The sequence below is a fragment of the Amblyraja radiata genome, chromosome 4, assembly GCF_010909765.2.
Source record: "Amblyraja radiata isolate CabotCenter1 chromosome 4, sAmbRad1.1.pri, whole genome shotgun sequence".
Taxonomy (NCBI): domain Eukaryota; kingdom Metazoa; phylum Chordata; class Chondrichthyes; order Rajiformes; family Rajidae; genus Amblyraja; species Amblyraja radiata.
In genome coordinates this window covers 31,507,712-31,579,800 of record NC_045959.1, presented here as the reverse complement: position 1 = coordinate 31,579,800, position 72,089 = coordinate 31,507,712, and the positions used below count along the sequence as shown (strand labels likewise).

General features: G+C 45.2%; 1 protein-coding gene across 1 annotated transcript; it reads right to left on the bottom strand.

Annotated features, from left to right (window-relative positions):
- Nucleotides 1–41,572: 41,572 nt before the first annotated feature.
- On the bottom strand, nt 41,573–52,488 carry LOC116971976 (tumor necrosis factor receptor superfamily member 6B-like). Its single transcript, XM_033019203.1, has 4 exons — nt 52,322–52,488; nt 47,609–47,978; nt 45,479–45,661; nt 41,573–43,387 (listed from the first exon to the last, which is right to left on the bottom strand). Exons 1-4 carry the CDS (start codon nt 52,334–52,336, stop codon nt 43,047–43,049), a joined length of 909 nt encoding a protein of 302 aa, XP_032875094.1. The 5' UTR covers nt 52,337–52,488; the 3' UTR covers nt 41,573–43,046.
- Nucleotides 52,489–72,089: the final 19,601 nt, after the last annotated feature.

Genomic DNA, 72,089 nt, shown 5'->3' with positions numbered 1-72,089 from the left:
GAGTAGCCCTTTCAGATATTCAAAGAGGGGCTGCAACTTCACACATTCCAAATACTCGTGGTATGCATGTATTTACCCCCTGGATGCAGAAGCAGCAGGAACTGCAGCAGCAGCAGCAGGCATGGTGGTGCAGCGGTACAGTTGCTGCCTTCATCATCATCGGCGGTCACTCAAAACGAGTATGACTGTCACCTCATGGAGGACGCCTGTGCGTGACTTTGTTTAATGTGGGGAGACTGGTGCACAGACAGCCACCACACGGTCCTTGACAGATCTGGGTCAGAATCCAGTGGCATGGAGTCCAAGACGAACGGAGACCCTTTTCTGCTGCAGCCTTCATCCGCCTTCCCAGCCATTGTGACGCTCCACTAAAGTCAGTCATCATCCTCCACCTGTTCCACCATTGAGGTCTTGGTTGGATTTCTCTTTGTCAGAGACCTCCCCCTCGACCTTACCGCCATGGGTGACCCTACCAGGAGCATAGCTCCAGACAGCATCACTCTCAGGATCTCAGGACCACACAAGCTTCTCCACCACGACAAGGTGACAATCCACATACGGAGCCAGAGACCAGGGTTCGATCCCGACAATACAGATAGTCGGAGTTTATACGTTGCAGCTAAATTATTAAAATATGTGTAATATGTCAGTACTTTACTTCTTGTTAATAATGAGGATGAAACAAATTAAGGTACATAATCATATGTATGATCATATATACCCGATGACATTGCGGGAAACCAGAGAGGAAATTGCGGGAGCACTGGTTGAAATTTACGAGTCATCTTTAAATACAGGAGAGGTGCCGGAAGACTGGAGGGTGACAAATGTTGTGCCTTTATTCAAGAAAGGCTGCAGGGAAAATGCTGGGAACTATAGGCCGGTGAGCTTAACATCTGTGTTGGAAAGTTACTAGAGAGTATTCTGCGGGATAGGATATACAGGCATTTGGATGGACAAGGGCTGATTAGGGATAGTCAGCATGGTTTTGTGTGTGGGAAGTCATGCCTCACAAATCTGATTGAGTTTTTTGAAGATGTGACCAAAAAGGTCGATGAGGGCAGAGTTGTAGATGTTGTATAGATGGACTTCAGTAAAGCATTCGACAAGGTTCCTCATGGAAGGCCCCTCTAGAAGGCATGGGATCCAAGGAGAGATAGCTGAATGGATAGCAAATTGACTCCATGGAAGGAAGCAGAGGGTGATGGTGGAAGGTTGCTTCTCAGACTGGAGTCCTATGACTAGTGATGTGCTTCAAGGTTCGGTGCTGGGCCCGTTACTGTTTGTCATCGACATCAATGATTTGGATGAGAACATAGAGGGCAAGATTAGCAAGTTTGCAGATGATACTAAAGTGGATGGATTTGCAGATAGAGAAGATGGTTGTATTGTGAAAATTGCAGCAGGATCTTGATCGAAGATTTTGGGAAGTCTAACATGGGCAGGACCTGCACAGTGAATGGTTGGCCTCTGGGGAGTGTTGTAGAGCAGATGCATCTAGGAGTGCAGGAGCATAGCTCCCTAACGGTGGAGTCGCAGGTAGATCTGGTGGTCAAAAAGGCTTTTGGCACATCTGCCAGAGTATTTAGTAGAGGAGTTGGGAGGTCATGTTGCAGTTGTACAAGATGTTGGTGAGGCCACATTTAGAGTATTGTGTTCAGTTCTGGTCTCCGTGTTATAGGAAAAATATTGTCAAGCTGGAAAGGGTACTGAGAAGATTCACAAGTATGTCGCCAGGATTAGAGGGTCTGAGCTAAAGGCAGAGGTTGAGTAGGCTGGGACACTATTCCTTGGAGCACAGGAGGATGAAGGGTGATCTTATAGAGGTGTATAAGATGATGCGAGGAATAGATTGGGTAGATGCAAAGAGTCTCTTGTCCAGAGCACGTGAATCGAGAACCAGCGGACATAGGTTTAAAGTGAAGGGGAAAAGATTTAATAGGAATCTGAGGGGCGACTTTTTCACACAAAGGGTGGTGGATGTATGGAACAAGCTGCCAGAGGAGGTAGTTGAGGCTGGGACCATCTTAACATTTAAGAAACAGTTAGATAGGACAGGTTTGGAGGAATATGGACCAAGTGCTGGCAGGTGAGACTAGTGTATCTGGGATTGTTTCCACACAGTATCACTCTATGACATGTCTATGACATAATGAACTAATATCCAGCAGGCAGCAGCCACTGAGATGAGAAATAGTCCATACCTAGGATTGAGGTCGTTAATTTTCTTTTTAGTTTAGAGATGTAGCATGGAAACAGGCCCTTTGGCCCACCAAGTCCATGCTGACCATTAATCGCTTATTCACACTGTTTCCACGTTATTCCACTTTCACATCCACTCCCTACACATTCGGGACAATTTACAGAGGTCAATTGACCTACAAACCTGTAGGCCTTTGGAATGTTGGAGGAAACCATAGTATTCGGGGACACATTGACACAAAGAATCTCCAAACTCCACACGGACATCATCTGAGTTCAGGATCAAACCCGAGACTCTGGCACTATGAGGCAGCAGCTCTACCAGCTGCACCTGTGTACCACCTTAATATTTGTTAATTAGACCATTATGCCTAACATCTGTGGTTGGAAAGTTACTGGAGAGGAATCTATGTATTTGTAAATACAAGAATTAATTAGTGATGGTCAGCATTGTTCTGTGGGAGATCATGTCTCACAAATTTGATTGACTTTTCTGAAGAGAAGATTGATGAGTGCAGGGGCGTAGACATAATCTGTATGACCTTCAGCAAGGCCTTTGATAATGTTTCACATGGTAAGCTGCTCTGCAAGGTTAGATCATGTGGGATCCTGGGTGTGCTAGTTAACTATATTCCAGGAGACAGTGAATGGTGCTGGAAGATCACTTTTCAGATTGGAGGCATATGACTAGTGTTGTCCCTCAGGGATCTGTGTTGGGCTCATAGCTTTTGTCATCTGTATCAACCATTTGGATGTAAATGTTACAGGCGTGATTAGTACGTCTGCAGATGGCATGAAAATAGGTGGTATTGTTGACAGTGAAGAATTTCAACAGGATCTTGATTAACTGAGCAAGTAGGCTAAAGGAATGCCTAATGGAGATCAGTTCAGATAAGTGTGAGGTATTGCAGGGGGTCGGGTACTTTTTGGCGCAGCCGTTTCGGCGCCTCTGTTTATAATATCTGTACTCATCAGAACCCTAACCCTAACCCTAACCCTAACCCTAAAACTCCAAAACCCTAACCCTAACACCCCGAAACCCTAACCCTAACACCCCAAAACCTTAACCCTAACACCCCGAATAGGCGAAATGGCGGTGCTATTCCGATTGCAGGTTGGGAAGTCACACTGGGGCAGGAGCATCACAGTAGGACCCTATGGTGTGTGGTAGAGCAGAGTGATCATGGAGTACAAGTACATTCATTTATTCATTCATCATCGTTGAAAACATTAGCGACGCAGTGGTGCTGGTTTCCAATGGGAACGGTGATGGACGCACCATACATCTCTGTCCTCCAGTTCCTGCGGACATCCGCCGCTGGAAGTATGTGATTTTGGTGTGTGTCCTTACAATGCTATGTACGACAGTGATTGCAACTTCTACTGAAGTGTGGCTCTCCAGAAGCTCATCTGCCCTTTGACAGGTCTTGGTTTTGGTCCTGTTGGAGGTCCACAGCCCCCTCCTCACCTGGCAAACCAGGTGGGGGAGACGGTTTAGTCGCCGACTATCCGACCATGGAGCAGGTAGCACGGGGTTACATGGTACCCATGGCAGGGGAAACTCCCCCTGACCTGACCTGTAATTATGTGTTCACCGAAAGTGGGGCTTCATAGAAAGAGAGGGTGGTGATGATGACTTTTGGCATGTTGGTCTTCATCAGTCAGGGAACTCAGTACAGCAGTTGGACCATTATATTATAGTTGTACAAGATGATGGTTGATGTTTAGATTTATATTGTCACGCATATTGAGGTACACTGAAACGCTTTGTTTTGCAGGTTATTAAAACAGATCAGATATACTACACATAAATACAATCAAGTCAAACGCAAGTACAATGGATAGAGTAAAGGGGAAGATACAGAGTGCAGGATATAGCTCTCAGCATTCAGGAGTATCAGTTCCATAGACTAAGTCCAGTGTCCACAATAGGGCAGAGGTGAATCGGCCAGAACCCTAGTTTATGGAAGGAACATTCTAAAGTCTGATAACAGAGTGGAAGAAATGGCTCTTGAGTCAGGTGGTGCATGCTTTCAAGCTTCCACCAGGTGGGAGCAGAGGGAAGAATGTGTGATCAGGATGGCACAAGTCTTTGATTACATCAGCTGCTTTTCTGAGGCAGCGTGAAGTGTAGATGGAGTCAATGTTGGAAAGTCTGGTCTGCGTGATGCACTGGGTTACATCTACCACTCACAGCAACTTATTGGGTTATTGGGCAGAGCTGTTCCCAAACCAAACTGTAATGCAACCTGCCACATTGTGTTCATTTTGTCATTCTGCTGTTGGAAAAATGGATGCCACTAAGTTGGGAAGAGTACAGAGACGATTTACGAGGATGCTGCCAGGACTCAAGGGCCGGAGGTATAGGGAGAGATTGGACCGGATGGGACTTTATTCCTTGGGAGTCCAGGAGGCTGAGGGGTGATTATGATCTCAGGGTGGAGGAATCAACCACTAGATGGCACTAGTTTAGCGTGAGAGAGCAATGATTCTATAGGAAACTGAGCAGCAACTTTTTCACACTGGGGATGGTGGTATATGGAATGTAGTCATTGAGGCGAGCACAATAACAACATTTAAAATACATTTACATGGATAGGAAAGGATTAGAAGGATGTGGTTCATATATATGGGCAATTGAGACTAACTTAGATCAGACATCTTGGTTGGCATGGTGTTATGCCCCTGTCCCACTTAGGTGATATTTTAGGCGACTACAGGTGACTAGGTTGTCACCACATGGTCGCCGGGGTGTTGCCTGTACGGTCTCCTCAGTCGCCCAAAGAGTCGTACCTTTTTTCTGGTCGCGGCTGGATTTTGAAATGTTCAAAACTTTTCAGCGACAGTCGGCACCCGTGGGCTTAACACCAACGATCATAGCCTGACGTAGGTGCTGTGGCCAGGATGACGTAGGTTGTCACCAGGATGACGTAGGTTGTAGCTGGTGCTAACTTCAGTGAATTCCATTGGTGACTATCTACGTCAACTGGCAAAATGTATCGGCGACTGAATTGTCGTACCTTGTCGTAGCTTGTCGCGGGTGGACGTAGGTTGTCGTAGGTGTGGTCATAGGTGGACGTCCTAGTGGGTCGCCGGTTGTCGGTAGCTTGCAGTAGCTTGACAACGACTAGGAGATAGGTTGTTGTAGACATTGTCGTAGACACTGTCGTAGGAGGGTCCAGTCGCAGGTTTTTCGGCGACCTGCTACAACTATGACAGTCGCCGGCAGTCGCCGAAAAAATCGCCAAAGTGGGACAGGGGCATTCGGGTGAAGGGCCTGTTTCCATGGTATATGATTCTGAAAAACTATAACACAGTTATCTCACCCTTGCTTCCTGAATTCCTTGGATTGCAATTTGTTTCTTACTGGACGGTTTGAATGAACAAAGTGATTGGTGAAATCTTGGAGAATGTTTTCGTAAAAAATTTGGAAAAATGAGCAAGTCTCAGGAACCAGGATTTAGATTTATTCTCCTTTTTGGTCAAGTTTAAAATGACCATCTGATATTTGATCAAACTTCCATCATTCATGTGAGCACCTAAGGCGTGAACTTACTCCAGCATAACCTGGTGCCAAATGTGGCCATACGGTATGGGTCAAACACAGGCAAATGGGACTAGCTTAGAAGAGCTAACTAGGTTGGCATGGACAAGTGTATTGAAGGGTCTGTTCCCATGCTATATGACTATGTGCATGACTATGAGCAAACAGGGAAATAAGATGCTGCAGTTGATTCTAAAGACTTATATCAGCTTACATGGCAGGAGTTCTAATTTATCTTATTGATAGTGAAGAATGTCTATTGGGAAAATGTATAGTTGACAGGTTTACAAACCATTAATGATTTGAGATCCAACAATAAACGTAGGAAGGAACTGCAGATGCTGGTTTAAACTGCGGATAGACACAAAATGCTGGAGTAACTCAGCGGGGCAGGCAGCATCTCTGGAGAGAAGGAATGGATGAAGTTTTGGGTCGAGACCCTTCTTCAGACCAGTCTGGCGAAAGGGAAACGCAAGATATAGACGATGATGTGGAGAGATATAGAGCAAATGAATGAAAAATATCAAAAAGAGTAATGATGATTAAGGAAGCAGGCCATTGTTAGCTGTTTGCTAGGTGAGAATGGAAAACTGGTGTGACTGGGGTGGGGGAGGGATGGAGATAGAGGGAGTGCAGGGGTTAGTTGAAGTTAGAGAAATCAATGTTCATACCACTGGGTTGTAAGCTGACCAAGCGAAAGATGCGATGCTATTCCTCCAACTTGCGATTATCCTCATTGACAGTGGAGGAGACCGAGAACATAAAGGCCAGTGTGGGAATGGGAACGGGAATTAAAGTGTTTGGCAACCGGGAGATCAGGTAGGTCCAGGCGGACTGAACGAACGGTGCGATATGAAGTCAAGAAATATTGGATGACCACTCTTTGACATAAAGAAAAACTGAAAACGTCACTTATCTTGGTAACCTTCCACAGATGGACCAATTCCTTTGTGACCTAAGCAGCCAGCTGGTAGCACACCTTTATATCCTTTCACTATTTTCCATTGGAGTCAACCTGGGTCTGACTGGGATTCTCTGTTCCAAACGAGACCCTTGTTTGCGTGAGGATTTCCAAAATACTCCTTGTATCTACACCCTGTTTGCCATCTTTACGTGAACCTCTCATCGTACCAGTGGAAAGATATCTTTGTAACTAAGCCTATAAGGAATCATTATAGTTTTCTTTTCGAACATTCCTAAGAATCAAATCTGGAAATCTATGCCTCTTAAAACAAAAGATCTATCACAATTACTTCAGTCACACAGGCAATGTTGGTACTTTCCAAGGGAACTTCAAGTGATAGTAAAACAAAATAGTGATAGTCTTTCAAATTTGGCTGGGGAATTCTGAAAATAGACATAATAATACATTGTTGCTTGAGATTTTTTTCCAATTGCCTCATACATAACAAATTTAATTTAAGTTTTGTTTTTAACCATAAATTTGTCACTCAATAACTCGGTAATCTTCCACCCCTCGCTGCAACTTTCCAAATTCAGGCTGGCTTACTGTAAATGTTGGAGCCAAATTTCCTGTTGGCATTGAAAATGTTGGGAACTTAAACCCCATAGAAGCTTACACAACAGTCAACCATTGATGTGATTTTACTGTGATATTCTAATCATATAAAACTGCCAATCAATTATTCTGTAACCTTTAAATGATGATCAATTTTAATAATTTGCTGACATTAATAAATATTGTCTTTCACCTCCTGTAACATTACTGAAGGGAATGTACATGCTGTGCCCTCAGTACCGTGGGCTGGTCTATTGAATCTAAAGAACAGTCAGTTTATTTTGTGAGTCACTGAGCCAAGCATGTGAGGAAATTCCAAGCCTGTCCCACTTGGGCCGTCATTGATGCGACAGGCCGGTATTGACTGTCGCGCGCGTCTTCATGCGTCAGCACAGCCGTCTGGAGCGGTCACATCATTTGAATACCCAGTGGAAAGTTGTTTAGTGCATAATACAGTATTTTCTTTCAAATTATGATGTAATTCAGAAAATTGGTCGTTTTGGGTTATGTTTTCATCCCCCCCTCCCCTTCCCCCCCAACTCCCCCCCCCCCCCCCCCCCCCCCCCCCCACTGGAATAAACATGTTTGCTCCGTGCTCAGTACAAATGGTACTGGCTCCAATCGCTGTATTGCGGTTGGATGGTACCCCGCACTGAGGAAATGGTGAAACACCTATTAATTAAGTTACTTTTGCGCGTTCCCTTGGGGGTGTGAGATGGGGGTTCGAAATGACGAGAACTTGGCACGTTGTGAGTGAAGCTGGAACAAAAAATAAATAAACAGGTAAAATAATCAGAGCCGACTCAGAGTATAAGCAAAATACCGAACATTGTTCTTTGACTCCCTGACCTGGCATTAACATTGAACCTTGCGCCGCAAACTCAGTTATCGGTGCATCTGCCCGTTGAACAAAATGTTTTAAACTCTATAAAAGAGTGTCAAGTGTCTGAATATTCACAATTTTTAATGAATCATCATGAGCATCAAATGTCACAGATCTGCCTACCGCAATATGTCACCTACATGTATACAGGCAAATGACTCAATAGAGATGACTTATTCTCTGGGGACTTTCTGATTTCAAACTCCATCGCAAAATGCACCTTCATTCCACCATCCAAAGCATGTACAATCAAGATATTCGTGATAGTTGATTCGTATAATACAGTACTGCACGTACGAGGTCAGGATCCTACAAAATCCTGGAGCGCCGCGCGATACCGCGCGCAACTCCATTCCGCTCCGCGCTTCTCCTTGTGACCGTCCCGCGCGGCCGTCTCAACGCAACGACGAGGTTGCGTAAATGCCGCGCAAATGACGGCCAAGTGGGACAGGCCCTTTACTTCTTGATCTGCACTATTCTGCCTTTGGGTGGGTAAAGAATGGCATGTTGTTTTAATAAACCTGCAGTGAATGTGAATCAATTACAGTAAACCCTCATTATAATGGACCATAGGGAGGAGGGGGGTGTCTGTTACTGCTGAATGTCCACTATAACCGAGTTATCGTTCTATATAGTTGAAACAGAGCACTGTAGACTGATCGTTGATGCACAACAGGACTCAAAGTGTTTGAGTAACTCAGCAGGTCAGGCAGCATCTCTGGAGAACATGGATAGGTGGCACCCAGCACTTTGTGTTGTTGCACTTTAAAACTAGACGCTGATGCCGCTGGTCTGCACCAACGAACTCGTCCCCGTCAGCTACCCTATCGTCCAGCCAAAGCGACCGCCACCTCGTGACGTCAACTCCCTCCTCCATCCATGGCCAATAACAAGCACTGTTCAAGCAGGGAACGAGGCAGATCACAGTGGGAACAATAGGCCTGACTTCAATGGTTGGTAAGGTTTGAGATGCCATTATAAAGGATGAGGTTTCTGAGTATTTAGAAGTTCACGATAAAATCGGCTGCAGTCAGCATGGTTTTGTGAAGGGGAGGTCTTGCCTGATGAATCTGCTGGAATTCGTTGAGGAAGTAAATAGCAGGACAGACAAAGGAGAGTCAGTGGATGTAGTTTGCCTGGATTTTCAGAAAGCCTTTGATAAGGTGCCGCACATGAGGCTACTAAGGAAGATGAGAACCCTTGGTGTCAAAGGGCAGATACTAGCATGGATAGCAAATTTGCTCCCTGCACCCCCCCCCCCCCCCCTTCCCCGCCCCCTTCTCCAAGGTGGAGGAAGGAACTGCAGATGCTGGTTTACACTGAAGATAGACACAAATTGCTGGAGTAACTCAGTGAGCCAGACAGCACCTCTGGAGAGAAGGGATGGGTCAAGACCCTTTGAGGGGAGTATGTGGTGTCTCAGGGGGAGAAGTAGAAGGAGTAGTTGGGAAGGAGAGGCTGAGTGGACAGGGTGACAGGAGAAGGAGGAGGAGGCTGCAGTGGAGCGGGGATTGGACAATACGACAGCCGAAAGGAGGAAGCAGCAGCCGGTGAGAGCGGGAACATGTCCTGACCGGGCATGTCCTGAGGAAAGTGTTATGTCCAGGAGCGACAATGTGAGCCACAACAACAGCGGAGCTAACAGGATCGTGCAATGCGTGAAGGGATCGCTGGTGCACCTTGCCAGACAGGGGCCAGAGCTGGGGAGGCCATGGTGTGGGGCAGCTCTGCCCACTGTAACCAAAAGCCATTACAAAGTGGTCTGTTAAAATGAGGATTTACTGTATTTCCTCCTAGGGCTATGGTATGCTTGTCTTCATTGCTAGGGGCATTGAGTATAAGAGTCAGGATGTCATGATGCAGCTCTGTAGCTTTGTTTAGGCTGCATTTGGAGTATTGCCTGCAATTCTGGGCTTCCCTTTACAGGAAAGGTGTGGAAGCTTTGGAGAGGGTGCAGAAGGGGTTGACCAGAACGATACCTGGATTAGAGGGTTGCAGCAACAGGGAAAGATTGAGTAAACTTGGATTGTTTTCTCCTGAACGTCAGAGGTTGAGGGGAGACTTGATAGAATTATGTAAAATTGTGGGGACGTGAATCTGAGGAGACAGTCAGAACCTTTTCCCTGGATGGAAATTCCCAACACTAGTGCCCGGAGCTAGAAGATGAGTGGGGGAAAGTTTATTGGACATGTGCAGGGCAATTTTTTTTTTTACAGAGTGTGGTGGGGTCAGGGGTGGTGGTGGAGGCAGATATGATAGTGGTCATAAGAGGCTTTTGGATAGGCATATGGAAGTGCAGGGAATAGAGAGATATGGACCATGGGCAGGAAGATGAGATCAGTTTAACTGGGCATCATGTTCAGCACAAACATTGCGGGTCGAGGGTCCGTCCCTGTCCTGTATTATTCCATCTGTGTTCTTTGATTTGTGGCATTGGGGTTGAGGGCAGCATCAGCAGTGACCACGCTGACACCTGCAGTGGGGTGAACTCATGTAATAGACAGTACAGTGGTAAGAATGTACAGTGGTAAGAAAGTCCAACACCACATGGGGGCGCTGTCCCTCACATCAGGGCACATGTGCCGGTGGCTCTGCTGATCTCAGGCTTGCCCTGGCAGCTCAGTCCTGCTCTTCGAAGGAGCAGACGTGGTGATCTCAGGCTTCTACCAGCAGTTCACCCTTGCCTCCAGAGTAGGCACTGGCAGTCTCAGGTTTACCCGGGCAGTTCAGTTATGGATTACCCTGGCAGCTCAGTCTTTGCCTCTGTGTGTGGGTGCAGTCCCTTATTCAGAGGCACTGACATCTCAGGCTTGCCCCAGCCACTCAGTAGAGGCACTGGCTGCCTGGAGCTTCCTATTAGTCTTCCAGCATAGTCTTGAACACAATGGTACTGATGTTCTTGGGTTTGTCTCAGTCTACCTCAAACCTACAAAAGGAAAACACAGCTAACAGGGAAGCTCCCACTAACCCCTAGAATGCCTGGGTTTTATAGTGAGCAGGCCGACAAGGTTCAGGTGACCAATATCGGTTAATGTGACCTAGCTGTTATCAATGGTCTCTCCTGGCCAGTCCGCCAGTGATAGGGATCAGAGCCTCGTCCAAGGGAGGGGGCGCTGTCACAGATTCCACACCTCAACCCTGAACTAAATTCACGAAGTAGATTGTGAATACCTACAGGGCCTGCATTGATTCCTGCACCATTTCATTAGGCAGACATGCCAACCTGAGAAAGACCATTTCACTCGCATCATTTGCTTTTAAGTTAATAGTTGCGTCACTATCCATGTGTCTAGTATCCCATTTCAATGTATTCTAACTTTGTTGATCAAACTATGGAAAATCTTAACAAAATTCACCACATGACTAATCCACTCCAGATGTCACATCTTTAAACATTACTTGAATATATTTTTCCCTTCATGAATCCATGTTGGCTCCTAAAATTCTTTATAATTAGTTTTATTATTTCATCTTTAATTGCAGATTGCAGTATCTTCCTTATTACTGACATTAGGCTAATAGGTCGATAGTTACCTGTTTTCTCTGGCTCTAATTACTTACAAAGTGGACCACACACTCCAACCAACAAGGATAATTACCAAATCTTTAAAATTTGGCAAGATAATAGCCAGAACATCCACTACCTCTTAAGCCAACTCCTTTAAAACTGTAGAATGTGGATCATTGAGTTTAGTTTAGTTTAGAGAACAGGCCTTTCAGCCCACCAAGTCCACGCTGACCAGTGATCCCTGCACATCAACACTGTCCTACACACACTAGGGACAATTTATGGGGCTTTTTCACGGGGCGACTTGACGCAAGAGTTAACCAGAGTTTAACATCATGGGAACCTCGTGCGATAACAGTACGGCATTCATGGACCACCGTGCACCACCGTGGCGCTAACGGCAGGTAATCGTGTAACTTGGTGACTCGGGAGAAAATTCAAGCAAGTTTGAATTTCTCCAAGAGTGACTTGTACACTTGTGGTTGAGCATTGCAACATTATATGAACGTAGTGGCCAGTGCGATATCCGTGCGATATCCGTAATAACTCTTGCGGTTACCGTGGGAACTCCTGCGAACGGTGAACCCGGAAGCTGGACAGAGGGGACAGAAGGTGAGTAAAAATTGTCTTCTGTGGGATTGAATTTAAAAAATCAAGATTTGCATCCGCATATGGACATCAACATATTCATGAGTTATGTAAATGAGATTCAAGAAAATAACTATAATCTTTAAAAGGGACTTTAAAAGGGACTTTACTGAAAGGTCCCGCATTTTTATGGTCCGTGAGAAATTTTTCACATGTACTTCTTTGAGAGATACAGCTCGGAGTCCTCGCCGACTAGCGATCGATGCCTTTCCGAAGCAGGGTCCGGAACGCTACCAATCAATGTTCTCCAGAGACCCGTGTAAGGAGTGAACTGCACATGCTGGTTTAAACCGAAGACAGACACAAAAAGCTGGAATAACTCAGCGAGTCAAGCAGCATCTCTGGAGAAAAATAGCTGATGTTTCGGGACGAGACACATCTTCAGACTCAATTCCGATTAGGATGTCTGAAGAAGGGTTCCGATTCGAATCGCCACCTATTCTTTTTCTCCAGAGATGCTGCCTGACCCGCTGACTTACTCCAGCTTTTTATGTTTTTCTTCCCAGATCTGACTTACCTGCTGAGTTACACCAACATTTTGTGTCCTTTTGTGCGTATTAACCAGCATCTGCAGTTCCTTTAGACATTACCTAACTTCAGATTTTAGAGATATAGCACGGAAACAGGCCCTTCGGCCCACCGAGTCCGCACCGACCACCTATTCTTATCCGGCTTCAGAACGGTTCTTCCTTCCATTCGTTTGGGCACTGACCCGACCTACCAACCTACCTCAATGCGGACATTGGACTTTTTCCCCCTGGAACTGTCCTGAAACATATATTCTGAACTCTGGTATTTTCCTCTTCGCTCTACCTGGTGTTCTTGTGCATGTGTCGGAAGGAACAGCAGATGCCGGTTTAAAGAGAATGCTGGAGTAACTCGACGGTTCAAAATGCTGGAGTAACTCAACGGGACATGCAGCATCTCTAAAGAGAAGGAACGGGTGACGTTTCGGGTCGAGGCCCTTCTTCAGACTGTACGTGGCTTGGTTATATTCATGTATAGCATTATCTGATATGATTGTATAGCACGCAAACAAAAGTTTATTCCCTGCATAGAATCATACAGCATAGAAACAGGCCCTTCGACCCAACTTGCCCACACCGACCAATATGTCCCATCTACACTAGTCCCACTTGCCCGCGTTTGGCCCATAACCATCTAAACCTATCCTATCCATGCTTCAGTCTAATGCGTCTTAAACATTGCGACAGTACCTGCCTCAACTACCTTAACGGATAGCTCATTCCATACACCCACCACCCTTTGCATAAAATAGTTACCCCTTAGGCTCTCATTAAATCATTCCCCCCGAACCTAAACCTGTATCTGCTGGTTCTCGATATGAGACAATAATAACAAACCAAAGCGAGTTAGGACATCAACGGGGAGATCCTGGATAAACCCAAGGTAGACACAAAATGGAGGAACTCAGCTCAACAGGCAGCATCTCTGGGGAGAAGGAATGGGTGACATTTCGGGTCGAGACCCTTCTGATATGCTGCCTGTCCCGCTGAGCTACATGTTGTGTCTATCTTCGTTTTAATCCAGCATCTGCAGTTCCTTCCTGGCCGAACCCGATTGAAAGATGAGAGGCTGGGCGATAGAGCACTGGGTGTGACAAGGATCAGGCTTCAGTAAGCAAAGTAAAGAGAGGTGGCAACGTTATGGAAATGAAGCGGGTAATCCGAGTGATGGCGAGACGGTATCCTCTAATGTGTCGGAAAGAACTGTAGATGTTGGTTTGCGCCGATGATAGACACAGTAATACTGGAGACAGACATAAAATACTGGACGGGCAGCATCTGGATAAAAGGAATGGGTGACGTTTCGGGACGAGACTCTGAAGAAGGGTCTCGAACCGAAACGTCACACATTCCTTCTCTCCAGAGATGCTGCCCATCCCGCTGTGTTACTCCAGCATTTCGTGTCTATCTTCCGTATGCTCTGTGATGGTCATCTCGGAGTCAAGTGGCAACTCTGGTCTGTAGACACGAGGAACTGCAGATGGAGGAATCACGAGCAAAACACAGAGCGTTGGATGAGCCTGACCCTTTGAGTTCCTCCATCACTTTGTGTTGAAGTCAGGTCTGGACATTGCTTGGCTCAGTCTCAGGCGCTGGCTAACTAGGAAGGTCGAGTCAAAGTCCAGCACTAACACTCAAGAAATAACGTTTGCGGCCTGATGTTCCCAATATTTAATTGAAATCATTAATAAAGTAAATAAATAGATACCGGTCTAATCAGTATCTACGGGATTGGACAGGCTAGATGCAGGAAGAATGTTCCCGATGTTGGGTGAGTCCAGAACCAGGGTCCCAGTTTTACAGTCTACCGTGGGAACTCTTTAACTCAGTAAAGTAAAGTTAAGTAAAGTAGCCTTTATTGTCATATCAGCGCACAGGCAGCAGTTGATTGTTGCTCTATTCAATTTCCCAGGGGGTCGGGACGGGACTGGAGTTGGGAGGGAAAGGTGGGGGAGTAGAGGGAGAGGAGGGGGAGACAGATGGGGGTGTCTTCATTTACTGGCGGCGGGTGTCTGTCACTGAAACAGGCAGGTGAGATTTCACATCCACCTTGTGTGTGCCTCTCTCTCTCTCTCCCTCCCTCCCTCTTACACAGGCTGAGAGACTCTGCCTCTGTGAGTGTACGTCTCTTTCTCCCCCTCTCCCACACACAGTAAGACCGAGGTGCTGTGCTCAGTCCATCTGTGTCTCCCACATACACAGTAAAACATGTCTCCAAATGAGCCAATTCAACCAAGGGAGGATATTTATAGTATGTGAAAAAAAAGTGACATCATTTGTGCCACGTGATGATTTAACAACACTTCACAATGTTCATTCAAGATTTAACGGGAAAGCTCGGGAGACGGACAAGTCACTCGCACAAATAACAGAAATGCCGAGTACCGTGGGAACTCTTATCTACCCCCCGTTATATCGTGTGATATCGTGCTAGACCACGACCACTTCACTCTGGTTACATCTTGCGTCAAGTCGCCCCGTGAAAAAGCCGCTTTACACTTATCCCAAGTCAATTAACCTACAAACTTGTACGTCTTTGGAGTGTGGGAGGAAACCGAAGATCTCGGAGAAAACTCACGCAGTCACGGAAGAATCTGCAAACTCCATCCAGACAGCACCCGAGGTCAGCATCGAATCCGGGTCTCTGGCGCTGCAAGCGCTGTAAGACAGCAAATCTACCGCTGCGCCACAGTGCCGCCCCAAATGAGTTCACAGATTTGGTTCAGCATCAAATGGTACCATAGTTACACTTTACTCACCATTGCCACAACTGTCAATGGGGAATATGAGGTTTTAGTTTTTTATTAAATTTTAGAGTCCGCACCGACCAGCGATCCCAGTCCACCAACATTCTTGAGAATTCTTTGAGAATTCTTGAGAATTATTTGCTTTCAAGCTCACCAACTACTTTAGCGCTTGTTATTTTACCAATACCTATTTCTGTCAGCTCCTCTTTCTTGCTGAAGTAGGGGCTCTTTGATAATCTGTGCAGATATTTTGTACCTTCATCTGTGAACAACATCACAAAGTAGTCGCTTAACTCTTCTTGCATTTTGCTGTTCCCTGGTGTAAATTCCCCTCTCCCTACCAGTAAGGAACCCACAATTGTCCTCATTAGTCTTGTTTCTTACAGACCCAGGCAGCTAAATTTTAAGGTTCTTACTAGTTTCCTCTCACATTCCACCTTGCCTTTGCCTATCAATCTTCTTTTGCAGACTTCTTCAATTCTCCCAATGCTCATGCCTGCTACTATTTCTGGCAACTCTATAAAGCCTTGGATTTAATGGCTGGCGCCTGGCGCCGTCCTGTAGGGGGTATGGCTGCCTAGCCTGCAGCTGTCTGTTTTTTTTCATCTCTTTTTCTTATTTTTAGTTAGTTTAGTGTTTTGTTTTGAGGAGTTCTAGCTTTTTTATGTGTGGGGGAAGGGAGGGGGAGGGAGAAACTAATTTTCAGGGTCCCTACCTGGTCGGAGATGCAGCTTTTCTCCGGGCTGCAGCTTCGACCCGTCCCCGCGGCCTACCAGCGGGCCTGGAGCGGCGTCTCCTGAGGGGACCGCCTGGAGCTTTGGCATCGGCGGCGGCGGCGGCACCGGCTCAGCAGCGGCGGCGGCACCAGCTCAGCGGCGGCGGCACCGACTCAGCAGCGGCGGCGGCACCGGCTCAGCGGCGGCGGCACTGACTCAGCAGCGGCGGCGGCGGCACCAGCTCAGAGGCGGCACCGGCTCAGCGGCAGCGGCGGCGGCACCGGCTCAGCAGCGGCGGCGGCACCGGCGGCAGCGGTACCGGCTCGGCATCGGCGGCGGCGGAGCTGCGGGTCGGAGGACGGCGGTGCAGCGCTGGAGCGCCATTGCGGGGCTGGCGGTGACTTCGCTGAAACTCCGGTAACTGGAGCTGGGTCCGTTGCGGAGCTGCGGGTCTGTGGAGCGGCTGCGGGCGGCGGCGCTGAACTTTCCATCGGGAGCCTGGGATCTCTTGATGAGATCGCCAGTTGAGCTCCATTCGGCGCGGCCCTGTCGGCTCCGGAAGCCACGGTCTCGAGTAAGGAGGCCCGACTATGGGTGGACATGGGGATGGGACTGGACTTTGTGCCTTTCCCCACAATGGTTCCCATTGTGGGGGGATGTTTTGATGTTGAAACTATCTATTACTGTCATGTTGTATTCTTTTTTTTATGTGATGCATGGCAAAAAGAATTTCACTACACCTAAAGGTGTATGTGACCAAATAAATTTGAACTCTGAACTCTGAACTCTTAAAAACTTGGATATCCTTGGATTAAATCTGTAATCACTCCCGGCAGCCACCGATGAGTCACTTTTTCAGCATGTTTTTGTAATCACCAAGAATATTTGGTCTGTGAATTATGTGTTTCTTAATTAATCACAGCCACTTGACCCCTTGTTTTCTTTGTTTAGATTCGTAATCCTAGTTTGGATTGAATAACATCATTTTGAGATGTGTTGTAAAATTGAATTATAATATGGTTGCCCATCACAAAGGCCTCTTTATAATATGATTAATGATTAATCATTTCTCATTGCATAAAACAACATTTATAAAATGCAAGAACATCCAAAGGTCAAGAACATCCAAAGTATGGGCATTCCTTAAGGAATTCACATAATATAATTCAAATGTCTATCATACATGCATACACATCTATGAGTTGATGAACTGGTTTCCCACTCCCTCCACTTTTTGTAATGTTCGTTCATATCAGTCGTATTTACAGTACTTTTGCTGCAATTAATTGCAATGCTGGAGGTATTGTTACCATATCTCAAGATTTTTGTGCATTTTTTAAACTTTTTTTAACTTAGAGATGGGGACTCCACCAGAGCCCAGCCTGTGAATGCGGAGCAGAACGACAGACAGCCAACCATGTCATCTCTGGGTGCCCACTCTACCACCCACCAAATGGAGCTCAGGGCCTGACAGACTTGAATGCAGAGACAACAACCTGACTGCTCAACACGCGGCTTGAGATCTAACTATTCCTTTGGTTTATGTTTCATTCGCAAGAAGAAGACTTAGGGACAAAATCGACACATGGATGTCTGTGGAACTTGTTTGTTTTCTGGGATGGCCTATGGTCTTGTAGGCTGTAGGCTGATTCCTCAACATATTAATTCAGAAAACCATCTCCTCTGCATTTTCTTAATTCATCCTTCACCTTATTCCTGCTAGATTAAAGAGAGTCATAGACCTGTACAACACAGAAACAGGTCCTTGCGCCCAATTCATCCTTGCCAACGATGATGCAGACCCATGCTAATACAGGTGCACAACCTTTTATCCGAAAGCCTTGGGACCAGACACTTTTCGTAATTCTGAATTTTTCGGCTTTCGGATTGGAAGATTTTTAGCGTAGATTTTAACGGCTGGCTCAGTGGTAGAGTGCTCGGCTCATATCCGCAAGGTCGCGAGTTTGCGCCTCGATCCCGGCAGTTACTCGATCGCGTGTTTGAGTCTTCAATGTAGTTTTTTCTTGCAGAATAGGCGAGAATAGGGAGGGTTAGGCTGGGATCATTCTCTGCGAGATGATCTTAGTGCGGGAGACAAGTGTAGGAGAGGTGTACTGACTGTGTGGGCAGAACTTTGGAAGTGATTGCCTACCATTCTCAAAAGCCGCTGTGTCTCCCTGTCCCTCCAACTCCAGAGGAATCCGCTCCCCGATGGGCCGCTACGGCGACAAGTGGCAGTTCGCCCACAGCCCGAGCTGCGCCACCCCAAGAACAAGACGTACCTTGCACACCATCAGCTTCTGCCCCTACGGGGAGCGTGTTCCTCTGGAGTTGGAGCGGGGCTGGGCTGGAGTTGCTGATCTGGGATCTCCGTGCTTGCAGTGGGCCTGGGGGTCGGTGTCCCGATGAGGGGGCGCAGCTCGGGCTGTGGGCGAACTGCCACTTGTCGCCGTAGCGGCCCATCGGGGAGCGGCTTCTGGTGGTCCTGACGTCTCTCAGCTCCTGTCCAGGGGGGTGGCCGGAGACGTCAGGACCAACAGGAACCCGCTCCCCGATGGGCCGCTACAGCGACAAGTGGCAGTTCGCCCACAGCCCGAGCTGCGCCCCCTCATCTGCAACCCGGGTTCCTCTGGAGTTGGAGCGGGGCTGGGCTAGAGTTGCTGCTGGCTGTGAGCCTCTGGGATCTCCGTGCTTGCAGTCGGTGTCCCGTTGGTCCTGACGTCTCCGGTCATCCCCCTGGACAGGAGCTGAGACTGGGAACTGTACCGCCCTTGCCCCCTCCCTCTGCAACTGCAAACAACCCCACAGTTCCCAGTCTCAGCTCCTGTACAGGGGGGTGGCCGGAGACGTCACAGCCCGAGCTGCGCCCCCTAATCCGCAACCCCAAGAGCAAGACGTACCTTGCACACCATCAGCTTCTGTCCCTACGGGGAGCGTGTTCCTCTGGAGTTGGAACGGGGCTGGGCTGCTGCTGGCTGTGGGTCTCTGGGATCTCCGTGCTTGCAGTGGGCCTGGAGGTCGGTGTCCCGTTGGTCCTGACGTCTCAGGTGACTGGCACTGACCTGCTGGCATCGCCGACGTGGAGACAGTGCAAAGCCCCCGCACCGGTGCAATGGGCGGGGAGCTGGAGAGGGGAGGGAAGGGGTCACACACATGGCCGGGAAGCAGAGGGGTGTAGGTGGGGTGAAACTGAAGGGAGCGACAATCTGCTGCTGCCTGCCCGCTGAGTTAAAAAGTTCCCACGCAAGACTCACGATACACTGTGTATCGTGAGTCTACCGTGGGAATTTTTTAACTCAGCGGGCAGGCAACAGCAGATTGTCAATTATTAACCCTCCCGCGCAATATACCCTCACCTTCTCTTTTATGAATGGGGATTTAGTTCCATTTTCTTCGAGGGCCGACCGGAGGTTACGCTGTCACCTCTGCGGGCCGCCCTCGGTGAACGTCTTCAAGGACCTTTCTTCAAGGACCGAAAAAATGTCCGCTATTCGGAGCTTTTCGTTATTTGGATCTTCGGATAAAAGGTTGTGCACCTGTACCATTTGTTTGCATTTAGGCGTATATCTCTTCATGCCTTTCCTATCCAAGCACCTGTCCATGTATATGCTTTATTGTATATGCCTCTACTATCTCCTCCGGCAACTTGATTCATATAAACACCACCCTCTGTGTGGAATAAACTTACGCCTTAGATCTCTTTTACATTTCTCCCCTCTCACCTTAAACTTTTGTCTTCTAGTTTTCGACTCCCCTGGAGAAAAATAAACTCTTACTATCTACCCTATCTATGCCCCATATATAGAATTCTATAAGATCACTACTTAACCTCCTACTCTCCAGTGGGAACAAACCCAGCAAATCCAATATCTCCTTCTAACCAAGCCCTCCATTTTGGGCAGCATCCTGGTGAATCTCTTGGGCACTCTTGCTAATGTTACCACACTCCGCCCTCTCCCACCTCTTCAACCCTCACCCTGAACACCGGCGTTCCACAGGGCTGTGTGCTGAGCCCCCTCCTCTACTCCCTCTTCACCTACGACTGCACACCTGTACATGGTACTAACACCATCATCAAGTATGCAGATGATACAATGGTGATTGGCCTCATCAGCAACAACGATGAGTCGGCCTATAGGGAGGAGGTCCAGCTCCTAGCAGCATGGTGCGCTGACAACAACCTGGCCCTTAACTCCAAGAAGACCAAGGAGCTCATTGTAGACTTCAGGAAGTCTAGGGGCGGCACGCACACCCCCATCCATATTAACGGGACGGAGGTGGAACGTGTTTCCAGCTTCAGGTTTCTGGGGATCAACATCTCCGATGACCTCTCTTGGACCCACAATACCTCAACACTGGTCAAGAAGGCTCAACAGCTTCTCTTCTTCCTGAGGAGACTGAAGAAGGTCCATCTGTCTCCTCAGATTCTGGTGAATTTCTACCGCTGTGCCATCGAGAGCATCCTTACCAACTGTATCACAGTATGGTATGGCAACTGCTCTGTCTCCGACCGGAAAGCACTGCAGAGGGTGGTGAAAATTGCCCAACGCATCACCGGTTCCTCACTCCCCTCCATTGAGTCTGTCCAAAGCAAGCGATGTCTGCGAAGGGCGCGCAGCATCGTCAAGGACTGCTCTCACCCCAACCATGGACTGTTTACCCTCCTACCATCCGGGAGGCACTACAGGTCTCTCCGTTGCCGGACCAGCAGGTCCAGGAAAAGCTTCTTCCCTGCGGCTGTTACATTACTTAACTCTTTACCTTGGTGATTGCCAGTCACCCCCCCCCGGACACTCCTTCCCCCAGAAAAATTGCACTACTACGACTGTATGTACGTATATATATTTATTGCTCATATTCTATGTTTGCTCTTCTGGGGAGATGTTAACTGCATTTCGTTGTCTCTGTACTGCACACTGCACAATGACAATAAAGTTTGAATCTGAATCTGAATCTGAATCTGAATCACAACTCTATACGTTTCAAGATTGTTTTGAATGGGGACGGGTCTGCATGTTGGGGGAAGGTGCTTAATTGGGGGTAAGGCAGATTACAATGTCATTATGCTAGAGTTAAGGAGGGTAGGTTGTGAGCAGTTGTTATTGGGAAGTACACAGATGACGTGTGAGTCTTTTGAAGGCAGCTGATCAAAGTGCAGGGCCAGCAAGTTCCAGTAAGGAGGAGAGATAAGGACGGCAAGGTAAGGGAACCGTGGACAACCAAGGAAGTTGTAAACTTGGTCAGGATGAAAAAGGAAGCATATGTCAGGTTCAAATATAAAGCGAGTAGAACAGAACTCAAGCGGGCGATGATAAGGGCCAGAAGGGGCCAGGAAATGTCAATGGCAGTCACATAAGTGAAAATCCCTAGGCTTTTAATATGTCTGTTAAAAATAAGAGGGTGACCAGGGAGTAGGTAGGATCGTTCAAAGAAATGCATGCCTGGAGTTGGAGGATGTAGGTGAGGTACTAGACGAGTACCTTGCATCTGTATTCACTGAGGGGAAGGATTTGGAGGACAGCGAGATCAGTGTGAATGCAAAGGCAGTTTGAGATCAAGGAGGTGGTGCCGACTCGTGAAGAGCATTAAGGTGGATAAGTCGCCAAGGCCTGTTGGAATCTGTCCCAGGTTATTAAGGGAGGCAAGAGAGGAGATTGCAGAGGCCTTGACAATGATCTTTGTTTCTTCTCTTGGAACAGGAACAGAATATACATCAGCTGCAGAAATGGGTGGAGAATTGACAGATGAAATTTAACCCGAGCGCGGGTGAGTTGTTGCACTTGGGGCGGTTGAATGTAAGGAGAGAGTATATAGTTAATGGCAAGATCTTTAACAGCATTGATGTGCAGAGGGATCATAGCTCACCAAAAGTGGCAACAGAAGTGGTTAAGAAGGCATATGATATGCTTGTGTTCATTGCTAGGGGCTTTGAATATAGGAACTATGAAGTCACGAAGCAGCCCAAAAGGACTTTAGTGAGGCCGCATTTAGAGTATCATGTGCAGGACAGATATGGAAGCTTTGGAGAGGCTGCAGAGCAGGTTTACTGGAATTATACCTTCATTAGAGGGTTTCGGCTGTAGGGTGTGGTTGAATAGACTTGGATTGTATTCTCTATAACGTCAGATGTTGAGGGGAAATGTGATACATTTATTAATTTATGAGAGGCATAGATAGGATAGACTGTCATAACCTTTTTATAAGGGCGGAAGTGTCCAACGGTAAAGGGCATAGCTATAACGTGAGAGGGTGAAAGTTTAATGGAGATGTGTGGGGCAGGTTTTTTTACACAGAAGACTGTAGGAGCCTGGAACACACAGCCAGGTGTGGTGGTGGAGGCAAATATGATAGTGACATTAAAGCCCCTGTCCCACTTTCAGGACCTGATTCACAACCTCTGCCGAGTTTGCCCTCGACTCATACTCGCAGTATGTTCGCCACGAGGTTGTAGGAGGTCGTGGGTGGTCTTCGTAAACTCTTCCTCATGCTTGTGAGTGGTCTCCGCGTACTCGTGGCCTCAAGTAGGTCGCGGCGTTTTTTCAACCTGCTAAAAAATGTCCACAAGTTAAAAAAAGGTCCGCATAGGTCGTCCAAGTGGGACAGGGGCTTTTTGGCAGCGGCAAGCAGGCCCTCTCAGAGATGAACTGAGGCCCAGGCCAATTTCAATTTTAGATGCCCCCAAACCAAGATCAAGCAGATGCCCCTTGATTTTAGAGGCCCCCAAATCAAGATCCCATTGAAGCAGATAGGCATAAGGCCCATGCCAAATGGTACTTGTTGCCCCCCCTCTGATTGGACCTGGGGACATGTGCAGGGCATAGAGGGATCATGTCAGATGAGATCACTTTAACTAGGTATCATGGTCAGCACAAACATTGTGGGCCAAAGGGCCCATTCCTATGCTGTACTACACTCTCTCATCACACTGAATGCTGTCCCAACCCTTAATTCTGAGGGGCCCTCTGATCTGAACTGCGCTCAAACCTGCAGTCCACATGTTTTCTTGTATCTCATCACCAATGTCAGAGCAAGCTGAGGAATCATATAGGAGCATGTTATTCATGCCAGAACTGTGCTGTGGTGTACGAAGCTTCGGGACACATGAGCAATGACATTTTGTATCAAACTCACCAGACAATTCTCATTTCAAATGTCATCCAGATGCTGAAGTCTTTTTAGGTGAATGTGTCATCATTAATAAACGTAGTAGAAGCATTTAGAAGCCTGCGTAAGGATAATATGCATCATTCTGCTTGTCCTGGCATGTTGACTGTGATGTCTAAGTTATGTACTTTGTGTTCTGCACTACTCAGTTTTCAGTTATTGGACAAGATGTCCTGCAGCGATAGAGGGAGCATTTACCATTTAACCCATTCTGCAGCCCCTTCGTTTAGATGATTCAAAGGATTTACAAATCACAAGTGCTTCATCCGGTTTTACTTATTTGGCACTTCATCCTGTGATCATGCCTATTTTCCGGGTACATACTTACTGTGGCAGAGAAGGGAGGCCTTTCAGCCCATCGGGTCAATGCAGGCTGCCAGCAAAGTAATCACATCAGTCCCATCCCGGGCATCTTGACAGAAGCCTCCTCGTGGCGATCCCCGGAAACGACGACACGATGCACTCTGTGACGTGTCGTGCGACCAATTCTGTCAACATGTTGGACGACGACAGAAGCCAACAGCGAGCTATACATCGTCTGACACACGAGCGAGTCCCACCCCCACATCCCCACATTAATTTCCCTCAAGAGCCTGTCCCACTTACGCGACTTTTTTCTCGACTGCCGGCAGCCGTCATTGGTCGCCGAAAATTTTCAACATGTTGAAAATTCAACGGCGACCAGAAAAATGCTATGACACTTTGGGTGACTAGGAGACTACTCATGACCATACAGGCGACACCCTGGTGACATGTCGCGGGTGAAAAAGGTCGATACCCTTTTTCACTGAAGAAGGGTCTTGACCCGAAACGGCACCTACTCCTTCTCTCCAGAGTTGCTGCCTGCCTTGCTGAGTTACTCCAGCATTTTGTGTCTATCCCCTTTGAATCATTTGGCCCTTAACTAGAGGGCAAGAGGAAATTAACTTATCAGCTCATCTGCTGGGATGTGGAAAGAAATCCATGCACCAGAAGTAGACACCTACAGTAATGGGGAAAGCATGCAAACTCCAAACAATTAGTAGCTGAGGCTGGGATCAAACCTAGGTCCCTGGAGCCATGAGGCAGCAGCACTAACTGCTGTGCTACCTTAACAAAAGAGGGTTAGGGCTCAACCTCTACTCTGTCCGAAGAAGGGTCTCGACCTGAAACATCATCCTTCCCTTCTTTACAGAGATGCTGCCTGTCCCGCTGAGTTACTCCCGGTTTTTGTGTCTCTCCTCTGCTAGACGCCTTCATGTCGCAGGGTTGGAACGACCCGGAGCGGGACCGTACATCGCCCGGCGCGGCTTTAATGGCCGCGGGACATTACAACACCGACCGGGGGCTCCAACTTTGTGATTTTAGACCTGGAGCGGGGCTGTACATCGCCCGGCGTGGCCTAAAATGGCCGTGGGGCTTACCAACGCCCGACTGGGGCTTCAACATCGGGAGAAAAATGGTGCAGGGGAGAGAAAAGACTTTGCCTTCCATCACAGTGAGGAGGAGATTCACTGAACTGAACTGAACTGAACTTTATTTATAGAGCACTTTAAAAACAACCACTGTTGCAACAAAGTGCTGTACATGACTAATCATAAACATAAAACAAAACAATAACAACATTAAAAGACAGTAAAAACAATAAAAAAACAATAGAAACATTAAACAAGAGCAAAGTCTCATGCAGGGTTGAAAGCCAAGGAATAGAAAAGGGTTTTAAGACTAGTTTTGAAAATGGACAGTGAAGGGGCCTGTCTAATGTGCAAAGGTAGAGTGTTCCATAATGTCGGAGCAGCAACAGAGAAGGCTCTATCCCCTCTGAGCTTCCGCTTAGACCTCGGTACCTCCAGGAGCAGCTGATCAGCTGACCTGAGGCACCGGGCAGGAGCGTAGGGATGAAGCAGCTCAGAGAGGTAAGGCGGGGCGAGACCATTTAAAGATTTAAAAACAAATATAAGAATCTTAAAAAGAACTCTAAAGTACACCGGCAGCCAGTGGAGGGAGGCCAGAATTGGCATTATGTGCTCCCTCTTACGTGTTCCAGTTAAAAGGCGAGCAGCAGCATTCTGAACCAACTGGAGACGTGCAAGGGAAGATTGGCTAACTCCAAAATAAAGTGCGTTACAGTAATCCAGCCGAGACGTGATGAAGGCATGGATTACTGTTTCAAAATGCTGTCGTTCAAGAATGGGCTTCACCTTTGCCAGCTGCCTTAAATGAAAGAAGCTGGACTTAACTACTGCGCCTATTTGACGATCTAATTTAAAATCACTGTCTTAAAACCCAAGTTTAAAACTGTTGGCTTCACATACAGTGCCAGGGGACCCAAGTCAACAGGGGGAGGTTCACGGGAGCCATTGGGACCAAACACTATCACTTCTGTTTTCTTTTCATTAAAATTTAAAAGGTTTAGGGCCCTCCAGGATTTAATGTCATCAAGACATAACAGAAGTGGTTTGACTGAGAAAGCATCTTTATTCTTCAGCGGCACATATATCTGACTATCATAAGCATAACAATGAAAAGAGATGCCATGCTTTCTAAGAATGGAACCCAGAGGAAGTAAGTGCAGTGAGAAAAGCAGGGGCCCTAAAATTGAGCCCTGTGGAATCCCATATGACAGAGGAGCGGAGGAGGACTCAGAACCAGCAAGGCTTACACACATAGTTCTGTCTGCCAGATAAGATCTGAACCATTCCAGGGCACTACCACAAATGCCCACTAGGTGCTGTAACCGAGATACTAAAATATCATGAACCACTGTATCAAAGGCAGCAGATAGGTCCAGCAGGACAAGTATCATATAATCACCAGAATCATTAGCTAGGAGGATGTCATTAAAGACCCTTAGCAATGCTGACTCTGTGCTATGCATAGTTTTAAACCCAGACTGGAAAACCTCCCGAATATTATGCTCGTCCAGGAAAAGTTTTAACTGAGCATAAACAACTTTCTCCAAGATTTTAGAGATAAAAGGCAACTTGGAGATGGGCCTAAAATTGGCCAATACAGTTTGATCCAGGCCACGTTTCTTAAGCAGGGGTTGCACTACTGCATGTTTAAAACGTACGGGGACAACTCCAGAACACAGACTGCTGTTAATAATGGCAAGAACCGACTGCCCTATACTGGGGAAAACCTCTTTAAAAAGATGAGGAGGGACAGCATCACAAGGGGAACCTGATGGCTTAATATGGCTAACCACATCCTCTAAAAGCGACAATGTCACAGGCACAAACTTATCAAATACCACCAAGCATGGGACAGAATCAGAGGGGTCAGAGGCAGGAGCTGAAATGAGAGCCCTTATGGTTTCAACCTTATCAATGAAAAAGTGCAGGAAGTCATTGCACATTTCAGAGGATGCTTCCAAACAGACAGGCTGTGGGGCATTAAGAACAGAGTCAATGGTTTTAAATAACACACGTGGGTTGTGACGATTAGACACAATAATGTTTGACAGGTATTCTCTTTTGGCCTCTTTAACAGTGTGATGGATGTTTGTGTAAATTGAATTGTTTGTATGTCTTGTAGAAATTGTTTCTGGTTGTATGGTTGTGGAAACTAAGTTTCGTTTGAGCCTCACTGAGGTTCAAATGACATGTAATAAATATTCTTGCTAAATCTTACCAAGCTTTAATTACTCTTGTACTCCACTCCCTTCCAATGAAGGCCAACATACTATTTGCTTTGTAACTTGATTGTGATAACTGTGTGCTAATCTTCCATGATTAATGAATCAAGATCCTCTTGCAAACCAACGTTTTATTTGTTAGAAGATAGGCACAAAATGCTGGAGTAACGCAGTGGGACAGGCAGCATCTCTAGAGAGAAGGAATGGGTGACGTTTCAGATCAAGACCCTCTTCAGACTGAAAGTCAGGGGAGAGGAAGTCTAGAGATATGGAAGGATGAGGTGTGGAAACGACAGATCAAAGCAGACGATGATAAGGAAATGTAGAATGTTTAAGAAGGAACTAGCTGGAAAATCGAAGGTAGACAAAAATGCTGGAGAATCTCAGCATCTATGGAGCGAAGGAAATAGGCAACGTTTCGGGTCGAGACCCTTTTTCAGAGTTCAATTTTAGCTGTGGGAAAGATGACAACGTGACATGCAATCATGTACTATTTGATCAGGACAGTAGAACTAGTCAGAGAACTAGGACGGCAGAGGGACGGAGAGAGAGGAAAAGCAAGGGTTACTTGCAGGTAGAGAAATCAATGTTCATACCACTGGGTTGTAAGCTGCCCAAGCAAAATATGAGATGCTGCTCCTCCAATTTGCATTTGTTAGATATAAGTTAAAAATATGTGTTTTAGCTCATAGTGAATAACCTTAAATGTTTCCAAATCACATCCCATTTGCCACCATTGACCCACTAACTTAACCAAACTATTCTCTTGTATCCATCCAGCGTTAGCCTCACAGCTCCTTACTCCATTGAATTGAATTGAATTGAATTTGTTTGCCACACAACCAGGGTCGATGGTATTTGGGTTGTCAGCAGCGGTACAATAATAAAGAACACACAACCACAATAAAAATGTAACACAAACATCCACCACAGCATTCATCACTGTGGTGGAAGGCACAGAACTTGGCCAGTCCTCCATTTTCCCCCGTGGTCGGGACCTCCACCCTCCGCAGCCATTGCTGCGGGCGTCCAGAAGGTAAGGGACAAAGTCAAAGTCAAGGTAAGTCCAGGATTGGCTCTTCCCCACCGGAGACCGCGGCTTCAGGTTGGTGTAGGCCGCAGGCCGGCGGTCGAAGATTTAAGGTTCCCGCCGCACCGCAGCCAGAAGCACTGCAGACCGCAGGGCCGGTGGTCGAAGCTCCCCTCCAGGGGTGATGGTAAATCCATGCCGCACACCCGCGGTAGAAGTTGGCCGCGGGCCGGCCGTGATGGCTTCTTCTTCGCCCGGGTCCCCCACGAGGGATCCCGGGCTGCGGACGCCGCGCCATCTGGAGCTCTGCAGACCGCGCGCGGCTTCAGGCTGCCGGCTGCCGCGGGCCAGCGAAACGGAGCGCTCCCCTCCAGCGAGCCCCAGCGAGGGCTCGCCCGCTCCACGCCGAGAGTCCACGCTGCGCCCGCCGCTGAAGCCCCAGGCGCGTCTCCGGAAAAGGCTGCGCCGATCCTCGTTGTTAGGCCACGGGGGAGGCGACCTGGAAAAAGTCGCCTCTCCGTGGAGGAGGCGACTGAAGCGGTTTCCCCCTTACCCCCCCACACCACCCCCCACACAAGACACACAAAGGAACATTAAAACAAACTTTAAAACATACTTTAAAACATACTAAAAATTGAAAAGACTAACGCGCTGCTGACAGGCGCAGCCACTGCAGCGCCCCCTACGGAAAAAAAAATCTGAACCTTCAGCAAATGTGAGTATAATGCTTTGCCTTTTCTTTCAGGTGATTAATGTCAGACCTAGTGGGACCACACCTGGAGTATTGTGTGCAGTTTTGGTCCCCTAATTTGAGGAAAGACATTCTTGCTATTGAGGGAGTGCAGCGCAGGTTTACAAGGTTAATTCCCAGCATGGTGGGACTGTCATATGCTGAGAGAATGGAGCGGCTGGGCTTATACACTCTGGAGTTTAGAAGGATGAGAGGGGATCTTATTGAATCATATAAGATTGTTAAGGGTTTGGACACGCTAGAGGCAGGAAACATGTTCCTGATGTTGGGAGAGTCCAGAACCAGGGGCCACAGTTTAAGAATAAGGAGTAAGTCATTTAGAACGGAGATGAGGAAACACTTTTTCTCACAGAGAGTGGTGTGTCTGTGGAATTTTCTGCCTCAGTGGGCGGTGGAGGCTGGTTCTCTGGATGCTTTCAAGAGAGAGCTAGATAGAGCTCTTAAAGATAGCGGGGTCAGGGGATATGGGTAGAAGGCAGGAATGGGGTATTGATTGGGACTGGCTCGAAGGGCCGAATGGCCTACTCCTGCACCTATTGTCTATTATAAATAGCTATTGATGTTATAATGTCCCCGGGGGGAGAACAATAGAGGAGCCGGTGTGGGGGAACCGCAGTGAGGGGAGGGGAGAACAAAGGGGGATCTGGTGCGGGGATACTTTGTATGCTTGCCGCCGCCCTTTATGTGGCGACTATTTGCATACCTTAGTATGCAAGCAAAGAATTTCAGTGACTTGTCATATCTGACAATAAAATTTTCAATTCAATTCAATACAATTCAAACGCTAACTAATACAAATTTGCTGATCTACGGACAGTTCTTCCTACACACTAGGAAGGTTTTCTGCCTTAGCACTATTCTTCAATCTTACCAATGATCCTTTAGTGTGGTACGAAATGCTTAAGAAAGAACTGCAGATGCTGGAAAAATCAAAGGTAGACAAAAATGCTGGAGAAACTCAGCGGGTGAGGCAGCATCTATGGAGCGAAGGAATAGGTGACGTTTCGGGTAGAGACCATTCATCAGTCTGAAGAAGGATTCCAACCCGAAACGTCACCTATTCCTTCGCTCCCTAGATGCTGCCTCACCCGCTGAGTTTCTCTAGCATTTTTGTCTTCTTTAGTGTTGTACCAGCTTTTGTGTGTTACCTTATCGAAGGTCCTTTGAAAATCCATCTTATCTATAGCTGCTAGTTCTTTTCCTGCTGTTTAAATGATCAAAATCTCTATTTGACATGTCGAACATAATTTATTTGCATAAAATCATGTCTCTTTGTATTCCTATTGCGGTTTTCTTAGTAATTGTTTCCATATTTCAGTGGAAATGACAGAGAATACAGATGTCGGCAATCCAAAATAAAAACCGAAAATGCTAAAAACACACGGCAGCTCAGGCTATGGGAAGAGAAATAGAATTAACTTTTCAAGTCAAAGACTCTGCATTGGAAATGGGAAAGAGAGAAAACAAGTTTAGAATCAAGCTGCTGGGATGCTGGTACAGTGATGGGTAGGACAAAGTAAATATATCTGATAAGGGGAGGCCAGAGATGGTGCGGGGATAAATTGTACATAGAACATAGATCATGCTGATAGACACAAAAAGCTGGAGTAACTCAGCGGATCAGACAGCATCTCTGGAGAAAAGGAATAGGTGATGTTTTGGGTTGAGAGAAGTCTAAAGAAGGGTCTCGACCCGAAATGTTACCTATTCCTTTTCTCCAGAGATGCTGCCTGACCCACTGAGTTCCTCCAGCTTTTTGTGTTTATCTTCGGCTTAAACCAGCATCTGCAGTTTCTTCCAACACAGAGAACATGAACATCGAATGTGAACATGAAACATAGAACTGTTCTGCACAGGAACAGTACCTCAAGCCCAAAGCGATAGAACAAAGGGTTGGGGCATTAAACAGACTGTACATATTTTAATGGTAGAAGACACAATAAAAAGCGAGACAGTAAAGTTGTAACACGCAGGTCTGAAAACAATGAAGAACTAAAAGTGCAGGCACTACCTGCCTTATGTAATAGAGGACATGTAAACTCACACTAACGTAAGCAATTCTTTAATTCCGCTGACACCCACGTGGTCTCTGTGTCCGAGCTCCCACATGGTCCCTGCGTCAAATAGTAACATTTAGTGTGGGGGGGGGGGGGGTCATGTCACAAAGGGATCCCGTCAGCCGCGCCTGCTTAGATGAGGGCCATGGGTGAGTGGTGGAATATTGCATTCGGGGCCCAGCCCTCCCGTGTGACACCACATTCCCCCACCCCCCTCCCCAACCCCCACATTGGGGGACGGGGCCCAATGGGACCCACTAGGTAGTTAATAAAAAGATCTTACTGTTGAAATTGTGGTGACACAAAAACGGCCAACAAATTTCCAGAACCTAATTATTAACGTTCTGGGCCTCTGAAATAGAAGGTTGCAGAGATAATCATAATCATACTTTATTAGCGAGGAATTTGATTTGACATACAGTCATACCAATAAAAAGCACCAAAACATACAAAATACATTTTGTCACATGCACCAATCATCGACCACAGTGGCTCCTTCACATTCTTCACTGTGATGGAAAGCGAAAAAAAGTTAAATCTCTTCCTTTCTTTGTCCTGCCGCAGTCGGGGGCCTTGAACCTTCTGTTGACGGGGTGATCAAGCTCCCGAATCAGGGGTAGGTCAGCTCCCCGCGCTGGGCGATCGGAGCCCGGATTGGGGATGGTCGAACCCCCTGTGACTTTGGAGCTTCCCGCCATCAGTCTCTACCCGAGACTGCGAGCTCCTCGAAGTTGAAATCCGCAGGCCGCGGTTGTAGCGTCGATCCCAGGTAAGGGATCACAGGCTCCGGTGATAAGTCCACAGCCCTGCGGTGGGGCTCAAAGTCAGTCCCGAGCGAGGCCTCCAGATCCATGGGTTGGCAGATGGATGGACAAAGGCCAGAGGCGAAAAGAAAAAAAGTGAAATAAGGAGTTAGAAGAGAAGAGGTGTGAAATGTGAAGCCAGAGGAAGAAACCTAGTTGTCATGGGGTGGGGTAGAAGGGGAATAAGAGAAATAGGTGCACATCCATGTAAGGCACAGGAAAGAGAGAGAGAAAATTAGGTTGGTGCATTGTACCTACCTTGAGAGCCTCGTGCTGATTCCAGCCCTAACCCCCCTGTCGGGTTTTCACCATCCCTCCTCCCCCCCCCCCCTCTCATGCGCAACCAACAGTCCTCAACAGAGACCTCACCTTTGTACCTTACACCCACAGCTCCACACGTGCTGAGCCCACCATGATGTTGAGCTCTTCTTCTGTCGCTGCCGCCTCCAGGCCCATTTCACTGGCAAGGAGTCCTCACCTCCCTGTGACGACCCCTTCTCCCCCCCGTCTCTTCTTCGTGGACTCCACCTGCCAGCCTTCTACTAGGTATGTTACAAAACTTACCTTCAGCGGCGTTGCAATTCTGCCACTGGCCGTGTGCGCGATTTTGCCGCGTTTGAGGGGGGGGGGGGGCGGGGTTAAAACGGGGTTTTTTTCCGGCCTGGTCCTGGATTATATTTGTTGGAGTGCAAGATGTTGCTAAAGAATCGTTCCTACAGCCGTTCTTTTTTTTAAAAATATTTTATTTTATTAGAAGTAAGTACAATCATATGGCACCAAAGTGCCTAATATATATTTTCATAATACATTTTATGTACAGCTTCTTTTTTTTTTTTGTTATATTAAAGAAAGATTAGAATAAGAAAAAGAAATTAGATAGTAAAGGATAGAAAGACGTGAGATATATAGTGTGTGAAGAAAAAGAAAAAAGACGAATGAGTGAAGAAAGTTGAGAAAAAGAAAATAGAAAAAAGAGAATAAAACATAAAAAATAAAAAAAATTAAAAAAAGTAAGGAGATCATTGTTTATAATCTTGACCAACTCTCGTCCAGTCCTGAAACAGTTATTTTTTACAATTGTGTTGCACCATATGTTTCCAAAAAGACGACAAATGGAGACCAACTCGTTATGAATTGGTCTGATTTATCCATTAGGAGGAATCGCATTTCCTCAAGATGTGCGGTGTCCAACATACTTGCAATCCACATTTTAAGCGTTGGTATTGATGTATTTTTCCAAAATTTAAGTATTAATTTTTTTGCTATTATTAAACCATAGTTAAAAAATAAATTTTGAAATAAACAGCCGTTCTGTGTGGGTATTTTTTAAATTCACCCGACAAGTTAATCGCTGGAATGATTTTAAAATCAGCTTCTGAAGCCGCCAATGCCGACAACGGGGACGGATTTTATGGAGGACCAGGTAAAAGAAAGTAGTTTATTTTTATGTATAAAAGTGTTTCTTAAGATGTATTTAATTCACATTTTAAGTTGCGAAACGGTGATTTAGTCCCCGAACGAACCGGCAGTGTATTTGCTGCAGATATGGGGACTAAATTCACCACAGCCTGAACGTTCCAAATGGTCCCGTTCCAGAAAATCCCACTCGCAAGCTGATTTAAATGGCCATTAATTTACAGGTATTAAACATTAAATTCCTTCCATTTGGCCTATAAACCCATGACAATGAAATTTAAAAATTATGTTATATTCTGAATTCTTGTGTGAATGTTATTTGGACACTTAGGCTATTTAAAAATGTTAATCTATTCTTAAGAAATGGATAGATGTTTAGATCTAGTAATTGAATTTTATAATTCGTTACAATTAGGTAACTAACTAATTATATGCTTTAATTTCAAGTCATCTAAGTAAGATTGTTTCATATTTGTTTCGGAATGCTTCAATCTATAATAACTGAAAATTTATTTCAGTTCTCTTAAATTTTCAGAAAGTTATCGGCTTTTAAATGTTCTCGATCACAGCTTTTGTGTTAAGAATGAAAAAGCAATTTCAGAGTATGAAAATGGCCATAACTTTTTTTAATACTGAAGATATGAAAGTGAATTATGTGTCAAATTAAACTTCTTTTTATGCTTTATCTGATGGGATAAATTAAAGACTTGATTTTTAAAATCTCAAAATTTTGTAACATTGCTACTTCTACCCTCTCTGGATCTTTTTCTCTCCAATTGCCGGCACAATATCACCCGTCTTGACTTCTCCACTCCCCTTACCCATTCCAATCTCACCCCTTCTGCACGCACAGCCCTCTGCTCACTCAGTAGCAATCCTAATATCGTCAGCAAACCCGCCGACAAGGGAGGTGCTGTTCGGAAGGTCATAAGTGATAGGAGCAGAATCGGCACATCAAGTATACGCCGCCATTCAGTCATGGCTGATCTACAGTATATCTCCTTCCTGAACCCATTCTCCTGCCTTCTCCCCATAACCCCTGACACTTGTACTAAGCAAGAATTTATCTATGTCTGCCTTCAAAATATCAATTGACTTGGCCTCCACAGCCTTCTGTGGCAAATAATTCCACAGATTCACCACCCTCTGACTATAGAAATTCCTCCTCATCTCCTTCCTATAGAAACGTCCTTTAATTCTGAGGCTATGACCTCTAGTCCTAGACTCTCCCACTAGTGGAAACATCCTCTCTACATCCACTCTATCCAGGCCTTTCACTATTCGGTACGTGTCAATGAGGTGTCCTCTCATCCTTCTAAACTCCAGTGCTGTAAAAAACGCTCATCATATGTTAACCCACTTATTCTTGGGATTATTCTTGTCAACCTTCTCTCCAGAGCCAGCACATCCTTCCTCAGATGTAGTGCCCAAAGACTGTTGTAGTCTTGCTGGCTGACCTCTAACGTGCGAAGGCCAGTCACCAACTCTCTGACACCTCCACATCTTTACCATGGACGTCCAGTCCCTTTACATCTTCAATCCCCACAAGTAAGGCCTTGTGGACCTCCGGTTCTTCCATGACCCTCAGTTCCTCTCTGCGAACACTCTCCTTTGCCTGGCAGAACACGTCCTCTGCCTCTGCAGAACCTCTTACGATTCATCTCACTCTCCTCAAGTTAAAGATGTAGCCCTGAGAACCCACAGGGTCCCCAGCTATGCATGCCTTTTTATTGGGTACGTTGAACAGTCCTTGTTCCAAACATACACCGGCCACCAACCCCCAACTCTTGCTCCACTACATCAATGACAGCATTGGGGCTGCCTCCTGCACCAGTTCAGGACTCTTTGATTTCACTAATTTCACCCATATCTTCCACCCTGCTCTCAAATTCACTTGGACTATCTCTGACGCCTCTCTCCCCTTTCTTGATCTCTCTATCCCCCATCACAGGGTACAGACTATCAACTCCTGACTCCCGTACAACTCAAAGGGGAAATTAGAAGAGCCAAACTGGGGGATGTCATGAAATGTCATTGGCGAGTCAGATTAAAGAAAAAACCCACGTTTTTATATATGTACTTTTAAAATGCAGAAATTAACCAGGGAAAAGATAAGACCATACAAGGCTAAAGAAGTGAATTTAGGCTTGGAGTCATAAAATGAAGGTGAAGTACGAAACAAATACTTTGTGTATGTATTCACTAAGGAGAAGGACATGGGAGACAGTGAGATCCGTTGGAGAAGTCTAATTAAGTAGAAATTAAGAAGAAAATGATATTGGGTCTCTGGAAGAGCATTAAGTTGGATAAATCCCTAAGGCCTCATGGAATCTATCCCAGGTTATTAAGAGAGGCCATGGAGGAGATTGCAGGCACCTTAATGAAGATCTCTGTATCATTCCTAGCCAGGTCTGCAGACCGGGAGGATGGAATAGTAGCCAATGTTGTTTCTTTGTACAAGAAGGGAAGTAGAGACAATCCAGGAGATTATATGACCAATGAGCCTCGTGTCAGTGGTAGTGAAACTATCCGAGAGCATTTTGCGTGATAGGATTTACTCCCATTTGGAAGACTATAGGCTAAATAGAGACAGCCAGCATGAGCGTCCACAGGAGGTCATATTTTACCAACTTGATTGGGGTCTTAGTGTGCAAGCCCATTGCTCCCTAAAAGCGGCAACATAAGTAGAAAAAGCAGTAAAGAAGGTAGATGGTATGCTTGCCTTCATAGGCTTGGGGAATAACAGGCAGCTTTATCGGTCTTTGGTCGGGCCGCATTTAAAGTATTGCGTGCAGTTCTGATCACCCCATTACAGGAAGGATATGCAAGCTTTGGAGAGGGTGTAGAAGAAGTTTACCAGAATGCTGCATGGAATAAAGAGTATTAGTTGTAAGGAGCGGCTGAACAAACTTGGATTGTTTCCTCTGGAGCGCCAGAACCAGACAGAAGTTTAGAAAATGATGACAGTCGTGGATAGAACCTTTCACCCAGGGTGGAAATGTCAAGGAGGGCATAGATTTAAAGTGTTAAGAGCAAAGTTTAAAGGAGATGTGCAGGGCAAGTTTTTAACATGGTGAGTGCTGGGTGCCTGGAATGTGTTGCCAGTGGTGGTGGTGGAGTCAGATACGATGGTTGCATTTAAGACACATTTAGATAGGCACATGGATATGCATGAATAATAGTATATGGATTACGTGCAGGCAGATAAGATTAGTTTAACTTGGCGTCATGTTTGGCACGGACATTGTGGACCAAAGGGCCTGTTCCTGTGCTGTACTGTTCTATTTAACCTGAAACTTTAATTCTTTCTGTAGGTGCTGCCTGGTCTGTTGAGTGGTTCCAGTATTTTCTCTTTGTATTTCATTTTTATTCATTGATTTTGGTATTTTTCTTACAACTGATACCAAGCTAATTGCTCTATGTTTCCCTTGTTTTTCCCCCTCCTTCCCGTGATGATGAGTAGAATTCTGCTGGGGTATTTCTGGAACTTTGACACATTCTTGGATTGCCATTAATGTATTCAATATCTCAGCAACCTTTTATTTTAGAGGTCCAAAATGTTAGTAATTAGGTTTTGGAAACTTGCTGGGGCTTTTTTTTTTGTCACCACAATTTCAACAATAACATTTTTATTGACTACTTTCAGTTCTGCATTGTTCTCAGACCTGACGTGTTCCAACTCCATAGTGTCTTCTCCCATGACAACAGGGCGGCACGGTGGCGCAGCGGTAGAGTTGCTGCCTTACAGCGAATGCAGTGCCGGAGACCCGGGTTCGATCCCGACTACGGGTGCTGTCTGTACGGAGTTTGTACGTTCTCCCCGTGACCTGCGTGGGTTTTCTCCGAGTTCTTCGGTTTCCTCCCACACTCCAAAGACGTGCAGGTTTGTAGGTTCATTGGCTTGGTAAATGTAAAAAATTGTACCTAGTGTGTGTAGGATAGTGTTCATATGCGGGGATCATTGGTCGGTGCGGACTCGGTGGGCCAAAGGGCCTGTTTCCGCGCCGAATTTCTAAACTAAACTAAACTAAACAGGTATAAAGTCTGTGTTTAATGCCTCTGCCATTAATTAATTCTCTTTATAATATGTGGGACCCTTCATTTGTTCCCTCCTTTCCCCACATAATTGTAAAAACCCCTGACATTGGAAGCTTTTTGCTCTTTTCTTCCATATTCTATCTTCTAATTTTCTATTTTTCTATCATCGATTGAAGATTTTAAAGCTCTCCCGTGCTTCAAGCTTTCAGCTCATTATAGAGGTCATTTTTAACTTCTATCCTTAACTTTCAGTTGCCTCTGAATGGATCACTTTTCTCAATGCTTCTTTCTTAGTAATGTCCTTTTCTATGTCCTTTTTATCAAAATACTTACAGCATATAACAGCGAATACATCTTAAACAAATTGTCCCTCATAACAATGTCACTAATTTAATTTAAGTTCAATTTTCTGATTGAACCGTATTCCTCTCAAATTGAATAAAAATTTCAATTACTTAGGGGTCACTTTTCCCTTACTATGAGATTGCTGAGATTAAATCTGCTATGAGATTAAACCTGTATCATTACACCACGCTAGGCATAAAAGAACATTAGCTGAATCCTTATATATAATGTATGTGAAAGCTATTCTCAATGCATGTTTGAATGCTTCTTACAAATCACTTTTGGTAATCCAATTTGAAAGTATAAATGAACAATGAAATGTCCCATGAATATTGTGTCACTCGTAATAAACTCTCCTTATTTCTTAATTGATTATCTCCCCAAATGTTCTGCTTTTATTGAGCGGTTTACATACAATTTCCATCTACGTTTGTTCTACAACTTATATTTATCTCTCAGCAGACGATTCTCTCAGTAAACTGTAGACAGAAGAGACGGCTGATGCTATAATCTGGAGCACAAAACTAACTGCTGGTGAAACTCAAGGCGTCAAGCAGCATCTGCGGAGGTAAATGCGGGTGCCACGTGGTGCAGCGGTAGAGTTGCTGCCTTACAGCACTTCCAGCGCCAGAGATCCGGGTTCGATCCCGGCTACGGGTGCTGTCTGCACGGTGTTTGCACGTTCTCCACTGTGTCCATGTGGGTTTCCTCAGAGATCTCCGGTTTCCTCCCGCACTCCAAAGACGTACCGGTTTGTAGGTTAATTGGCTTGGTATTAATATAAAATTGTCCCTAGTGTGTGTAGAATAGTGTTAATGTGCGGGGATCGCTGGTCGGTGCGGACTTGGTGGGCTGAGCTGTATATCTAAACTAAACTAAATAGATACAGTAGTTGTTGTATCAGTAACAGGGCTGATAGTATAGTGGTAAGATGGCCAGTGTAAAGAGGTGAGGAGCAGGGGGGAGGCTGGGACTGACCGGCTATAGGTGGATTCAGATGAGGAAGGATATAAAGGGTGGGGGAAGAGCTGTTTGGGTCTCTGGATGACGGTAAGGGAGGTAGTAAGGATGAGTGTTGCAAATCCTATGGTTGCAGGGGAAAGTGCCAGGAGGGCAGATAGGGAATGGATGGATATCTCTGAAGATCTGGCCTGGACCATCTTGATGCAAGGATAAAGAAAGCCCATCAACACCTCTACATCCTTAGAAGATCGAGGAGATATGGTATGTGGATGAATAGTCTCTTGAAAATCTACAGGTGTACGGCAGCGAGCACATTGACTGGGTGCATCACAACCTGGTTCCAGAAACCTTAATGCCCAGCAACATAGATTACAAAAAGTGATGAACACTGCCCAGTCCTTCACGGGTACTAACGTCCCCACCATCGAAGGGATCTAAAAGAGGCGCTGAATCAAAAAAGGCAACCAACATTATCAAGGACCACCCTGCCCTCACTCTCATTTCAGATAGTGTGTAACCAGGCCCTTCGGCCCAACTTGCCTACACCTGCCCACATGTCTCAGCTACACTAGTTCCACCTTCCCATGTTTGGCCCATATCCCTCCATATCTGCCCTATCCATGTACCTGTCTGTTTCTTAAATGTTGGGATAGTCCCTGCCTCAACTACCTCCTCCAGCAGTTCGTTTCTATACACCCACCACCATTTTTTTGAGAAAAGGTTACCCCTCAGGTTCCTATTAAATCTTTTAAGTCAAAAAAGGCAGCCAACATTATCAAGGACCACCCTGCCCTCACTCTCATTTCACTCCTGTCATCGGGAAGAAGGAATAGGAGTCTAGAGGAACCAAGAATCTGTAGTCTCCTTTTGCTCTTATAATTTATTTAATTCACATGTTTAATCGATAATGTTTTGTTATAAATATTTAATGTTTTATGTCATTCCTAACTGTCACTGTATGTTATGTTGTCACTTGCGTGCAGAGCACCAAGGCAAATTCCTTGTATGTGAATACGTGGCCAATAAACTTATTCATTCATTCATTCATTCATTCATTCATTCATTCAAAACTGTAACACCCAGGTTCAGGAACAGCTTCTTCCCCTCGACCACCAGGCTATGGAACGTACGAATTCCAACCCAACTCGGAACTGCCTGGTTTGCACGAGGGACTTTGTGCTTTGGCTTGTTTTTGCACGATGTTGTTTTTAAAAATGTATTGAATTATTTTTGTTATGTTACCTATTGAGTGCTGTGTTTACAAGCCTTTTGTGCTGCTGCTGCTGCTGCACTTAAGCATTTCATTGTTCCATTTAGAGACGTATGAGAATAAAACACTCTCGACTCTCTTGAATCTTGAGTGTAGGGATAACTGAACCAGGGAGACACTGAGAGAGTGGTCCCTCCAGGACACAGGAAGGGGTTATAGAGGAATCAATTTCACTTCTTTGAAAACAAATGTCTGGCCTTCAGCAGTTGCATGTGCCCTGGTAATTGGCCACATAGGTCCTTGTTTGAAACCATCCTGGTACCATTCTCCACTTCTTTCTCATGTACATCGACGTCTTCATTGATGCTGCCTTCTGCACTTGTCATTACCTCAGGCAGCATCTCTGGAGATACAGTACACTAACACACTACACACTGACATGTTAGGGACTATTCACAGTGTGTAGGATAGAACTGTGGCAGTAGTTCTATCTTTCTTCCTATGTTGTAAACACACAGACATCGTGACTGCGTGGGTTTCCTCCGGAGAATACCCCTCCCGCAAAGAGGTGTAGACCTGCAACTCACCCGGTCCTGGCAAACCCCCCGCGGACCGCCGGCAGAGCTGCCCCTCGCATCAGAGAGCCGGGCCCAACCCCTCCGTCACGCACCCCAACGCACCAGCTCCACCCCACACACTAGGGACAACTCACAGTGTGGAGGACAGAACTGGAGCGCCCGAAGCGCCCGGAGGAAGCCCACCCGGCCACTGGGAGCACCCGGAACCAGGATCCAACACGGATCCATGGTGCCGCAAGGCAGCGGCTCAACCAGCGGCCCACACAAACCAACCAAACCACAAACCCGCACGATTCAGCAATACGGTGAAAACCCAAGCAGTTGGAGGAAACCCACACTGCAACAGTGAGTATCCGAGGACAGGATCGAACTCGGGTCTCTGGTGCTGTAAGGTAGCAACTCTACAGGAACGCCAGTGTGCCGTCCCAAGGTATTGTGTGTTTCATGTCCTTTATTATGTAGTGTGTTTAGTGACAGACTCTCAATACTGTACATATTTACCCCCTTTATTTAATCAGTAATAACAGACACCATCACCGCTACTATGGTTCGTTAATAACGAGGGTTTACTTTAAATATAAAATGAATTCTTCTCAATTAAAAAAAGTTACATAAATTCATGTTCATAATACAATGGCAGTAAAAAGATTCAGTTATATAAACAAAAAACCCTAAATGGACCATATTTTAAAAATACCACATAAAATTGAACGAGAGATCTAAAAAAGAACTAATGTCGAACTCCCACAACTTCAGGATCCCCAGAGAACTTGCAGCCAAATATTTACAGTATACTTACTGCTATAATGCAAGAAACACAGCCATCAATTTATGCCCAGCAATGAGATAATAATCAAGCAATCTGTTTTAGTGCTACATATCTGTACATCCCATGGCCATGACATACTGTTTCTTCCAATCTTAGTTCTGAGTTAGTTTGTTGCTGTTCTGAGCAAACTGCCCATTTATAGAAATTATCTATTTGTTCATTTTGCACAACTATTTGAATGTAAGGATATGATCGTGGAGAAAGCGTGAGTCAAGCCTCACCTTCAATGTGACCCTGCTGAGATTTTCAATCTTAAATGGACCAAAGGAGATGCAAGATCAAGGCAGAGTAATAAACACCAAATATTAGAGTCGTAGAGTGATACAGTGTGTAAACAGGCCCTTCGGCCCAACTTGCCTACACCGGCCCACATGTCTCAGCTACACTAGTTCCATCTTCCCATGTTTGGCCTGTATCCCTCCATATCTGCCCTATCCATGCACCTGTCTGTTTCTTAAATGTTGGGATAGTCCCTGCCACAACTACCTCCTCCGGCAGTTCGTTTCTATACACCCACCACCATTTTTTGTGTGAAAAGGTTACCCTCAGGTTCCTATTAAATCTTTTCCCCTTCACCTTAAACCTACATTGTCGGGAGTGTTCGCAACACTTCTGCATTCTATAATGCCAGTGCAGGAATAGTTTGGTCATCCACTCATTTAGCCAAGGAGGGATGAATAGTATGGAGAGGCATTGGTGAAGATAGGTGGGGTTTGGAGCTGTGGGATGTATGAGTGGTGTGAATTCTGAGAAGCTTTGAACGCCCTCTGACTGTGCTTGTATTTACTAATAATTTGTTTCTCTTTACTTTAAAGCAGGTGGGAAATATCAGCACCTATCTTTTTGTAGTGCACGAATGTTAGTAGATCAGGCAATTATTCTGTATTTATATCAGATGTGGCTGCCTAAATAATGTCGCTGAAGTACTAGGATTGGAAATTGCCAGACAATCACTACCGATGCTTAGTTTAGTTTAGTAATACTGTGCAAAACAGGCCCTTTGGCCCATCGTATCCACACCAACCAGCAATCCCCACACATTAACACTACCCTACACACACTCGGGACAACTTTACATTTATACCAAGTCAATTAACCTGCAAACCTGTAGGTCTTTGGATACGAACATACCATATGCTGCAGTCCTGATTGTTATCCTTGGGGTGACTGCCTGAGCAACTGGGAGCCTAACGTCTACTCAATAAAAACCTAATGTCAGATTTGTACAGAAACCAAGTTTTTAAGAATCAAATGAATATTAGCGAATACTTTACATTGCCTGAAATTGATCTGGGCATTTGCCTTATTGCTATTTATATGGTCACTTTATTTCAGATCAGATCAATGGTTTACAATAATGGTCTTCAAATTTGATGAAAATCTATCGTGTAACATTCTTCTATTCAACCCTCGAGAAATGTAATTTTCTATATCCTAACTGATACTGTTTAAAAGTAAGATTGTAAAAAATAAAGTTGCTCTGTCCAATAGAATTGGACAAGTCATACATTATTCTATTTGGTGGTTTCCTGGACTGAACAGCCAATTGCACTGTAGTGATATTTTAGCCCTCTGCTTAAGTTAATTAAATGGGCGCGGGGATGGGCGACGAGAGCACGAAGGAGGGGAAAGGAGCAGGGTGACTGGGGTGTTACTTAAAATTGGAGAACTCAATGTTAATACTGTTGGCTTGTGAGGTATGGAAGTGGAATATGACACGCTGTTCCTCCCGTTTTGGTGTGGCCTCACTCTGGCAATGGAGGAGGCCAAGGAAAGAAAGGTCAATATGGGAATAGGAAGGGGAGTTAAAATGGCGAGCAACCAGGAGTTTCAGCATGACTTGGCAGATGGAGCACAAGTGTTCGATGAAATGGTCGCCTAGTCTAAGGTGTTGGGGAAAGTAAAACAAGGACGACTTTGAAAGATATCGAGATTTTTAAACAATTCATTCTCTATTTCCCTTCTACTACTATCCTGTAATTTTTTGCCTCACCACACCTGTCCGTGAGTTCATCGTTTTTTTTGAGGAACTTGTGAATCACTTTTTTTGCAATTTTTTTTAGCTTAATTTCTCTCAGAGCTTTCACGAAGTCTTCTGCAGAAATGCTCACATCCCTCTTCATCTTCCCGACGTTAAGTAGCAGCCTAGTCTGTTGCTTGCCATTCTTTATTTGTACCACATCATCTTCAGTCAAGATGGTTAATGCTTTTCCAAGTTGCAACATTTTCTTTTGCCTGATATTTTGTCGATCGACAAAATTAAACAGGGCTTCTTCGCACTCTGAAATACCCTCTGAAACACAGAATCAAAATAGTATGAACAAGTTTTGTCCAGATTTTATTTTCAAACAAAAAGATATTTTACTTGACCAATAGAGAAACATCTGTCACAACATTACAAACCAATCTTGTCCTATCATCGCAGAAATACACAAAATAGTGGAGTAACTCAGTGGGACAGGCAGCATCTCTGGAGAGAAGGAATGGGTAACGTTTTGTGTCGAGACCCTTCTTCAGACTGAGAGTTGGGGGAGAGGGAGACACAGAGTTAAGGAAGGGGAAAGTGTGAAAACAAGACATCAAAGGAGATGGAGTGTCTCGAACCGAAACATCACTTATTCCTTTTCTCCAGAGATGCTGTATGACCCGCTGAGTTACACCAGCTTGTTATCTCTATCTTTGTTTTTAACCCGCATCTGCAATTCCTTCCTTAACATAATATGGACTTGGCATTAATTCAGTATTTTTTATTATTCGCTGTGGGGGGTGTTTGAAGGAAAGGAGAAAAAGGGCATCTTCCTTCAGAAGGAAAACAAATTGGTGATTTGATGCAAAAGTCACAATTTCAGTAGCAGGAAATGAATTCCCATGGAGTCATGCATAGACACTGGAGCACCTGGGGAATCCAACACTGTCATAGGGAGTAATTAAGGGATATGGGGAAAAAGCCAGAACGGGATACTGATTTTGGATAATCAGTCATGATCATATTGAACGGCGGTGCTGGCTCGAAGGGCCAAATGGCCTACTCCTGCACCTATTTTCTATGTTTCTATGTTTCTATGAAATGCAAACTCCTCCTAGGTAGGACCAGACATCAGAATCAAACTCGGATCACCGGAGCTGCGAGGCAACTGCTCTACTAGATCTGTCACTGAACAAGTTGTTTGGTTTTATCCGCAGCCAAAAAGCATGTGCATTCTGCCAATAATGAATGAGATTAGAAATTAAAAAGAGTGCGAGATCTCTTCCTGCTTCAGATATGTTTGGCAAAATATTTCAATTAAATTCCTGCTGCTTTAGTTCAGTTTAGAGATACAGCGCGGAAACAGGCCCTTCGGCCCATCAAGTCTGCACCGACCAGCGATCCCCTAGCACTTACACTACCCTACGCATACTTAGGACAATTTACCAAGCCTATTAACCTACAAGCGTCCTTGGAGTGTGGGGGGAAACCGGAGCACCCGGAGAAAACCCACGCTCTGTATGGTAACTCAAATCTCACTGTACCAATTGGTGCATGTGACAATAAATGTGAACTTGAATGGACTTGAACTTGAACGGTCACAGGAAGAACATAAAAACTCCATACAGACAGCACCTATGGTCAGGATGGAACCCGGGTCTCTGGCGCTGTAAGGCAGCGACTCTACCGCTGTGCCACCGTGCTGCCATGCTGCTAAGGTGCTCTCACTTAATTATCACATCACAATTAAACATCACAATCTGGTTTGGGAACTGCTCTGCCCAGGACAAGAAAGCTCTGCAGAGAGTAGTGCGTTCGGCCGAACGCACTATGGGAACTACACTCGCCCCCCTGCAGGAACTATACATCAGAAGGTGCAGATCCAGAGGCAGCAACATTATGGGGGACCCCTTCCACCCCAGCAACAGACTGTTCCAACTGCTACGGTCAGGCAAACGCCTCCATTGCCATGCTGTGAAAACAGAGGATGAAAAGGAGTTTCTTCCCAGTGGCCATAAGGACTGTAAACTCCTATCTCACCAGGGACTAACTTACTGTACCAATTCACTGTTGTGTGGTGTATTTTTAAAATTGCTCTTTTTATCTTTTTTTCCCACAAATATGTAATTACTGATTCTGTTCTATTCTGTTTTGTAGTTTTTTTGCACAATCCGCAAGCATTGCCACTTTTCATTTCACTGCACATCTCGTATGCGTATGTGACGAATAAACTTGACTTGACTTATCATCTTGAGAAACTGCCTAAACTCACACTGTTGTGTGAAACCATCCTAGGGAATACTTAGCTTGGAATTTTCTCTGACATAAAATATAAAGAGCATTTCCAGAGTTTGTGGATCAACCCAGTAAGTGCTCCATCCAGGCCGACAGGTAGGAGGAAGAAATATTTGGCATTACCTTTAGTGCCAGAGGGCTGGCAGGGGCTGCACAAGTTGTCGTGCCACGTGGTGCCAACTATATCCAGCTCCAAGCCCAGCTTGGTGCAGTTGGTGTGCCTCTTACATTGCATCGTGGCAGAACTCACGGAGGAGAAGAAACCAGGACGACACTTTGTACAAACGGTATCTTCTTGTGGAGTACCTGGACAATGGAAGAAAGTGATCACATTATACGCACAGGAATTTAAAGTTCACATCAAATAATGAAATAAAAAAACATTCTGTTAGAGTGAAACTAATACTGAATGTCCAATAAATCATTTTGGAGGAAGAATTGGTTTAAAGAATGATCCGTTTAGAAATGGCAAAACATGGGATGTCCAGTAAACACTGTGATTTTATCTGAAGATAGACACAAAGAGCTGGAGTATCTCAGCGGGTCAGATAGCATCTCTGGAGAAAAGAAATGGGTGACGTTTCAGATCGAGACCCTTCTTCGGATATCTTCATTTGCTATAGCTCAGAATTTGAGACATGAGCTGAAAACAATAATGTAGAAGGGTCTCGACCTGAAACGTCACCCATTCCTTCTCTCCAGAGATGCTGTCTGACCTGCTGAGTTACTTCAGCAATTTGTTTTTTTTTCAGGAATAAGAAAACTAAAGGATGTTATTAAAGTTAAGTAATGGTTTGATAGGTTAACCTGCCCTTGCTCTTTATACACCCACATGATTCACTTACATACTTCCCTGGTGACATCATGTAAACACTCTCACGTTCAATATGTTTGCTGATGATTCACAGTTTTACCTTGTCAGTGCCTCTTTCAACTCCTCCACACGCTAACTAGCACACTGTTTTCCCAGGATCTAATACTGAATGAACAGAACTTACATTACTGTTTCAGGAGGAACTGCAGATGTGGTTTAAACCGAAGATAGACACAAAAAGCTGGAGTAACTCAGCGGGTCAGACAGCATCTCTGGAGAGAAGGAATGGGTGACTTTTCAGGTCAAGACCCTTCGACATTATTATTTTCAGCTCATGTCACAATTCTGTTACCCAGTCACTGACTCCGTCCCTATCTAGACAACATTCTGAACCTGCACAGTTCTTGTACTTGGTCTCATATTTGACCCTAAATGTGAGGTTATCCACTTTGGTGGCAAGAACAGGAAGGCAGATTGTTATCTGAATGGTGTCAGATTAGAAAAAGGGGAGTGCAACGTGACCTGGGTGTGCTTGTACATCAGTCACTGAAAGTAAGCATGCAGGTACAGCAGGCAGTGAAGAAAGCTAATGGCATGTTGGCCTTCATTGTGAGAGGATTTGAGTTTTTGAGCAAGGAGGTCCTACTGTAGTTGTACAGGGCCCTGGTGAGACCGGACCTGGAGTATTGTGTGCAATGTTGGTCTCCTAATTTGAGGAAGGACATTATTGCTATTGAGGGAGTGCAGCGTGGGTTCACCAGGTTAATTGCCGGGATGGTGGGACTGTCATATGATGAAAGAATGTGTCGACTGGGCGTATCACTGGAATTTAGAAGGATGAGGGGGATCTTATAAAATCATATAAAATTCTTAAGGGATTGGACAGGCCAGATGCAGGAAAAATGTTCCCAATGTTGGGCGAGTCCGTGGGTGACAGTTTAAGAATAAGCGGTAGGCCATTTAGGACTAAGATGAGGAAAAACTTTTTCACCCATAGTTGTGAATCTGTGGAATTCTCTGCCACAGAAGGCAGTCAAGGCCAATTCACTGGGTGTTTTCAAGAGGGTTAGATTTAGTTCTTAGGGCTAACGGAATCAATGGATATGGGGAAAATGCAGGAACGGGGTTCTGATTTTAGATGATCAGCCATGATCATATTGAACGGCCAAATGGCCTACTCCTGCACCTATTTTTCTATGTTTCTATGTTTTCTACCTAGATTCTTCCATTTCGACAACATTGCCCAATCCTGCCCCCTGTTTTTTAAGCTTCTTCACTGCTTAACCTGTTCAGTGCCACCCCCAAGTATACTCAGGTCCTGGCCAATGGTGCAGAACCTGGTTCTGTGTCCTAAATGTAAGGTCCAATATAGTTATAGTTTGTAAATGGAAACAAAGATGCACGTTTGTAGACAGTTGACAAAGATTGACAGATTTTACCTGGAGCTGTAACTCCGAATCCCTGGGGACATTCTTTCTGCTTCATACAAAATTCATATTTCCAGAAGTATCCGTCCTTGCATTCGCACACTCTGTTGTGGAATTGGTTGCATTCAGACTTAACGTATTGATTTTCTTGGCAGAAATTATTGCAATATTGGCACTTCTGTACATAGTTCCAGTACTGCGTATAATGGTTTGCTGAGCATGGTGCACAAATTGTATCGTGGCTTCTCGTGCAACGTGTCTTCATGTACAACCCTGGAGGACAACGGCGACAGATTCGACCTTCATGTTGATAGGTATATTCAGATGCACTGGCCTCTGCACTTGCATAAACGAAAGGGGCAATAGCCAAGCTGAAGAACCACTGAGGGGAGAGAAAAAGGGGAGAGAAACATTCTGTTATGGGGCTGTCCCACTTGGGCGACTTAATTGGCGAGTTTAGAAGAGTTTGAAAAAAAATGACATGTTGAAGACCTCCTTCGACTATGTAGAAGACCTTCTTCGACCTCCTTCGAATATGTTGAAGACTAGCTACGACTAGCTACGACTAACTTTGGGAAAATTGGACACCGAATAGTGGAGAGTGAAGACGACCTCCTTCGACCTCCCTTCGACTATGATGAAGATTATCTACGACTACCTTCGACTACCCTCGATTACCTACGACTAACATGCCGATCTACTGCGACTAAACCTACGAGTAAAAAAAGTATAGATTTTTTCCATGGCAACCTTTTTTTACTCACGGGCATTTTTTAACATATTGAAAAAAACGCCGCGACCTAGCTGAGGCCTCAAGTACGTGGAGACCACTCCCGAGCATGAAGGAGAGTTACGAAGACCTCCTACGACCTCGTGGCGACCATGCTGCGAGTATGAGTTGAGGGCAAACTCGCCAGAACTCGCAGATTAGATCGACCAAGTGGGACAGGCCCTTTAGTTATAGAGAGTATGTCTGTTTGCATTGTAAATGGAGCCCTGCATATAAAACTATCTATGTGTAAGAAAGAATTGCAGATGCTGGTTTAAATCGAAGGTAGACACAAACTGCTGGGGTAACTCAGCGGGTCAGGCAGCATCTCTGGAGAGAAGGAATGGGTGATGTTCCGGGTCGAGACCCTTTTTCAGACTGATAAAACTAGGTAAAACTATATAAAACTATCTAAGGATGTATTTTCTTGCTCAGCAAGACTGGAGTACGTGCCTGACTTGGAAGGTGGGTCAGTATATAAAGGTGGAAAGGACATTGCTCCACAAAGTATAGAAACAAGGAATTGCAGATGTTGATTTGCACAAAAAAATACACAAAGTGCTGGAGTAACTTAGCAGATCAGGCAGCATCTCCAGAGAACATGAAGAAGGAACCCGACTCAAACATCAACCATCCATGTTCTCCGGAGATGCTGCTTGACCCGCTGAATTCTTCCACAAAGGGTTGACTCCATTGTGAATATGTTGTGTCACTGGCACCCAATGACAATAGGTCACAGATATCACTCGTCTGTGAAACATGTCACTACATTACATCCCAATTGGAACACTATAGGTTCCATTTTTTATTCGATAAAAACTTTTTTTACATTTCCCTTCCCCATTATAATTAGTTTAGCTTAGTTTAGTTTAGTTTAGTTTAGAGATACAGCGTGGTAGCAGGCCTCTCAGCCCACTGAGTCCACACCGACCAGCGATCCTCGCACACTAACACTATCCTACATTCACTAGGGACAACTCACATTTATACCGAGCCAATTGACCTACAAACCTATACATCTTTGGAGTGTGGGAGGAAACCGAAGATCTCAGCAAAAACCCACGCAGGTTATGGGGAGAACATACAAACTCCCTACAGACAAGCACCAGTCCGGATCGAACCTGGGTCTTTGGATCTGGGAGGCAGTAGCTCTAATGCTACGCCACATGCAGTCCCTAATAACAGATTGTTTTTCATTCACATTCAGAAATAAATCACGTCAGCAGGGTTTTTTTTACTGAATATTAATGATGTCAACAAAAAGGATCAGCAGAAAACTGAATTCACAGTGGAGTGACGTATTTAACATTTCAAATGAAATCAAGAGAAACACCTTTTACATTCTATCACTCAACTGACTAGGAATATCAGTAAAAGAATCAGTAAAGGCATGTTGACAAAATGCTGGAGAAACTCAGAGGGTGAGGCAGCGTCTATGAGGCAGTGTCACTTGCACCTCCTCCAACCTCATCTACTGTATCCGCTGTTCCAGGTGTGGACTCCTATATATCGGCGAGACCAGGTGCAGGCTCGGCAATCGTTTCGCTGAACACCTCTGCTCTGTCTGCCTAAACCTACCTGATCTCCCGGTTGCCAAACACTTTAACTCCCCCTCCCATTCCCACACTGACCTTTCTGTCCTGGGCCTCCTCCACTGTCCGAGTGAGCCCCAATGCAAATTGGAGGAACGCGACCTCATATTTTGCTTGGGCAGCTTACAATGCAGCGGTATGAATCTTGACTTCTCTAGCTTCAAGTAACCCTTGTTTTCCCTCTCTCTCCATCCCTCCCCCATCCTAGTTCTCCGACCAGTCTGGCTGTCCTCCCGATCTATTCTACATTTTCCTCGAACGTTGTCCCCTTTGATGACCTACTTTCACGCCTTACCCTTCCATATCTCTGTGCCTCCCCCGCCCCTGACTCTCAGCCTGAAGAAAGGTCTCGACCCGAAAAGTCACCCATTCCTTCTCTCAAGGGATGCTGCCTGTCCTGCTGAGTTACTATAGCATTTTGTGTCTGCCTGCACCATTGATGGAAGTTGCTTGTTCTGTCAAGTTCATGCAGGGGCAATGAAATGGAAACTGCTGGTGACACTCAGCAGGTCAGGCAGCATCTGTGCAAAGAGAAAGAGGGTTAATGTTTCAGGCAGAAGATCCTTTGTCAGAAATGATAAGGATCTTCAATGTGAAATGTTAAACCTGTTTCTCTTTCCACAACTGCTGCATGATATGCCCCGGTATTCCACCATTTTTATTTCACATTTTTAACTTTATAGATTTTTTTAATTTTTCAAAAGGAGTGATACATCAAATCGCACCCTGTCCTGTTTGCACAGCCCTGCAAATTATTTCCTTTCAGGTACCTATACACTGGAGCAGATGGAGCCCATCAGCCTGGGAAGGCAGTCTATCTAGGAGAGGGAAAACTCTGATTTAAAACCTCCACTGCCTTGTGGCCATATCCAGTCATGGAAAAGGCTCCAGGAGTAAACCTCAAGAAAATCCGGAGTCGGAGCCCCTAAGGCAGTTCGTCATTGTCTACAACCTCGCGCTGGCAGCTCCTGCGTCGGCGCTGGTGCCAAACTGTAACGGCCCTTCTGTTCCTTTGGATCGATCAGCGACGTGGAGAGGGGGGACGTGCAGCATGGGCAACAGCCTGTCCTCCATATGACATCGCCCAGGCTTGCATCCGACCAGGATGCATCACCCATGGTCAGTCATGACCGAGGGGGGCCTACTACCTATACACTGCCACTGAGTCTGTCTCCACTGCAACCCCTGGCTGTACATTTTAGATTCTAACCACTAGCCTGTAAGCAAAATGTCCACTCACTTTGTTTTCCTATCCACTTCCCTTTTAATTCCACACCTCCCTTCCCCATCCTCCGCCAACAAGCATGGTTTCTCTCTATCTACTCTCTCCACCCCTTTCCATGATTTTCACTCACTCCCCTCCATCTCCTCCCATCTGTTCCAAAGAGGAAAAAGAAAAGCCATCTTTTCCTGACCTCGACCGTTCCATCCTCAGCTCCAGGTTACAGGTACATAGACACAAAATGCTGGGGTAACTCAGCAGGTTAGGCAGAATCTCTGGAGAGAAGAAATGGGTGATGTTTCGGATCAAGACCCTTCTTCAGACTGAGACAGCAGAGAGGGAGACTAGAGGGTACACAAAAATTTAGGAGAAACTCAGCGGGTGCAGCAGCATCTATGGAGCGAAGGAAATAGGCAAGGTTTCAGCCCGAAACGTTGCCAATTTCCTTCGCTCCATAGATGCTGATGCACCCGCTGAGTTTCTCCTGCATTTTTCTGTACCTTCGAATTTCCAGCATCTGCAGTTCCTTCTTAAACAGGGAAACTAGAGGTATAGAAGGGTAAGGTGTGAAAATGACAGATCAAAGGCGACATGGCTCAAGGAAAATGTTACTGATTGTATGCTTTGTTGTCACCTTCTCCTCAGCTAACAATGAAAAAATTCTACATTTTCCTTGCCCTTTGAAATCTTTCGTTTTCACACCTAACCCTTCCTTATCTCTGTGTCTCCCTCTCCTCTGACTGTCTGAAGAAGGGTCCAGACCCGAACCGTCACCCATTCCTTCTCTGTGTAGGAAGGACCTGCAGATTTACACCGAAGATAGACACAACAAGCTGGAGACACAACAATTCCTTCGCTCCATAGATGCTGCTGCACCCGCTGAGTTTCCCCAGCAATTTTGTGTACCTTCGATATTCCAGCATCTGCAATTCCCTTTTGAACAAGCTGGAGTAACTCAGCGGGTCAGACAGCATCTCTGGGTGATGCCTATCATTCAGGGTAGAGTGTGTGTGGTGTCGCTCCACGGAGCGACCCGGTGGGATCAGTGGGAGATCCTCTCGGGCAGCCGGGGCCACACATCCCCCCGACCCAGACCACTGGGCTCGCCGCTGGTGCTTCCACCCGCCCGCTGATAAACTCACCCTCACGAAGGTCATCTCGGCGGCGCTGCGGTTCGCTGGTCCCGGGTCAGGCTGGAGTCGAGAGCTCGCTGCATCTGTCCGTGGAAACGCAGCGGGTTTAAACCCAGGCAGAGGAAAGCGGGAAAGCCCCTCGGAGCGCGGAGGCGTTGGTCCCACCTCTGGCGTAATACCCACGCCCAAAGATCTTAGAGCAGAGTTAAGATCTTTGCCCACGCCTTGAGAGAAGAAAAAAAAAGACCTTCATTGCTCAGTGCGCGCATTTCACACAGCCACACACTCCTTCAATTTTCTTTCTAGTGGTTTGTGAACCTACTGAATTTCGCAAAACCCGCGCAGACCAACGTCCAAACTGCATACAGACAGCACCCATAATCGGGACCGAACCCGGGATAATTTACCGGGTTCGGTAATTTACCGGGTTCTAATTTACAATTAATAAAAAAACTAGAAGCAGAACCAATCCACAACTGATAATATTAACAATGTATGACTGATATACATGAAATGTTTGTAATATGGGTTTGCTTCTAATAAAAGTAATTAAATTTTTTTTTTTTTTAAAAGACGATGGGATGCTATGTTGCAGTTGTCAAGACATTGGCTGCACTTAAAGTAGTGAGTTTACTTTTGGTCACCCTACATAGATACGTAGATACATAGAAAATAGGTGCAGGAGTAGGCCATTCGGCCCTTCGAGCCTGCACCGCCATTCAATATGATCATGGCTGATCATCCAACTCAGTATCCCGTACCTGCCTTCTCTCCATACCCCCTGATCCCTTTAGCCACAAGGGCCACATCTAACTCCCTCTACCACAGACAAAATGCCATTTAGCTGGAAAGATGACTATAGGATTTGTAGGGATGTTGCCAGGACTGGGCGGACTGCATTATAATTTAGTTTAGTTTTGTTTAGAGATACAGCACGGAAACAGGCCCTTCGGCCCACCAAGTCCACACCGACCAGCCATCCACGCACATTAACACTATTCTACACATTCTAGGGACAATTTACACTTATACCAAGCCAATTAACCTACAATCCTGCACGTCTTTGGAGTGTGGGAGGAAACCGAAGATCTCGGAGAAAACCCACATGGTCACGGGGAGAACGTACAAATTCCGTACAGACAGCACCCGTAGTCAGGATCGAACCCGGGTCTTCAGCACTGTAAGAGCTGTAAGGCAGCGACTCTACCACTGCGCCACCATGCTGCCCTACAGTAGAGGTTGCGCAGACTAGGACATTATTCTTTAGATGGGAAAAGGAAATATTTAAGAAGAACCCGATGGACATCTTTTTCTCATAAAGGAGATTGTTTGCTCGTGTGTCAGATGACACAGAGCTCGCTGTTGGCTTCTGTCATTGTCCAACATGTTGACAGAATTGGTCGCCCAGAGTGCATCGTGTCATCGTTTCTGGGGATCGCCACGAGGAGGTTTCTGTCATGATCCCCATAAAGGAGATGAGTATATAGAACAAGCTACCAGAGAAAGGTGGTTGAGACTGGTACAATGACAAATTAAAAAAAACACTCGGATAGGTACCTAGAGAGGAAAGGCTTAGAAGGATAAGGGCAAAATGCAGGTCGATAGGACTAGAGTGATGGGGCATCTTGGCAAGCATGGACGGGTTGGGCCAAAGGGCCTGATTCTATGCTGTATGACTCTGTGTCTCTTTACAATGGGAATTACCCTATGGAAAGCATGATCTTGACTTCTGACTACATCCTGATCAAATCGTAACACTTCTTCCTGCTGAATAACAAAAGAAAATACATTGAGATGACATGGTTTATGGCAACCTAGACAAAAACACAATGATGCTCCACTTTAGTAATGAATCTGTAAACGAACTAATGTTATGTAATTGTAGCGCAGATTTGTATATTGTGCATATTTTATATTGTTACATTTTTATATTATCCCTCTAGCCGCTAAATGGACTGCATGGTTAAGGAGAATGTCTTCATACGCATGCGAGCTCACTGTCAGAGACCTTCAGAGCTTCTTCACAGGCAAATCTTCCAAACACAGTCTTTTGATTGATAAATTCTTTATTGTTGATGAAAAACAATAAGGTACATCCAAACTTCTTCCGACTCATTACTATAATCCTCATCGAACTCCAGCTTATCGCTTTGAAGGTTAGAAAACTCCTCGTGTTTCCGTTAAGCTTTTCGCATGGTCAAAGGGTAAACCTTCTCCATGCTGGTCCCAAACTAAAACTAAAAACTACGCTTCTGCGCAAGAAACCTAGCCCCAAAAAATGCCCAAAATACGTCATAAATCCCACTCACAATATAATGGGCCATCTAAAATTTAAAGACATATGCCATCATTAATGACATGCAAAACAAGCCAAATGGCCACTACAGTAATTGAGATCTTCTATTGAAAGTAATTTTATTGTATTGGGTTTCTTCTGAAATAAATGTGACTTTGCCAGTATATCATTGAGTGATCTTGTTGGAGTCAGGACTCACCCATTGATCTCATCCATTGAAGCTTCAGAAATCCCGACCTGCACAATGTTGGAGAATTTGCTTCTCTGATCCCTCAGAAATTGGAACCATTAGAGGATTGGAAACCTTGGTAATTTTAGTCACAGAATTCAAGATGTGCAGATTAGAAGGCAAGGGTGACGGCAAGTGTCTTGTTTTTTCAGTTCTATTCACTTTATTTAATTATTTGTTTTCCTTTGAGATTTTAATTCATGATGTCATCTCAACTTTTCAATAACAAGTTTAATTTAGCGGGAAGACATTGAAATAATGAATGGTTAAAGAGGCATCCTAGATTCAAGAAACCACACGAAGAAGGAAAGACATTTATAATTTCTGCCTCCAATGTACTTTACTCACATTGAAACAAATAATAATATAACAGTTGGCTTTACAGCTTATAAATTGGCAACATTTCAAACGTCCAGCAAGATGTGTAAATTTCAGTGGTGAACAAGAAAGCATCAATATTAGAATGCAATGTGTAGGAAGGTACTGCAGATGTTGGTTTACACTGAAATTAAACACAAAATGCTGGAGTAACTCATCACTCCAGTGTTGTTACCTATCCCGCTGAGTTACTCCAGCATTTTGCGTCTATCTTTAATATTAGAATGCAACTTGTGGGGAAATGATTGCAATTCCATCGTGTTTATTCTTGCTTCTTCCCTCTCCCATAAGGCAAAAGGTATAAAAGTGTGGAAAAGCTCACCCATCCTCCCACAACCAGCGAGCAGTCCTGAACTACTATCTACCCAATGGGTGACTATAGTTGATCATTTTTGTTGGCTTTACCTTGCACTTAACGTCATTCCCTTATCATGCGTCTATATACTGTAAATGGCTCGATTGTAATCATGTGTTGTCTTTCCGCTGACTGGTTAGCACGCAACTAAAGCTTTTCACTAGAACATCGATACACGTGCCAATAAACTAAACTGAAACTGAACTTCAAGGTTAGGACTGTCAGGTGAATGTGGATACCCACCCACATATGATGAATGAACACTACTATTCAAGTCCTTGATCACAGTGATTATCCGCCCACTGTCTGTTCTATCTGTGCCAGGTTATGCATTGCTGGAAAGGCATGCCCTTTTATTTGAATGGATGAGTATGGTTCTTAGGGCAAGGAGAAGTATTGGCACATTCTTTTGCTTTAACCTTTACAATTATTTCCATGGAAGAAATTAATTTAGAGGATAATTAATGGAAAATGAAAAGTGGAGACTTTAATGATTTGCCTCTAGATTTATTGCATGATATCATGGAGAGTTGGCTGCAGTAAAACTGCTCACCAATTCTCTGACTTCACAGCAGAAATAGCCGACAGTTATTCTGTGCAATAAACAACTTTAGTTTACTTTTGTTAGATACTATTCTACGAAAATATTCTATCAACTGCATGGGTACCAATTATTTCATTAAGTTCGTTCAAGACTTCAAGAGAGTTTATTGTCATGTGTCCCTGATAGGACAATGACATTCTTGCTTTGCTTCAGCACAACAGAATATATAAGGCATGAGTACAGAACAGCTCAGTGTGTCCATATACCATTGTATAAATATATATACACATGAATAAATAATCTGATTAAGCGCAAATAAACAGATTATGGGCTATTAATGTTCAGAGTTTTGTCCGAGCCGAGTTTAATAACCTGATGGCTGTGGGGAAGTAGCTATTCCTGAACCTGGTCGTTGCAGTTTTCAGGCTCCTGTACCTTCTACCTGAAGGTATTGGGGAGATGTATGTATGTCCCGGATGGTGTGGGTCCTTGATGCTGCTGCCAGCCTTTTTGACGCAGCGACTGTGATAGTTCCCCTTGATGGACGGGAGGTCAGAGCCGATGATGTGTTTTCTACTTTTTGTAGTCTTTTCCACTCCAGGGTGCTCAAGTTTCAGAACCAAGCCACGATGCAACCAGTCAGCATGCTCTCGACTGTGCACCTGTAGAAGTTAGATAGAGCCCTCCTTGACATACCGACTCTCCGTAATCTTCTCAGGAAATAGAGGTGCTGATGTGCTTTCTTTATGATTGCATCAGTGTTCTCGGACCAGGAAAGATCTTCAATGATATGCACACCCAGGAATTTGAAGCTCTTGACCCTTTCCACCATCGACCCGTTGATATAAATGGGATTGTGGGTCCCCATCCTGCCCGTTCCAAAGTCCACAATCAGTTCCTTGGTTTTGCTGGTGTTGAGGGCCAGGTTATTGTGCTGGCACCATTTGGTCAGTCGGTCGATCTCACTTCTGTACTCTGACTCGTCCCCATCAGTGATACATCCCACAACAGTGGTATCGACAGCGAACTTGATGATGGAGCTCGTACTATGACCGGCTACGCAGTCATGAATATAGAGTGAGTACAGCAGGGGGCTAAGCAAGCAGCCTTGAGGTACTCCCGTGCTGATTGTTATCGAGGCGGACACATTTCCACCAATACGAACTGACAGTGGTCTGTGAATGAGGAAGTCGAGGATCCAATTACAGAGGGATGCGCAGAGACCCAGTTCTGCGAGTTTGGTAACCAGCTTGGAGGGGATGAATGTATTAAATGCCAAGCTGTAATCAATGAATAACAGCCTGACATATGAGTTTTCGTTGTCCAAGTGGTCCAGAGCAGAGTGGAGAGCCAACGAGATCGCAACCACCGTTGATCTGTTGTGGCGGTAAGCGAACTGCAGTGGGTCCAGGTTTTTGTCGAGGTAGGAGTTGATTTGCGCCATGATCAACCTCTCAAAGCACTTCATCACCACAGACGTTGGTGCCACTGGTCGATAGTCATTGAGGCACGTCACCTTGCTCTTCTTGGGCACCGGTATAATTGATGCCCTTTTAAAACAGGTGGGAACCTCAGACCTCAGAAGTGAGAGGTTGAAAATAAACAGTCCAGCCAGTTGGGCCGCACAGGTTTTTAGAACACGACCAGGTTTACCATCAGGTCCAGGCGCTTTTCGAGGGTTCACCCCTCTGAAGGATTAGTCCAAAATGTTTCACTTATGTCAAGTGACATATCTTATTCAACAACAGATGGTTAATACAAGTCAAACACAATACAAGGGCATCTTGACATTATTCTATCTCAATATTCAGGGAACCCATCCCAAACCAATCAGAAGTCCCTCATTTACTGCAACGTATCGACGTGGTGGTGGGGGGGGGGGGGGGGGGGGGGGGCGGTTGGGTGTTGGAGATCTACTGTAACTCCTCACAGAAAAGTAAACAAGCTTCGTTATCTGCTGTACTATTTCATGTTTAATTTTACCATGCACCCTTCAACACATTCCCAGATAGGAAGTAATAGGTCTAATCTTACTTTGCCGATTCCCACAAATTTCTTCTGCACCTGGTCAATGAGAGATTTCCAATTGTCACCTCCAATACATCCTTTCGTTACCTTGTTCAATTCCAATCACAATTAACTAAGGAAGGATATTAATTTTTCTTCCAGTTCCCTCCTTGTTAATCTTTATGATCAACACTTATGGTAAGAATGGATATTAATATTTACTCTCATTAATCAGTTGCAAAAGTGGAGCCATATATGTCTGATTATAATTTTGGTTGGAACGCGTCCATGAGCAAACAAAGAGATGCGTCCTTGTGCATGAGAAGGGATATGGGCACAAACCCAACTTTCAAATCAGATAAGGAAGCTTGTTTACTAACAGCAGAGAGTTCACTGGGTTCTGTGTGGAAGTTGTTCATTGGATTTCAACTTCTACCCCCTGTTTCTTGTAACTATCTAGATGCCTCACTTCACCCTCATATCCTCTCTGATCCCACACAATGTTAGTATATTCATAAGTATTTAATACTACAATTTGCCGTGGCAATTAAATAGCATCCAATAAATTTAAGACCAGTTCATCATGCTTAATAGTCTTTCCTGTTGATGTGATGAATCCTCTATTTTTCCATAACTGCCCAAAGTCATGTACAACACCAAACGCATAGCGGAAATCGGTGTAGATATTAGCACTTTTATCTTTTGCCAATATGCAGGTTTGAGTCAGGGCATACAGCTCAGCTGTCTGGGTGGACGTTCCCAATGGTAAAGCATATGCCTCCCGCACTTGGTGTGGTGTGACCACTGCATATCTTGCTAATAATCCGTCATCACTAGGTCGGTGTGAAGAGCCATCAGTAAATAGGACCAGGTCAGGATTATCAATGGGATGGTTCTGTAAGTCCAGCCGGGGAGTGGCAGTGGCGTCTACAAGCAACAGACAATCATGATCACAATCTTCTTCTGGCAGTGGTGCAAAGGTAGCTGGGTTTATAGCAGGTGATTGCTGAAAAGTATAGTTCAGATGTGATAAAAGGATAATGTCATATTCTGTTATTTTACTGGTTGTGAAATGCTGTGAAGCTGCAGAGTCAATAATAACATCCCGGCATGGAACAATCACTACACACGGGTGATCAAGAACGATGGGGATTGATTTTTCTATCATTGTAGCCGTCACCATTACAGCTCGTAAGCAGGCTGGCATGCCATTTAATACAACTGGTAAAGCCTCGGAATAATAGGCTACCCCTCCATGTTCTTGAGCCAGGACCCAGTCACAAACCCCTTTGATTCATTTACATAAAGTTGAAAGGGCTTTATATAATTTGGCAATCGCAGTGCCGGAGCAATAACCATCATGTTCTTTAGATTTCTAAACGCCTGGTCTCTTTCTGCAGTCCATACTACTCTGGAGGGTTCAGTCTGCAAGGTGGCTGAATGCCATGCTGCATCTAGTCATAGATCCATTGTCTGCAGTAACCCACCATGCCTAAGAAGGGTAGAATGTCCTTCTTTGTCTTCGAAACCGGGACGTTCTCTATTGCTTTTATTCTGTCTCTTCCAAGTCTCCTTCCGCCTTCCTGCAGCTGGAATACCAGATACTGTGCACAAGGCTGGCAGAACTGTAATTTTCCCAGGGATACTTTATGCCCTCTTCCTGCCAAATGTTGCAGCAATTGAGTCCTCTTTACAATCAGGACCTGTCAGCGAAGCTACCAAAAGGTCATCGACAAATTGGATCAGAATAGACCTCTCTGATAATTGACATTCCTCTCGATCATTTTTCACTGCAGCTGCATATACGGCCGGGCTTTCACTTGGGGTAGCCTAGTCCAGGTGTATTGTTGATCCTTGTAGGCAAAGGCAAACAGGAACTGGCTGTCTTTATGTTATTTTCCCCAGACACTTTAATTTGTTTTTAGCTGCTCTTTTCATCTGTCACTGATGAAGCTCTCAGCAGAATACATAGAGAAGGATCAAATGGCGGATACGCGGATTTAAGGTGAAAGGTAAAGGAACTGAGATAATTCAAGGGAATGAACCTTTATGCAGTGGGTGGAATTTTCTGCTGGAGTAGTAGGTTAGGCGGATTCAAGTGTGGTGTTTAAGAGGAGCTGAGAAAGTGTCTGAAAGTAAAGATTTTTCTGGACTGTGGGTGAATGGTACTCTGACTGGATTGCTGTTGGAACCAGCATGAGTTGATGGGCCAAATGGCGGTGGTTCTATGATTCTGTTCTTCCACTGCAACTGTTTGAACCACGGGATGAGGAAGATGCTGATGGAGATGAAGAGAAAAATGAGGACACAAAGGTGAAGCTCCCATGATATAGGGCAGAGGCAAATCTCTTTTATCCACCGTGCCAATGTAAGATGGGATCACACTGCCAGGGAAACGTTGCAGGATTTCAGCCAGCAATGCCTTTGCAATAGAAACCAGCCGCAATGTGACAATGACCATGATAATTTATGTTTATGAAAATCGACAATAGGTGCAGGAGTAGCCCATTCGGCCCTTTGAGACAGCACCGCCGTTCAATGTGATCATGGTTGATCATCCCCAATCAGTACCCCGTTCCTGCCTTCTCCCCATATCCTCTGACTCAGCTATCTTTAAGAGCCCTATCTAGCTCTCTCGTGAAAGTATCCAGAGAACCTGCCTCCACCGCCCTCTGAGGCAGAGAATTCGACAGACTCACAACTCTCTGTGTGAAAAAGTGTTTCCTCATCTCCGTCCTAAATGGCTTGCCCCTTATTCTTAAACTGTGGTCCCTGGTTCTGGACTCCTCCAACATTGGGAACATGTTTCCTGCCTCTAGCATGCCCAAACCCTTAATAATCTTACATGTTTCAATAAGATATCCTCTCATCCTTCTAAATTCCAGTGTACATAAGCCCAACCGCTCCATTTTCTCAGCATATGACAGTCCTGCCATCCCGGGAATTAACCTTGTGAACCTACGCTGCACTCCCTCAATAGCAAGAATGTCCTTCCTCACGTTAGGGGACCAAAACTGCGCATAATACTCCAGGTGTGGTCTCACTAGGGCCCAGTACAACTGCAGAATAACCTCTTTGCTCATATACTCAACTCCTCTTGTTATGAAGGCCAACATGCCATTCGCTTTCTTCACTGCATGCTTACTTTAATTGACTGATGAACAAGGACCCCCAGATCCCGTTGCATTTCCCTTTTCCCAACTTGACATCATTTACATAATAATCTGCCTTCCTGTTTTTGCTACCAAAGTGGATAACCTCACATTTATCCACATTAAACTGCATCTGCCATGCATCTGCCCACTCACCTAACCTGTCCAAGTCACCCTGCATTCTCATAGCATCCACCTCACAGTTCACGCAGCTACCCAGCTTTGTGTCATCTGCAAATTTGCTAATGTTACGTTGAATCCCTTCATCTAAATCATTGTATTGTATATAATATATTGTAAATAGTTGTGGTTCCAGCACCGATCCTTGTGGTACTTCACTAGTCACTGCCTGCCATTCTGAAAGGGACCCGTTAATCCCTACTCTTTGCTTCCTGTCGGCCAACCAATTTTCTATCCATGTCACCACTCTACCCCCAATACCACGTGCCCTAATTTTGCCCACTAATCTCCTATGTAGGACCTTATCAAATGCTTTCTAAAAGTACAGGTATATTACATCCACTGGCTCTCCTTTGTCCATTTTCCTAGTTACATCCTCAAAAAATTCCAGATTAGTCAAGCATGATTTCCCCTTTGTAAATCCATGCTGACTCGGACCGATCCTGTTACTGCTATCCAAATGTGCCGCTATTTCATCAATTGACTCCAACATCTTCCCCACCACCGATGTCAGGCTAACAGGTCTATAATTCCCTGTTTTCACGCTCTCGCCTTTCTTAAAAAGTGGGATAACATTAGCTACCCTCTAATCCACATGAACTGATCCTGAATCTATAGAACATTGGAGAATGAACACCAATGCATCCACGATTTCTGGAGCCACTTCCTTAATTACCCTGGGACGCAGACCGTCAGGCCCTGGGGATTTATCAGCCTTCAGTCCCATCAGTCTACCCAACACCATTTCCTGCCTAATGTGGATTTCCTTCAGTTGTTCCGTCACCCCGATCCTCTGGCCACTACTATATCAGGAAGATTGTTTGTGTCCTCCTTAGTGAAGATGGATCCAAAGTACGTTCAACTCATCTGCCATTTCCTTGTTCCCCATAATAAGTTCAACTTTTTCAGTCTTCAAGGGTCCCACTTTGGTCTTAACTAAATTCTCCCTCTTCACATACCTAAAGACGTTTTTACTATCCTCCTTTATATTCTTGGCTAGTTTACCTTGGTACCTCATCTTTTTCCCCTGTATTGCCTTTTTAGTTATCTTCTGTTGTTCTTTGAACATTACCCAATCCTCTTGCTTCCTGCTCATCTTTGCTATGTTGTACTTCTTCTCTTTTATTTTTATACTGTCCCTGACTTCCCTTGTCAGCCACGATCGTCCCTTACTCCCCTTGGCATCTTTCTTCCTCTTTGGAATGAACTGATCCTGCACCTTCTGCATTATTCCCAGAAATAGCTGCCATTGTTGTTCCACTGTCATCCCTGCTAGGTTCTCTTTCCAGTCAACTTTGGCCAGCTCCTCCCTCATGGCTCCATAGTCCCCTTTGTTCAACTGTAACATGGACACCTCCGATCTACCCTTCTCCCTCACCAATTGTACATTAAAACTTACCATATTTTGGTCACTACCTCCTAATGGCTCCTTAACCTCAAGTTCCCTTATCAAATCCGATTCATTACACAACACTAAATCCAGAATTGCCACAACACTAAATCCAGAAGCTGCTCTAAGAATCCATCATGGAGGCACTCTACAAACTTCCTTTCTTGGGGTCCAGTACCAACCTGATTTTCCCAGTTTACCTGCATGTTGAAATCTCCCAGAACAACCACAGCATTACCTTTGCTACGTGCCAATTTTAACTCCTGATTCAACTTGCACCCTATATCCAGGCTACTGTTTGGGGGCCTGTAGATAAGTCCCATTAGGGTATTTTTACCCTTACAATTCCATAGTTCTATCCATACTGACTCCACATCTCCTGTTTCAATGTCACCCCTTGCAAGGGACTGAATTTAATTCCTCACCAACAGAGCTACCCTACCCCCTCTGCCCACCTGCCTGGTTTCGACAGGTTATATAGTTCAGTTCCCAGCCCTGGCCCTCTTGCAGCCATGTCTCTGTAATTCCCATAACATCATGCTTGCCAATTTCTAACTTAGCCTCAAGCTCGTCCACTTTATTTCTAATACTTTGCGCATTCATATACAACACTTTGACCTCGGTATTCACCTCCCCTCTCACACTGGCTTCAGTAAAACTGTCTCTAGTTTGTAGGATAGAACTATTGTATGGGTGATCATTGGTCGGCATGGTGGGCCAAACGGCCTGTTTCCATGCTGTATCTCTAAAAACCACAAAAAAGAACTGTACTGTAAGGAAATGTGAATTTATTATCTCTGTTAGGAAGCATTGACAAAAGGATAACCTGGAAATTCTATCACATAAAGAAAACTTACAGGTGTTTAGTTTAGGTTCATTTAGTTTAGAAATACAGTGCGGAAACAGGCCCTTAGGGCCACCGTGTCTGCACCGACCAACAATCACCACACATTAACACTGTCCTACACACATTAGGGACAATTTTACATTTACACCCACTACGCCACTGTGCTGCCACCTTCTTGTGAAACGCATCAACGCAGGCAGCCTTTCTGCTCTCTCTAGGCAGTAAGTGCATTGGCAACAGTAAGATCTTGGAGGTTAATACCCTGTCAAACAGCATGGAAACAGGCCCTTCAGCCCAACTAGCCCATGTTGACCAAGAGGCCCAATCTCCACCAATCTCACCTGGCCACGTTTGGCCCATGCTCCTCTAAACCTTCCCCATCCATCCACTTGCCCAGATGTTTTTTAAAAGCTGTTACAGTATCTGCCTACTTTCTCTACAACTCATCCCATATACCCACCGGCGTCTGCATGAATAAGTTATTCCAAGCCTGAATTTTGGACCAGCATGTGTGTCTAGAATTAGAATTCCTGCTCTTGTATCAAATTGTCTTTTTCACCACTGAGTGGGTTCGAGTATTAGTAATGGCAATCATTGCAGAGAGGTTCGCTGGAATCTTGGCCTGGATCATTGTGGTAATTTCCTTGGAATGGAACTTGTACAGACAAGCCTTCAGCTCAAAGCTAGGATCAAACATCAATGCAACTGGATGCCCGTGCACTGCGGGAAAGAATGGAAATCCAATTACATAAGAAAGTGTCAATTTTAATGAAATTGTGGAACTGTAACTAAAGGGCTAACAATAGTTCCATGTTTGTGGTGAGGAGGAAGGGGGAACAGCTGATGTACAAAACCTGCAGCATAAAAAATCCAGAAAAACATGTGGGATGATGCCAAAGTGTATTGTTACACAAGCATATGTCATCATATCCACATGGCAAGGGACAGTGTTCTGGCAGTCACATTCTACTGGATACTAAACAATCCTGACAGAAAATGGAAGTCAGCATTATGTATTCTGCTGGGTCGTGTGTTTGCCATTGTCAACTTTGTTTATAAGGTCATAAGATCATGTGATAGGAGCAGAATTAGGCCATTCGGCCCATCAGTTCTACTCCACCATTCACTCATGGCTGATCTATCTCTCCCTCCTAACCCCATTTTCCTGCCTTCTCCCCATAACCTGTGACACCCGCACTAATCAAGAATCTATCTATCTCTGCCTTAAAAATATCCACTGGCTTGGCCTCCACAGCCTTCAGTGGCAAAGAATTCCATAGATTCACCATCCTCTGACTAAAGAAATTTCTCCTCATCTCCTTCCTAAAATAATGTCCTTTAATTCTGAGGCTATGACCTCTTGTCCTAGCCTCCCCAACTAGTGGAAATCTTTTCCACATCCACTCTATCCAAGCCTTTCTCCATTTTGTATGTTTCAATCAGGTCCCCCCTCATTCTTCTAAACTACGGCGAGTACAGACCCAGTGCCGACAAATGCTCATCATAGGTTAACCTACTCATTCCTGGGATCATCCTTGTACACCTCCTCTGGACCCTCTCCAGAGCCAGCATATCCTTCCTCAGATATGGTGCCCACAATTGTTCACAATTCACAAAGGCAATGAGTTGCCTGCAAGGGGCTTGATACAATGGAAGATGTGTAGGTATGATGAAGCGTGAATGTTTGGCACTCCTTTCCCTTTGAACTAAGTGGAGCTTCCAGGAAAGACTTATGGCGGAGATAATGATCTCCCCAATCTCCTTGCCATTCTCTTCAAATGATACCTCCATGTGGAAAGCCCAAGGTGCCAATTATGTTGCCAGTTGGCACCTAACTTCATCAAGGGTCGAATGTAGGACAACATTATTTTCCTTTCAGATTCAGATTCAGATTCAGAAAACTTTATTGTCTGTCGCAACAGAAAATCTTCTTTGGCGCGGCTCCACATACAAACATGCGGGAGCAACGCGCCACGAGTCGCTCACAGAGTAGCGCCCCGTCCCTTGGGTTGTCAGCAGCGATACAATAATAAAGAACACACAAAATGCAACACAAACATCCACCACAGCATTCATCACTGTGGTGGAAGGCACAAAAATTTGGCCAGTCCTCCTCCACTTCCCCCCCGTGGACCGGACCCGAGTCCAGAGTCAGTCCAGGATCGGCTCTTCCTCACCGGAGACCGCGGCTTTAAGTTGTTGTAGGCCGGCGGTCAAGATTTAAAGTCCCCGCCGCAGCCAGAAGCACCGTAGACTGCAGGGCTGATGGTCGAAGCTCCCCTCCAGGGGTGATGGTAAGTCCATGCCGGCCCCGCGGTAGAAGTTGGCCGCGGGCCGGCAGTGATGGCTTCTTCTTCCCCCGGGTCCCCCACGAGGGATCCCGGGCTGTAGACGCCGCACCAGCTGGAGCTCTGCAGACCGCGGCTTCAGGCTGCGACTTCAGGCTGCCGGCTGCCCCGGGCCAGCGAAACGGAGCGCTCCCCTCCAGCGAGCCCCAGCGAGGGCTCGCCCGCTCCACGCCGAGAGTCCACGCTGCGCCCGCCGCTGAAGCCCCGGGCGCGTCTCCGGGAAAGGCCGCGCCGATCCTTGATGTTAGGCCACGGGGGAGGCGACCTGGAAAAAGTCGCCTCTCCATGGAGGAGGCGACCGAAGCGGTTTCCCCCTCACCCCCCCACACCACCCCCCACACAAAACACACCGAGAAACACAAAATACATACTCTAAAACACACTAAAAAATAAGAAAAAGTTGAAAAAAACTGACGCGCTGCTGACAAGGCAGCCGCCAGAGCAGATCAACCACTTTTCAGCTGATCTGGTAATGAAATTTAGGGCAGAGACTGCTGTACATACACACTGCCGGTGGGCGGCGCGACTCTCGTCAGCAGCGGCCTCTGCAGTCCGTTTGTGTTTTTATTAATTTTTGTCAACAGGAACGACCTGGGGTTCCAGCTGCGGAGCTGCCGACTACTCACCGTCACGGGGCTGGCCGAGTCCGGAGCGGGTGGAGCTGTGGTGGAGCGCTGCTGCGACCCGACCTCCGGAGGTTCAGAGGCTGCAACTGCGGGTTTGGCGGACGGCGGCGCCGGGAGCCCGCGGGTCCCTGCTGGGTGACCGCTTTTCGGGGCTTCCGCAACGGCGACTTCTCCCGCCCGAGTTGCGGGGTTGAAGAGCACCTGGAGCGGAGCCTTACAGCATCGCCCCGCGCGGCTTGGAATGGCCGCGGGACTTTGCGAGCGCACGCCGGGGGCTCTAACAACTAGACCCGGTGCGCGACCTTGCATCACCCGGCGTGGCTTTAATGGCCGCGGGACATTTTGACTCTGACTCTGACATCGGGGGGGAGAGTGCAGTGGAGAGATAAGTTTTTTTTTTTGCCTTCCATCACAGCGATGTGATGGATGTTTGTGTAAACTGTGTTGTGTCTCGGGTCTTTTTTGTTTTGTAATGTATGGCTGCAGAAACGACATTTCGTTTGGACCTCAAGGGGTCCAAATGACAAATAAAATTGAATTGAATTGAATTGAATTGAATTGAATTAGCCAATGCTTTGTTGTAGGAAGGAACTGCAGATGCTGATTTAAACCGAATTTTACTCCACAAAATGCTGGAGTAACTTAGAGGAACAGGAAGCATCTCTGGGTAGAAGGAATGGGTGGTGTTTCGGGTCGAGACCCTACTTCAGACCAATGGTCAATGTTTTAATCTTTGCGCTGTATGCATGCGTATATGTACATGTGTACAAATCTGTGTGTGTGTGTATATGTGTGTGTGCGTGTGCATGTGTGTTAAAACAATTGTCAAGTTTTGTCTTCTCAGTCTCTTTCTTACACACACTCTTACAGACATATGGGGTTCCAAACACACACACGCACATGCGCACTCGCAGGTACCTCCACACACTTATGCACACACACATACACATACTTATATTATGATATAGATATGTGCCCTATGAGAACTCATGATGGAATGGTACTGAGAGACACGGATAACCAAATATATTTTTAATAACTCTATTAAACATTTACTTTTCTAACCCATGCATCAACATCTGGAATTGCAGATGGTGATAGAGACAATGTTGCTGATGACACCAATGTAAGTAGGGTGTACCCAAGATAAAAGCAGGCTGTCAAAGCCAAAGAGATTTAAATGGAACATATGGGCTGCGATTAAAGCACATTAAGGTGGATACATCCCCAGGGCTAGACCAAATGCACCCTTGGATCTTGTGGGAAGCCTGGGAAGAAATTACAGAAGCCATGGCAGAGTTATTTACATTATCTTTAGCCAAAGGTAAAGTTCTGAAAAAATTGGATAGTGGTTAATATGGTATCGTTATTGAAGAAAGGCCAACTCGCAGAACTACAGGCTGGTGAGCCTGACATCAGTGGTCGGAAAGTTATTGAAGGGGACTTTTAGGGATAGCTTCTACCAACAGTTAAGCACAAACAGGTTAGAGATATTCAACATTGTATATTGTATATTTTGTAGAGGTCACCAGGAGGATCGTCTATATGGGCTTTAGCAAGGCCTATGACAAGGTCCCACATCGGAGGCTTGTCTGGAAGGGTAGATCACATGGAATCTGTAAATAAGTGATCATTGGGTAGTGGTATTGAGGTAGCTATATTATTGGTTGCATGCATAAACCATCTACATCCTTCCCCTTAGAAAACCAAGCATGGCACGGAACCATGGCAACAGAGTTAAACAAAATTAAACAAAATCGCCGTAACGAACAGGCGGCTTAACAACCCGACCCGAGTGTGTACGGACCATGCCTTCCCCCCTACAGAATCCAAGGTGATACAGTCAATCAGATTCAAATTTGGTTTGGAGGAAGGTGTGAAAGGATAGTTGTAGTTGGTTATTTTTCTGACTGGAAGCCTCTGAGCAATGGGCTGACACAGGGCGAGGTGCTGGCTCCATTTCTGTTTGTTATACACAACAATGTTTTGGAAGACAATGTGGCTAGTAAACTGACAGCAGACACCAAAATTGGTGGCAGAGCAGTATGAACATTGACTTCTCTAACTTCAAGTAACCCTTACTTTCCCTCTCTCTCCATCCCTTTCCCTTCCCAGTTCTCCGACCAGTCTAGACAGTTGCCGACTACATTATATCTCTGTTCACTTGGTCGTTACCTTCTCCCAGCTAACAATGATCTATTCTACATGTTCCATGATCTCAATCCCCTTTGTCCTGTTTTCACACCTTACACTTCCTTATCTATGTATCTTGCTCTCATCTGACATCAGTCTGAAAAAGGGTCTTGATCCGAAATGTCACCCATTCCTTCTCTCCAGAGATGCTAGTCTCCTGCTGAGTTACTCCAGCATTCTGTGTTATTCCAGGATGTTACCTGGGCGCATGTGCTAAAGTTGGTTGGATAGATTGGGGCTTTTATCTTTGGAGCATAGGAGGCTTAGAGGTAAACTTATTGATATGTAGAAGATTACGAGGGGCATGGATAAAATGAACGCTCAGTCTTTTTCCCAGGGTAGGGGAATCTAAAGCTAGAGGACATAGGCAAATGGTGAGTGGGAAGATACTTAACGGGAACCAGGGGCAACATTTTTCTCTCTTAGTATAGTCCATATTTGGAATTAGCTGCCAGAGGAAGATATGATGTGTGTAAAGGAAAATGAACATCAGTGAAATGTGGGATTTAAAAAGTGTGCTGACAAGAGTTCAGGACATGTACATCCCTTTTATGGTGAAGGGCAAGGCAGGCAAATGTAAGGAAGCCAAGATGACGAGGGAAATTGAGGCTTTAGTGAGGAGTCAGGAGGAGACATGGGTCAGGTATAGGCAGCTGTGATCAAGTGTATCCCTGGAGGAGTTTCGGGAACTAAGGAGCAAGCTAACTTAGGATATCAGAAGGGCATAAAGGAGACAAGAGAGAGGTGTAGAAAGGAACTGCAGATGCTGGTTTAGACACAAAATGCTGGAGCTATTCAGCGGGACAGGCAGCATCTCTGGAGCGAAGGAATGGGTGACGTTTCAGGTCGCGACCCTTCTCCAGACTGGTAGGCCTTCTTCAGGAGGTAGGTCTGGCTATCTCTCAGATCAATAACTTCGAGCACATGTACAAGTTAAAGCCAGATCACCTTTCTCCCTGGTAAAATATAAGAATGAGTGAAGGATGAAATAAAATGATTCTTCAATTATTAGAAAAAAATTCTCATCCCATTTATAGCCTATATTGCTAAAAGATATGACTTGGAAACAAACAACCTAAATCCTCTTATATTTGGTTGCAATCCCATCTTCAATGGCTGGCACTTTAAATTAGTCTTATGGCAGTCACGTTAATTAAATCATTGATTGCAAGCCAAATAGGCATCTCTCTTCGAGGTCATATCCTACCCGTTCACATGAGATGTGGTTACTACACCACTCCACTCCACTCCTGAAAGGGTTAGCTCGAATTTTCAGGCAATGTCCATTTAAGACTCTCCGAAGAGCTGTCAACACCTTCAGTACTCATTAATTAGCAACTTTTCTACAAAGCAATAAAACCCAGAAAGAAATTTATTTCTTGGAGTATAATTAAATATAGCTGGCAGTTTGCCTGTAAAACTATGAAAAAAGTATTACATTTCATCTGGTACCTGTTACCTTTCAATTCATTTGACCAGGAAACTTCTAGAATACGCCCCAAATCAATCCTGGCCGCACGCTATCACATATTTTCCTTGCTCTATCACTCCCAACATCTCAGTACTTAAAACAAACTTGTCTTTATGTTTTCCACAGTTTTGAGGAAGGGTCTTTGATCTGAGTTGGAAGGAATTGCAGATGCTGGTTTAAACTGAAGATAGTCACAAAACGATGAAGTAATGGCCCTGTCCTACTGTATGAGTTCATTCAAGTGCTCTCCCGAGTTTAAAAAAAAATCAAACTCGTGGTAAGCACGTAGAATGAACGTAGCGGGTACATCGGAGCTCGTTGACGTCTCATAGCGGCTCGTAACGCTAACGGCAGGCACTCGGGAAGACTCGCTAACGGCAGGTAAGCTCGGGAAGACTCGTGAAGATTTTTCAACATGTTGGAAAATGTCCATTAGAGCCCTGAGTACTTATGAGCGGCCATTACCATAAATCTCCGAGTTCGAATCAGGGCAAACTCGGGGAGAACTCTTGAATGAACTCGTACAGTGGGACAGGGTTTTAACTCAGCGGGCCAGGCAGCATCTCTGGAGAGAAGGAATGGGTGACGTTTCGGGTCGCGACCCTTCTTCAGACTAGCCAGGGAAAAGGGAAACGAGAGATATAGACGATGATGTAGAGATAAAGAACAATGAATGAAAGATATTCACAAAAGTAACGATGATAAAGGAAACAGGCCATTGTTATCTGTTTGCTAGTTGAGAACAGGAACCTAGTGTGACTTGGGTGGGGGAAGGATACAGCGAGAGGGTGTGCTGGGGTTACTTGATGTTAGAGAAATCAATATTCATACCACTGGGCTGTAAGCTGCCCAAGCGAAATATGAGATGCTGTTCCTCCAATTTGCGATTAGCTACACTATGACAATGGAGGAGGCCTAGGACAAAAAGATCAGTGTGGGAATGGGAAGATCTGGCAGATGCTGCCTATCCCACTGAGGTGCTCCAGCATTTTGGTCTATCTTCGGTCCTTGATCTGAAATGTTAATCCTGCTCTCTTTCTGCAGATACTGCCTGTCCTTTGAGCCCTTGCAGAATCTCCCCATTGTATTTCACATTTTCAGTATTTGCATTTTTTTTTTCATTTACTGTTGAAAGTATGACTGTAAATTAACCTGCTTATATTAATGAGTCAGTACTTAGTCCATAATTCTGATTACTAAGCATAGAAGGAATGTGCAGTCATAGTAAGAACGTTTTGTGGAATTTAAAATGTTGTGCTATGATTTACAGATACCTGTATTTTTAGAGCCAAATGAGTCCTAGGTTTAGTAAAATCTTCCAAGTATTTCAAATCTTTTATGCTTCAACATAAAATAAAGACAAACTTTAGGGTAGTAACCATGAGAATATATTTTTGTTCATTTACAATCCTATTAAGAAAATGAGTAAATGTTCCCTTCAAATCTGGATATTCAAGTAAATGGCCGAAATGGTTTGTAGTACACAGTGCCATAATTAAAAATATATATATATTTTATTTTTGTTAGAAGCAATTGTAGAAAAAGAAAATTATCGACATAACAGTTATACAATTTTCGTACAGCTTCAGTTTTAACATTTTATGAACTACTATCTAGATCGGAAAAAAAGAAAAAGGACAAAGGGGAAAGTAAGAAGAAAATAAAAAAAGTCAAGAAAAACAAGAAAAAGAAAAAAGAAAAACCCTAGAATACAATACAATACAATACAATATGGTTTATTTGTCACATTGCACAAAAAGT

Bases quoted from the DNA above. Each gene is read 5' to 3' on its own strand.
- LOC116971976 (XM_033019203.1), bottom strand. The intron at 45,662-47,608 runs GTAAAATCTGTC...TCCATTGTCCAG, and splicing joins ATTCGGAGTTACAGCTCCAG to GTACTCCACAAGAAGATACC. The intron at 43,388-45,478 runs GTAATGCCAAAT...TCTGTGTTTCAG, and splicing joins CCAGCCCTCTGGCACTAAAG to AGGGTATTTCAGAGTGCGAA.